The sequence below is a fragment of the Salvelinus fontinalis genome, chromosome 40, assembly GCF_029448725.1.
Source record: "Salvelinus fontinalis isolate EN_2023a chromosome 40, ASM2944872v1, whole genome shotgun sequence".
Lineage (NCBI taxonomy): Eukaryota > Metazoa > Chordata > Actinopteri > Salmoniformes > Salmonidae > Salvelinus > Salvelinus fontinalis.
This window is the reverse complement of record NC_074704.1, coordinates 25,967,261-26,039,349: the sequence shown is the minus strand read 5'-3', so window position 1 is coordinate 26,039,349 and position 72,089 is coordinate 25,967,261. Positions and strand designations below refer to the sequence as shown.

Below are 72,089 nucleotides of genomic sequence, written 5' to 3'. Positions count from 1 at the left end.
TGCACAAAGGCGGAGGTAGCGGTCCTGCTGCTGGGTTGTTGCCCTCCTACGGCCTCCTCCACGTCTCCTGATGTACTGGCCTGTCTCCTGGTAGCGCCTCCATGCTCTGGACACTACGCTGACAGACACAGCAAACCTTTTTGCCACAGCTCGCATTGATGTGCCATTCTGGATGAACTGCACTACCTGAGCCACTTGTGTGGGTTGTACACTCCGTCTCATGCTACCACTAGAGTGAGAGCACCGCCAGCATTCAAAAGTGACCAAAACATCAGCCAGGAAGCATAGGAACTGAGAAGTGGTCTGTGGTCACCACCTGCAGAATCACTCCTTTTTTGGGGGTGTCTTGCTAATTGCCTATAATTTCCACCTTTTGTCTATTCCATTTGCACAACAGCATGTGAAATTTATTGTCAATCAGTGTTGCTTCCTAAGTGGACAGTTTGATTTCACAGAAGTGTGATTGACTTGGAGTTACATTGTGTTGTTTAAGTGTTCCCTTTATTTTTTTGAGCAGTGTATAATGTTAAAGCTACATTTTAAAATGGGTGGTTAAAGCCCTGAATCCTGATTGGCTGACAGCCGTGGTATATCAGGTCGTATACCATGGGTATGACAACATGCATTTTTACTGTTCTAATTACATTGGTAACCAGTTTATAATAGCAATAATCCGCCTCAACGCACTCTGCGTTGCGCGTAAGGACAGTCTTTAACCATGCTATATTGGCCATATACAGCACTTCCTCTGGTCTTATTGCTTAACTGTAACATGTGTATACCATCAGAGTCCCCCCCACCACAAAATCACAACTTAATTGTCTCACAGAATGGCAAACAAGTTATAAATTAAACGTTTGACGTGTGTCTATTGTAGACTTTGCGTGGAGTGTGTATACACGCAAAAAGCAGATTTCTAAATAATGTTGGAGAAATACAGAAAATAAGAAAAATTGACATGAAATGGACATGTGTTATGGGGAGACTAAACATATTAGCAAAAGGACAAGCGTTTTGGGGAGACTGAACATATTAGCAAAAGGACAAGCGTTTTGGGGAGACTGAACATATTAGCAAAAGGACAAGCGTTTTGGGGAGACTGAACATATTAGCAAAAGGACAAGCGTTTTGGGGAGACTGAACATATTAGCAAAAGGACAAGCGTTTTGGGGAGACTGAACATATTAGCAAAAGGACAAGCGTTTTGGGGAGACTGAACATATTAGCAAAAGGACAAGCGTTTTGGGGAGACTGAGCATATTAGCAAAAGGACATGTGTTTTGGGGAGACTGAACATATTAGCAAAAGGACAAGTGTTTATGGGAGACTGAACATGTTAGTCGACAAAAAACATGGGCAAAATAGCCATTTGAAGGAAAGGCTGTACTACAGAATGATCATTTAGAAAAGATAGTAATGATTCCTTTAGAGATGAAGTGGGCCACCAACAAAACATTATTAACATTGGATCAAATGCAGCCAATAACATTGACTGAAACAGTAATATACACTGCTCAAAAAAATAAAGGGAACACTTAAACAACACAATGTAACTCCAAGTCAATCACACTTCTGTGAAATCAAACTGTCCACTTAGGAAGCAACACTGATTGACAATAAATTTCACATGCTGTTGTGCAAATGGAATAGACAAAAGGTGGAAATTATAGGCAATTAGCAAGACACCCCCCAAAACAGGAGTGATTCTGCAGGTGGTGACCACAGACCACTTCTCAGTTCCTATGCTTCATGGCTGATGTTTTGGTCACTTTTGAATGCTGGCGGTGCTCTCACTCTAGTGGTAGCATGAGACAGAGTCTACAACCCACACAAGTGGCTCAGGTAGTGCAGTTCATCCAGGATGGCACATCAATGCGAACTGTGGCAAAAAGGTTTGCTGTGTCTGTCAGCGTAGTGTCCAGAGCATGCAGGCGCTACCAGGAGACAGGCCAGTACATCAGGAGACGTGGAGGAGGCCGTAGGAGAGCAACAACCCAGCAGCAGGACCGGTACCTCCGCCTTAGTGCAAGGAGGTGCACTGCCAGAGACCTGCAAAATGACCTCCAGCGGGCCACAAATGTGCATGTGTCAGCATATGGTCTCACAAGGGGTCTGAGGATCTCATCTCGGTACCTAATGGCAGTCAGGCTACCTCTGGCGAGCACATGGAGGGCTGTGCGGCCCCACAAAGAAATGCCACCCCACACCATGACTGACCCATCGCCAAACCGGTCATGCTGGAGGATGTTGCAGGCAGCAGAACGTTCTCCACGGCGTCTCCAGACTGTGTCACGTCTGTCACATGTGCTCATGTGCTCAGTGTGAACCTGCTTTCATCTGTGAAGAGCACAGGGCGCCAGTGGCGAATTTGCCAATCTTGGTGTTCTTTGGCAAATGCCAAACGTCCTGCACGGTGTTGGGCTGTAAGCACAACCCCCACCTGTGGACGTCAGGCCCTCATACCACCCTCATGGAGTCTGTTTCTGACCATTTGAGGAGACACATGCACATTTGTGGCCTGCTGGAGGTCATTTTGCAGGGAGCTGGCAGTGCACCTCCTTGCACAAAGGCGGAGGTAGCGGTCCTGCTGCTGGGTTGTTGCCCTCCTACGGCCTCCTCCACGTCTCCTGATGTACTGGCCTGTATCCTGGTAGTGCCTGCATGCTCTGGACACTACGCTGACAGACACAGCAAACCTTTTTGCCACAGTTCGCATTGATGTGCCATCCTGGATGAACTGCACTACCTGAGCCACTTGTGTGGGTTGTAGACTCCGTCTCATGCTACCACTAGAATGAGAGCACCGCCAGCATTCAAAAGTGACCAAAACATCAGCCAGGAAGCATAGGAACTGAGAAGTGGTCTGTGGTCACCACCTGCAGAATCACTCCTGTTTTGGGGGGTGTCTTGCTAATTGCCTATAATTTCCACCTTTTGTCTATTCCATTTGTACAACAGCATGTGAAATTTATTGTCAATCAGTGTTGCTTCCTAAGTGGACAGTTTGATTTCACAGAAGTGTGATTGACTTGGAGTTACATTGTGTTGTTTAAGTGTTCCCTTTATTTTTTTGAGCAGTGTATATTACTTTAGACCTCTGCTCAGCCTATAAACATGACATTATCTATTATTATAGAGCTCTGCTCAGCCTGTAAACATGACATTATCTATTATTATAGAGCTCTGCTCAGCCTGTAAACATGACATTATCTATTATTATAAACCTCTGCTCAGTCTATAAACATGACATGATCTATTATTATAGAGCTCTGCTCAGCCTATAAACATGACATTATCTATTATTATAGAGCTCTGATCAGCCTATAAACACGACATTATCTACTATTATAGAGCTCTGCTCAGCCTGTAAACATGACATTATCTATTATTATAAACCTCTGCTCAGTCTATAAACATGACTTGATCTATTATTATAAACCTCTGCTCAGTCTTTAAACATGACATGATCTATTATTATAGACCTCTGCTCAGCCTATAAACATGACATTATCTATTATTATAGAGCTCTGATCAGCCTATAAACACGACATTATCTATTATTATAGAGCTCTGCTCAGCCTAAAACATGACATTATCTATTATTATAGAGCTCTGCTCAGCCTCTAAACACGACATAATCTATTATTATAGAGCTCTGCTCAGCCTATAAACACAACATTATCTATTATTATAGACCTCTGCTCAGCCTATAAATACGACATTATCTATTATTATAGACTTCTGCTCAGCCTATAAACATGAAATTATCTATTATTATGACATTCATGACATTATTATGACAGCATGAAATTAGATTTGGAGCTCTGCATCATTTGTTTTTAAATCTCACCATCACCAAGTTTATGTTTAATGATGTAATGTTGTGAAGACTGACCTCGGGTTATTGAGGGATCTAGTCTGGATTAAACCTCATAGGAAAGCAGTTTTTATTATGTGGAGATTTCATTCAGGTCTCTCTTTATTATTAAACAAATTACTCTGTCTTTGGCAGGAGAGAGACCTGACTCTCACTCTGACAGCAGAAAGAGTCCTTCTGAGGAACCAGACACAGAGACGCCCAAACCAGCGAGACAACACCACTGCTCCTACTGTGGAAATAGTTTTACCCGATTACTACACCTGAAAGTGTCGTGGATAATCATCTCAGAAATATAACACTCTTACAAGAACTTGTGAATTCAATATAGGCTTTTAATTACAAAATATCAGAAGCCGTGTCAGTCCGCGGAAAAGACCAACTTCCATAAGCACTGGCTCTGTTCTTGTACACATACATCAAATGAGTCCATCCCACATGCAAATGAAGTTCCTTCCCTTAGTCCGTCTGTCACCATTATCTTTCATTTCAAACTTCCTGCTTGTTCATGCCCAATAACGCCTGTATCCGTTCTTGATTAGATTAAAATGGTGCCAGGACCCTCTCGTGTCCTAAAATAAATATGTATTATGCCTATAGTCCATCTGTTGGTCATTTGGCTGACCCCCTCCTTTGTGTGTCCCTCTGACCTCGGCATGTCCAACCATTCTATGCACTTATGGCCTTGCTTTAGTTTCCTGTCCTCTACAATAGACAATGTACTTTAAGTGTCGCCTCTTCCTTTTTAGCCTAAGCCTTTATGCTTTTTATGGCTTTGGCCATTATGTCTGTTATGTCTTTCCTGTTTTTACCAGAATGGCAAATGCACTCACTAGTTGCCTTCTCCTTTTGTAGTCTAATGTACACCTATATTTTGCTCAATAGTGTGATATCTGTCTCTTATGTGTCTAAGCACTTACTCCTACAAAAGCACATGAGAGAACACATACAGGAGAAAAGCCCTTCCACTGTTCCCAGTGTGAAAAGAGTTTTAGGTGGTTAACGAGTCTGAAAAAGCATGAGAGGGGACACACACAAGAAAAGCTCTACCAATGCTCCCTGTGTGGAAAGAGTTTTACGAAGTTAGGGGGCCTGACTAGGCATAACAGGACACACACAGGAGGGGATGAGACCTACCACTTCTCCCTGTGTGGAAAGAGATTTAACTGGTTAAGGCATCTGAATAAGCATGAAAGAATACATACACAGGAGGAGAAGACATACCACTGCTCTCATTGTGGAAAGACATTTTCCCAGTCAGAGGACCTGAAAGGACATGAGAGAATAGAGAGACTGTGTTCTGACTTGTGTTTTTGACTGAGAATTAGTGTTTTTGTTTGTCACATTTAAATCATATTGTTTAAATGAAATCAGACATGAGAATCTGACCAAAACAACAGGCCTGTTTCTGTTGTTTATTCATCTTGATCTAAAATCACATTAAATATTTTAACATGTGTATTTCGTTTTCATTATGAACTTTGATTGGTTGTAAACAAGTACAAACCTTCTGATGTAGTTCATAATATGATTTGGATATTGCTAAATGGAAATTATTATATAAGTAAATAAGTAGTTTTGGCTTGTAGCTGTTTCTGTAGTGAGGTAGCTTGATGTACAAGTACTTCCCCTGGACAGGACTCTAGTCTATACAGTACCACAGTATAGACTGTGGTAGGCACATACCTGTCTGGCTACCACAGCATTCTGAAGCGGTTCCCCCATCCCATCTGGTTTGCGCTTAGTTGGACGATCATTTGTTTTTCAGCAGGTCAATGACCCAACAAACCTCCAGGCTGTGTAAAGGCTATTTGACCAAGAAGGAGAGTGATGGAGTGCTGCATCAGATGACCTGGCCTCCACAAAAACTCAACCTCAACCTAATTGAGATGGTGTGGGATGAGTTGGACGGAGTGAAGGAAAAGCAGCCAACAAGTGCTCAGCATATGTGGGAACTCCTTCAAGACTGTTGGAAAAGCATTCCAGGTGAAGCTGGTTGAGAGAATGCCAAGAGTGTGCAAAGCTGTCAAATGCAAAAGGTGGCTACTTTGAAAATCTCAAATATATTTTGAATTGTTTACCACTTTTTTGGTTACTACATGATTCCATATGTGTTATTTCATAGTTTTCATGTCTTCACTATTATTCTACAATGTAGAAAATGGTAAAACAAATAATTATAACCCTTGAATGAGTAGGTGTGTCCAAACTGTTGACTGGTACTATATATCTCATGAATGTTTTTACATTCAGTTACATGAAGTCACTTTCTTACCACTTCTTCCATAGGCAAACATTTAAGGAAATAATTTTTTTAATCAAAAGGGATGCTGTCAAAAATGTATTGAATTCAAATGGATTTACCCAGACTACAAAGCACTACAGCCACTCTGTGATGACCAGTTCTGCTCTTTTATTGAGGGATCTAGTCTAGATTAAACCTCATAGGAAGACAGTTTTATCATGTGGAGGTTTCATTCAGGTCTCTGTTTAACGAGATATTCTGTCTTTGGCAGGAGAGAAACCAGACTCTCACTCTGACAGCGGGAAGAGTCCTTCAGGGGAACCAGACCCAGAGACGCCCATACCAGTGAGACAACACCACTGCTCCCACTGTTTTTACTTGTTAAGGAACCTAAAACTGCATGAAAGGACACACACAGGAGAAAAACCATTCCAATGTTCCCATTGTTCCCAACCATTCCAATGTTCCCATTTACTCAGATAGGGCATCTAAAAAAGCATGAGAGACTACACACAGGGGAAAAGCCTTATCACTGCTCCCAGTGTAAAAATAGTTTTACCTGGTTAAGGAGCCCGAAGGAGCATGAGAAGACACACACTAAAAAAGCCCTACCACTGCTCTCTCTCTGTGTGGAAGGACATTTTTCCAGTCAGATAACCTGAAATCACATGAGACAATAAAGGCGCTGTGTTCTGACTTATTTTTGACTGGGAATTTGTGTTTTTGTTTATGCCACATGAAATCATATTGTTTATGATTATACCTGTCTATTTAAGGTCCCACAGTTGACAATGCATGTCAGAGCAAATACCAAGCAATGAGGTTGAAGAAATTGTCCATAGAGCTCCGAGACAGGATTGTGTCGAGGCACAGATCTGGGAAAGGGTACCAAAAAATGTCTGTAGCATTCGAGGTCCCCAAGAACACAGTGGCCACCATCATTCTTTAATGTAAGAAGTTTGGAACCACAAAGACTCTTCCCAGAGCTGGCCACCTGGCCAAACTGAGCAATTGGGGGAGAAGGGTCTTCGTCATGGAGGTGACCAAGAACCCAATGGTCACTCTGACAGGGCTCCAGAGTTCCTCTGTGGAGATGGGAGAACCTTCCAGAAGGACAACCATCTCTGCAGCACTCCACCAATCAGGCCTTTATGTAGCAATGATTAAAACCTCTTAAGGATATGCCCCTTTTTTTCCAAAAAGCTGTTTTTGGTTTGTGATGTCATAATGGGGTATTGTGATGTCATAATGGGGTATTGTGATGTCATTATGGGGTATTGTGATGTCATTATGGGGTATTGTGATGTCATTACGGGGTATTGTGTGTAGATTGATGAGGGGGGAAAAATTCAATTTTAGAATAAGGCTGTAACATAACATGTTGAAAAGGTGAAGGGGTCTGAATACTTTCCGAATGCACTGTGTACCGCTGGCAGAGTATTCTACCGCTGGCTGAGGTTTCTACCGCTAGCAGGCAGAGTTTTCTACCATTGGCAGATTTGTACACAGTTGTACACGTGATACGTGGTATAGAAAAATCTACATTTAGGCTATGATAAAAGATATGCCTCTGGGGTCAAAATGATCCATCAGAAGTATGGTTCAATGCAAATATGTAGTGGGTGTAAAGTTTGTTATACATTCTCACTCATTAAAAACGAATCAATCAACACATGTTTATCTTTGAACGACTTAATATAATATTAATCTTTCATGAAATAGATGAAAAATAAACGTTTGGTTCCTCAACTGCGTTGCCCACTCCAGTCAGCAGATGGCGATGTGCGTATTTTCGTTTCAGGCGATGCTGCCAGTGTGACGTATAATCTAGTGGATGGGACGCTCCAACAACAACAGCTAGTCTGACACCTCGGTAGCTTTCGAGCAAACATAGCTACAACATTCACGCTCTTTATACTGTTTTGGTGTATATTAGGCGCTGTGTATTAAACACATTTCTGTCGTATGTACGTGTTGGCCCATTTAGTTATATATTTACGTTGTTTGTCAGCTAGCTGGTTAGCTAAGTTAGCTTAGAACTAGGCTAGTCGCTAATGCTAGCTAACATCTCCGACCATGAGTTCACTAAGTTACTCTCCTCCTGCTAAAGAAGGGGAAGTCTGGTGGACGGAGAAAGAAGCTTTCGTGAAAGAGGAGGACGAAGAGGAGGCTGTTACAATACAAAAACAAGTAGAGGGTGAGGCTGTTACCGTGAAAAAGAAAGAGAAAGAGGTTACAGTGAAAGAAGAGGAAGATGTTACAGTAAAAGAAGAGAAAGAGGAGGAAGATGTTACAGTAAAAGAAGAGGAGGAAGAGAAAGAGGAGGATGCCGTTTTTGGAGTGAAGGAGGAGGAGGGGGAGATTACTGTCACATTGGAGGAAGAAGAGGAGGTTGGAGATCTGTTTAACACCAGTAAGTACCGTCTCTGCAGTCGTTGAACCAATATGCAGTAAAGGGGTTCTACACTTTAATATTGTTCTGTAGGAATGGCTGAAGCTACACTGTAACGTGTAGAACATCAAGAGTGGACCATCAACAAAACGGTAACAATTGATCAAATGCATCCAATGACAATTCCTGAAATACTGTAGTCCTCAATATCTCCTATTAGATTAGCCCAGTATGTAGTCTTAAAGGGGCAATCAGCAGTTGTTTCTTGAAGAAATCACTTAAAGTGACTCATAGATAATAAACAGGGAGTAGCAGCAGCATAAAAGAGGGGTCTTCTACACTACCCACAATGCACTTTTTCTCAACATGATATGGAGGATCTACTCTGTGCAACCGAGTTTGTATGCTAGCTTGGTAGCTAGCGAAAGTGTGCAAACGTTAGCCACACCTCATGCTTTCATGCACTTTGTGGTTGTGTTATCTAGTGGAAACGCGTTAGCACGGTAGGTTCTGGTGCCTTCTTCCCGTGGGCTCAAAATGAAAGAGAAAATCATACCTGCTTGCTCCTTTTATTCGGGTGTTTATACGGAGTAAAAAAAAGATTATATTTTGGGTTCTGATGGGGTTCGACAGTTTAACATTTATAGGCATTTATAACTCTATCTACATGTACATATTACCTCAATTACCTCGACTAACCGGTGCCCCCGTACATTGACTCTATACCGGAACTCCCTGTATATAGCCTTGCTATTGTTATTTTACTGCTGCTGTTTAATTATTTGTTACTTTTATTTTGTATTTTTTTACTAAACACTTATTTTTCTTGACTTCTTTTTGGTTAAGGGCTTGTAAGTAAGTCTGACGCCTTGAATGTTATCCAATGTGTTACTATGGTTACTGTTGTTCCATGTTGTGAATGTTATCCAATGTGTTACTATGGTTACTGTTGTTCCATGTTGTGAATGATATCCAATGTGTTACTATGGTTACTGTTGTTCCATGTTGTGAATATTATCCAACGTGTTACTATGGTTACTGTGGTTCCATGTGAAGCTTTGAGCACTGAGATGTCTTAGATATATATTCAGACAATTATTTTTACTCCATTACATTAAACATACCTCGATTCCATGCCATTAAACATACCTAGATTCCATTCCATTAAACATACCTAGATTCCATGCCATTAAACATACCTAGATTATATTACATTAAACATACCTAGATTCCATTACATTAAAGGCAAAACATACCTAGATTCCATTACATTAAAGGCAAAACATACCTAGATTCCATTACATTAAAGGCAAAACTTACCTAGATTCAATTACATTAAAAGCAAAACGTACCTAGATTAAATTACATTAAAGGTGAAACATACATAGATTCAATTACATTCATGAATTGGTTTGGAACCTTTGCTTTAAACCCTTCTCAAAGTTGGTGCCTTGACGGATTTGTAAAAAAAAAAACGGTTTGTCATAAAACAATTTTTTAAAATTTTATTTAAATATAACCTTTATTTAACTAGGCAAGTCAGTTAAAAAAAAATCTTATAGACAGACTGCCTAACCCGGACGACACTGGGCTAATTGTGCGCCGCCCTATGGGACTCCCAATCACGGCCCGGTTGTTATAGCCTGGTTCGAATCCAGGCTGTGTCTAGTGACGCCTCGAGCACTGAGATGCATTGTCTTAGACCGCTGCGCCACTCGGGAACCCCAAATTCATGTTCTTGTGCTGTCCCCAACTAAAATAAATCTTGGTCAACCAAGAGTCATCTGTTCTTTCTACCAATCGCCCCATGTGTTTTTATAAAATCAACTATATGTACATAACTTGTCTGATGCTTTAAGCACGCTGTTTGATTAAATAATTACAGATACACAAATTACTAGAGGGAGCCAGTCATAACCATAACCTAACCAGAAGAAGAAAATTATACAAATCTAAAAGTAACTTTTATTGCCATTGCCAACTATGTAAAAATAGCCCACATAAAGCCTACAAATAAAAACATTGCAGCCTGCAGGTAGAAAATATCAGGATTAAATATAAATATCCTATAAATCACATTGGCTGCACGAACTTGAAACATTCTATCAACTGGGTCAGCCAAAACTCGCCATAGCAAGCTTGCGAAATTGTATAAAATATTCTGGGCCCTCAGTGTCCCCTTCCAGTGAGTTTGGGACAGACGCAGCTTTAGGCGATTTTTGCAAAGTATAAGAGATCATCTTAGATACGGGATCTTGTTGTCAGACAGTTTTTTGTATTCAGATCTCTGAAATGCTCTCTAACTACCTAACATTTAGTGTCTCCTTATGTTACGCTGGGAAAACAGTTTTCATGGGCACAGAAATCCTACATCATTTCAGAGTTTGCTAAATCCAATGGTTTTAACTGAGAGTCATCTGAAGTTGATTGACAACAGCCAAATGGATACTGTCATTAACGTGGTTCTTCAATAATTACACATCATTCTTAATACTGTAGCTGTTTAGTTAGTCACATGTTCAACTATCATCAGCTGATTCAAGAAATCACTTTCTGAATCGGTTTCAAATGACAAAAATCACAGGTATATTTGTTGTTTGGTGACCTTATCGGTACTACAGTAGGTCTATGTTATTGTTAGGTGACGGTATGGGTCCTACAGTAGGTCTATGTTATTGTTAGGTGACGGTATGGGTCCTACAGTAGGTCTATGTTATTGTTAGGTGACGGTATGGGTCCTACAGTAGATCTATGTTATTGTTAGGTGACGTTATGGGTCCTATAGTAGATCTATGTTATTGTTAGGTGACGGTATGGGTCCTACAGTAGGTCTATGTTATTGTTAGGTGACGTTATGGGTCCTACAGTAGATCTGTGTTATTGTTAGGTGACGTTATGGGTCTTACAGTAGGTCTATGTTATTGTTAGGTGACGTTATGGGTCTTACAGTAGGTCTATATTATTGTTATGGTGAAGTTATGGGCCAATTTGGCAAACACTTACAAACCCTCATTGTCAGGGTGATGGCAAAGCTAGCCAAAGTACATTTTACTTGTTGAAGTGTTTTTTAAGTTTAAAGCAGTTGATTTGCGACAATAACACAAACACATTAAGCAGGAGATTCAAGCGAGCTTTACAATTATAATCCAAAGTAATGTGAAATGCACTCATAAGCAACCTGGAAATGGAGGTTACTCCCCTGAGTTTTTCCCCACGTTGGTGAACTAGTGAATAGACAGAGCTTAATTCTTAGGGCCCTTTTTTCTCGACTTCCTGTCTGAATGACGTGCCCAAAGTAAACTGCCTGTTGCTCAGTCCCTGAAGCCAGGATATGTATTTAATTGGTACCATTGGAAAGAATACACTTGGAAGTTTGTAGAAATGTAAAAATAATGTAGGAGAAGAACACAATAGATATGGTAGGATAAAATCTAAAGAAAAACCAACCAGATTTCTTTTTGAGAGAGACCATCCTCTTAGAATTGCAAGAGAAAGGGCATACTGAATATTAGCTCCCAGTATGCAGTTCCTATGGCTTCACAGAGTGTCAGCAGTCTTTGTTCATATCAGTTTTAGTACAGGGACACAGTCTTGGAAATTTGTGTTTGCACGCGCGACATGAAGACAGGACGCACCTGCTAAAATCGGTTTCCTATTGGACATACTTCTTTCCGTAAGAAATATTATAGTTTGATTACATTTAGAGTATCTGAGGCGTAAATAGAAACATATTTTGACTTGTTTAAAAAAAGTTTAGGGGTAGCTTTTTGGATTCCTTTGTCTGCATGTTGAACAAGTGGATTACTCAACAATTGTTTACAGACAGATTATTTCACTTATAATTCACTGTATCACAATTCCAGCTTGTCAAAAGTTTACATACACTAAGTTGTCTGTGCCTTTAAACAGCTTGGAAAATTCCAGAAAATGATGTCATGGCTTTAGAATCTTCTGATAGGCTAATTGACATAATTTGAGTCAATTGGAGGTGTACCTGGGGATGTGTTTCATGGCCTACCTTCAAACTCAGTGCCTCTTTGCCTGACATCATGGGAAAATCTAATGAAATCAGCCAAGACCTCAGAAAACAATTGTAGACCTCCACAAGTCTGGTTCATCCTTGGGAGCAATATCCAAATGCCTGAGGGTACCACGTTCATCTGTACAAACTATAGTTCGCAAGTATAAACACCATGGGACCACGCAGCCGTCATACCAGTCAGGATGGAGACGCGTTCTGTCTCCTAGAGATGAACGTACTTTGGTTTCAAAAAGTGCAAATCAATCCCAGAACAACAGCAAAGGACCTTGTGAAGATGCTGGAGGAAACAAGTACAAAAGTATCTATATCCACAGTAAAACGAGTCCTATATCGATGTAACCTGAAAGGCCGCTCAGCAAGGAAGAAGCCACTGCTCCAAAAGCGCCATAAAAAAGCCAGACTTTGGTTTGCAACTGCACATGGGGACAAAGATTGTTCTTTGTGGAGAAATGTCCTCTGGTCTGATGAAACTAAAACAGAACTGCTTGGCCATAATGACCATCGTTATGTTTGGAGGGAAAAGGGGGAAGGAAGTAAAAGTATATGGATATATTGAAGCAACACCTCAAGACATCAGTCAGGAAGTTAAAGCTTGTTCGCAAATGAGTTTTCCAAATGGACAATGACCGCAACCATACTTCCGTAAGATGAGGCAAAATGGCTTAAGGACAACAAAGTCGAGGTATTGGAGTGGCCATCACAAAGCCCTGACCTTAATCTTATAGAAAATGTGTGGGCAGAACTGAAAAAGCGTGTGCGAGCAAGGAGGCCTACAAACCTGACTCAGTTACACCAGCTCTGTCAGGAGGAATGGGCCAAAATTCACCCAACTTATTGTGGGAAGCTTGTGGAAGGCTACACGAAATGTTTGACCGAAGTTAAACAGTTTAAAGGCCATGCTACCAAATACTAATTGAGTGTATGTAAACTTCTGACCCTCTGGGAATGTGATGAAATAAATAAAAGCTGAAATAAATCATTCTCTCTGCTATTATTCTGACATTTAATATTCTTAAAATAAAGTGGTGACCCTAACTGACCTAAGACAGGGAATTTTTACTACGGTTAAATATCAGGAATTGTGAAAAAACTGAGCTTAAATATGTATGTAAACTATCGACTTAAACGGTATATGTACCTAAATGTTTTATATCCATAATTTTTATGATTATAAATTTGAATTGCGCGCCCTCCAGTTTCACTGGAAGTTTCACGCTAACGGGACCCCTAGGCTTAAGAATGTGAGTTTAAATAGACTGAAGAAGTTCATGTGAGTTTCCTTGAGTAGCACTCCTGATCTTGCACTGATAGTGCGCTGTAATATTCAGAATACATTGTGAAAAACACATCTTCGCTCACCATTTTTGCTCCAGGCAGATATGCTACATCCATAATTAGCGGTTTCCTCATTAGCATGGAGAGGTTTCTGCAACCAAATTGTATTTTCATCGCCCTCGTGGCGCAATTTTATCAAACACAGAAAGGGGCCAATACTGGAAACCAAAAGTTATCTGGCACACTGCTTAGGATTTCAACAACTTTAATAACTTTCTTCTAGCCTACAATCATCAATGTTACTACTACTGTGAAAACAAGATGAAAATATGACTTTTTTTTCTCATTTTAAGACATTTGTTAAATAATTTTAACTTTCATTACAGACGTCAATTGTTGTACAACGTCATGGCTACGCTGTTGGCATCACCTTTTACAGTGGATTTTTGCAGTTGTGGGCCTTTAACCATCTGTCTGACTTTGTTGTTCACACAGGAGAGAGATTGAACTACCGTGGGTCCTCTGGGGAGCCTCAACAACATCATGATGCAGAGAAAAGTCTCTCCACATCAGAACACCTCAAGAAACACCCAGAAAGATCCACAGGAGAGAAATCTAACCACTGTGTTTACTGTGGGAAGAGTTACTCATGTTCAGATTCACTAAAAGTACACCAGAGAATTCACACAGGAGAGAAACCTTATAGCTGTGATCAATGTGGGAAGAGTTTTACTCAGTCAGGCTGTCTGATAGTGCACCAGAGAACACACACAGGAGAAAAATCTAACCACTGTTTTGACTGTGGGAAAAGTTTCTCAAGATCAGATTCACTAAAAGTACACCAAAGAATTCACACAGGAGAGAAACCTTTCTGCTGCTCTTACTGTGGGAAACATTACTCAAGATTAAATTCACTACAAGGACACCTGAGAATTCACACGGGAGAGAAATCTTATAGCTGTGATCAATGTGAGAAGAGTTTTGCTCAGTCAGGCAATCTGCTAGTGCACCAGAGAACACACACTGGAGAGAAACCTTATGGCTGTGATCAATGTGGGAAGAGTTTTACTCAGTCAGGCAGCCTGATAGTGCACCAGAGAATACACACTGGAGAGAAACCTTATGGCTGTGATCAATGTGGGAAGAGTTTTACTCAGTCAGGCAGCCTGATAGTGCACCAGAGAGCACACACCGGAGATAAACCTTATGGCTGTGATCAATGTGGGAAGAGGTTTGTTGCATCTAACTATCTGACGACACATCAGAGAACACACAGAGAGAAATCCTACGGCTGTAATCAATGTGGGAAGAGTTTTACTCAGCCAAACATTCTGATAGTACATCTGAGAACACACACAGGAGAGAAACCTCATAGCTGTGATCAATGTGGGAAGAGATACTCTGATAAAAGATCTCTGATCAAACATCAGAAAATACATACATGAAGGAGTTGTTTCATGATATCAATGAAATGATGTCACAATGTAGAATGTTTTAACATTGTAGTAGGAGTATTTTAACGATGTCACAATGTAGAATGTTTTAACATTGTAGTAGGAGTATTTTAATGATGTCACAATGTAGAATGTTTAAACATTGTAGAAGGAGTATTTTAATGATGTCATAATGTAGAAACCTAAACGTTTGTCCCCTGTTCTATTGATTTCAACATGACATGGATATTAGCCTCAGAGGGAAAATCCAGGCCCTGAATTGTGAATTGAATGAGTACTATTTATGTGATTTAAGAAAAAGTGACTAACAAAAAGAGTTGGGTTATACTTACCACGTTGGTGACCCACTTGAATCAAAATGCAGCACTTAAATGTAGCGAGCTGTTTTCTAGAAATTGTGCTCTAACCACTGATGTACACATTATTCCCAGATTCTGTGTGGTTTTTGAGCTGTTAATTTTAACAGGATGTCCCCCCTCTATCGCGCAATATGAGTGATGACAAATAAGTGTTGCGTTTCTCTTAGTGTTGGGGACCCATAAACTCAAAATGTAGCTGACTGTCTTCTCCAGGTTGTCCTCTAATCAGTGAGGTAAAAGATATCTCCCATTTCCATGTGTTTTTTTTAGTTGTGTTAGTTTCAACAGCACGAACAACCTGATTTCCCCCCTAATCGATATCAGTGATTTAATTTCAATGTACTTGCAACCTATACACATGGACACAGTATAATAAATTGGTCTATAATTAATTTTATTAACAATCTGACATCACTCCAGTATTTCTTTACAACATTCAAATGCTAATTGTCTTTATTCCACTACTGAAGAAGCATGACTCAAATCACCTCATATTTCAAACATCCAGCCTGACAAAAGATACATGTTTTAATATTCCATGCCTCACCATTAAGTGAATTATTGCCAATATATATTAACAAAGGGGTGTACATTTGGTTTTGATATTTCACGTTTACAATTCCTGTAATATTTAGTAATCATAATTATTTATGCAACCAACTGACAATTTTTGGGTACAATTATATTGACATTGTTGCCCTGCTTTTAGAATATCAGGGTTCATTCTCAGATGTGCCAACCCAAATGTACTAGAGCATGACATTGGGGACTGGGCCCAAATCCAACAACATGCCTATCGAGTGAACCCTGAAAAGAGAGAGAAGCTCCGCAGTGAGATGGAAAGTTACTACGGATATTGCAGGAGTTTCCTCTTGAAATCAGACATGTCTGTGGTAAGGACAACTTGGTTGCTGATTGCCTCAAGGGTGGGCAGTCAAAAAGTTTAGTGTTTTGCGTTTAGCCAGTGAGTTGCCATGGATCACAATTTATTTTGACTGCATGTTTTTCCGTATTGGAGATTAATTTTGTTTGGGCTCGTTTCAAGGGGACGAGGGTTCTAGAAGCTAGTGAGTTTTAGGATTCTATAGAAAGAAAAATTAGAAAATATATTTATATATATTTATATTTAATTTTTTTGAAATTAGTTTTTCTTGTTTTTAATTGTTGACAGCCGGTAGGCACCATGTTTATATTGTAGAAGGTGAAACATTGTAGCTGATTATAATGGAAAATGGAAATTGTTTTCTGTTGGTGGTGAGAACTTGTCCAACAGAAATATAGGATATATTTGTTGTCTCAAGGGGGAAGGTGTTACAGGCTTTGGTTTTTCCATTTATGTTTTGAGGTTGTACTTTAGCACGTAGGAAAGGGGGATACCTAGATACGTTAGCACGGCTAGCTCGTTAGCCCGTCTAGCTCGTTAGCACGTAGGGCGCACTGATTGGTGTCACCTCGTTAGTCAGTATGTGTTACACCTGTGCTGGCTTGTCCATCTCGTTAGTGGGAAGGTGTTTCACCTGAGCTGGTCCAGGTTCTATTTAAGAGTGTCTGGCCCAGTGCTCCAGTTGTCTTGATAGATGTGGAGAGTCAACACCTTTAGTTGCGCCACCTTTTTGGTTTGCGTCCTGTCTTTAAGTTTGGTGTGGGTTTTTCTTTTGTTTTCCTCTTCTTGGTCAGATTTAGTTGGCCTCATGGTGGGTGTCTTTTAGGTCCCAGTTGTTGTTACTAGTCAACTTTCATTGGACACCCCCATAGTGTCCATAGCCACCGTGCTTTTACACCTGCATTGTTTGCTGTTTGTGGTTTTAGGCTGGGTTTCTGTACAGCACTTCGAGATATTAGCTGATGTACGAAGGTCTATATAAATAAATTTGATTTGAAAAAAATAATACATTTGATTTGATTTGTCTTTCAGAGCCCATCCTAAAAAAACAAGCTTATATTTTGGGTTGGATATTTTAACATATTAATCAATGGCATTTCCTTAGGATTCTCATTAGTCTTTAAGTTGTTTTTATTGTTTATTTATCCTCTTGTGTTTGTGTACTAAATATCTGTTTAATTTTCATTGTTTTTTCCTGTGAAGCCATTGTGTTGCATCCATGTCTGAAATGTGCTGTATAAATAAAGCTTAATTTGATTTGAAAATATTGCAAAACAAATTAACCCAATGACTGACCAATCAACAGACTGATGGTCCATCTTAGTATGAAAAACAGTATCAATCCCACTTTTCCAGCCTGCTGAAGGCGTGGTGGAGTGGTAAACACCACCCCCGGCTCTACCAGGGGCTTGAGGTGGTCTCCCACAGCTCTGCTTATGTCATGTTCTGTGGCCTTGCAGTTCCATTTCTTGACTGTCCCTGCAACACAGAAAGAAACACGTAATATTATATAAAACACTCAAAGTAAGTTGTCTTGATAGATGTGGAGAGTCAACACCTTTAGTTGATCCACCTTTTTGGTTTGCTTCCTGTCTTTAAGTTTGGTGTGGGTTTGTCTTTTGTTTCCCTCTTCTTGGGCAGATTTAGTGGGTCTCAAGATGGGTGTCTTTTAGGTCCCAGTTGTTACTAGTCAACTTTCAGTGGACACCCCCATAGTGTCTTTCAGAACCCCTCCTAAAACCCCACCTGTTTAGTTGTGGTTGTTGTCAGTGACTATTTGTTAGTTCCCTCTTATATTTAAGGGACTTTTCTTGCTGGGGAACGTAATAACAAACAATGTAGTAAAACAAGCTGATATTTTGGGTTGGATGTTGCATCCAATTCTTAGTATTTTAAAAAATGGCCTTTTCTTAATACTCGTCAATCTTTTTTTCCCTCATGTTTGTGGTAAATATAATTTTTCCCCCCGTGAAGCCATTGTGTTGCATCCATGTCGGAAATTTGCTATATAAATAAAGCTTGATTTGATTTGAAAATATTGCAAACAAATGAACCCAGTGATTGACCAATGAACAGACTCTTCCTAAACCAATTAACAAATATGTGCAAAAGCAACATATCTTGGTCCAACAATATAAATTCAGTATTTCTAACACTATCAAAATGTATGGTATGTACATTTCATCTCACTTTTTTTATTAAATCAAAGTCAAAGGATTAAACTATTAAAAACAAACAAAATTATCAAACAGCTCTGCTTATGTCATGTTCTGTGGCCTTGCCGTTCCATTTCATGACTGCCCCTGTGTAACCGATGTGAAATGGCTAGCTAGTTAGCGGTGGTGCGCGCTAATAGCCTTTCAATCAGTGACGTCACTCGCTTTGAGACCTTGAAGTAGTGGTTCCCCTTGCTCTGTAAGGGCCGCGGCCTTTGTGGAGCGATGGGTAACGATGCTTCGTGGGTGACTATTGTTGATGTGTGCAGAGGGTCCCTGGTTCGCGCGAGGGGACGGACGTAAAGTTAAACTGTTACACCTGCAACACAGAAACAACCACATTTAGTCATATTATATAAAACACTCAAAGTAATGGATATGGAGCATCTATGGCCTCAGTTACACCTGGCACGTCTGTCATCTGATCACTCCCAAGCTGCATTAGGTTCAGATCTACCAGGATGGGCCTTTGACATAGTCTGGACGCAGTCAGGCCACCAAATATGCATCAGCAATGTAAAGAGATGGGGTGAATGAGTGGGGAAAAAGTACATTTTGACATAAATGACCTTCATAATAACAAAGAACAAATGTGTGTCTGAGGGGAAATTAACTTAAATACAGCCAAAGGGGGTGAGAAATTGCACCAATATCAGTTGACAATTTGCAGTAATGTAAATAAACATGGATTATGGAACATATTCCCTTTTGCTGACGTGATGAACCGCTAAAGGGACATAAATATTTACCATCTTAACCACGTGACCTGTCTGGCTGTAGAAGTGTTCTTCCTAACCAGTTCCTCAATAGCTCTCTGACTGAGCTCCACCCTTACTGGGTCTTCAGAGGAGAGGAAGGCTGAGAAGGGATGGTAGGATGAATGGATCAGTCAGTCAATAAAGTGTAGCGCTCCTGTCTATGCTGTCTGACAAAATCACTATTTTAGTAGTTCATTAAAGTAAATTAGGCTTTATGACTGCTGAATACCAACTATCAATCACTTAGATCATGTATTTTCAGGTAGAGATACATCCTTGGGACGTCCCTAGCCCGTTGAAGTTGACATTTAAAATGGTTAAGGTAGGGTTTAGGGTAGGAATGTCCCAAGGATTCCAGATAGCATTGACCATTGTGCATTCTTCTGTCTCTTTTACATAGCAGGTGTAAAGTAAACAGACAAGACAAGTAGACACGCAGTGGATGATGGAACATATTCCCTTTTTTTCTTCCTTTATTTAATTTGACAAGTCAGTGAAATTGTCAGTTCAGAACAAATTCTTATTTTCAATGACGGCCTAGGAACAATGTGATTGTCAGCCCTAACAATCGATTCCAGCACCACTAGGAACAATGTGATTGTCAGCCCTAATAATTCATTCTAGCACCACTAGGAACAATGTGATTGTCAGCCCTAACCATCCATTCTAGCACCACTAGGAACAATGTGATTGTCAGCCCTAACAATCCATTCTAGCAACACTAGGAACAATGTGATTGTCAGCCCTAACCATCCATTCTAGCACCACTAGGAACAGTACCTTCCTAGACAATGAGCTGGATGGTAATTATTTATGTGGCTCATGTATCCAGTGTAACTTTACGAGAAAAAAAAGACCATCTTTTCTCCGCGGATTGCAAGCGACAGGCTCAGGACACAGTTGATTGGCTATCAGACAAGGTTCATTACACTTCTAGCTGGTAGGACTGCTTTGCTGGATTATACTATAGCTGAAATCCCAATATCAATCAATCAAGTTAATTTTATATAGCCCTTCGTACATCAGCTAATATCTCGAAGTGCTGTACAGAAACCCTGCCTATAACCCCAAACAGCAAGCAATGCAGGTGTAGAATACCCATGTAGACATAGCTTACTGACAGATCAATGAGGTCAGATCCCAATACCCATGCAAACATAGCTTACTGACAGATCAATGAGGTCAGATCCCAATACCCATGCAAACATAGCTTACTGACAGATCAATGAGGTTAGATCCCATGTAAACATAGCTTACTGGCAGATCGATGAGGTCAGATCCCAATACCCATATATTGCGAACAGATCGACTGTAGCGGTAGTCGTTTCGATGGTGACGTACTTTACAGTTATTTAGACAGCGGTGGTTATTGGAGTCGTGGTTTCCTGGAAGAAACCGTTGTTGTGCATCATCTTTCAACGCTCCAGTACCTGATAATGACCAAACCTGTATATCTTTCAGTCGACGCTATCAGAGTGACGTATAATCTAGTGGACGGAACACTTCTTCACCAACATCTAGTCAGCCACCTCCGTAGCTTCCTAGCCGAAACATCCAAGCTGTTCAGACCGCTTCGGTGTATATTTGTCTCTCTATTTGAAACATAATTCTGTCATGTAACTAGTTTCCCCATTTAATGTCATATTTCCGTTTAGTCAGGTAACGGTAGCTGGCTTGATAAATTAGCCTATCACTAGGCTAGTCGCTAACTAGCTAGGTTAGCTGGCTAACATTCCCGACCATGAATTCACTAAGCTACTCTCCTTCTGCTAATAAAGAGGTCTGCTGGACGGAGAAAGAGGGCCTGTGGCTGAACATTGTCGTGAAAGAGGAGAAGGAAGAGGAGGATGTTACAGTAAAACAAGTAGAGGGTGAGGCTGTTACAGTGAAAGAAGAAGAGAAAGACGCGTTCAAGAGGAGGAAGAGGAGGATGTCACAGTAAACGATGAAGTAGAGGGTGAGGCTGTTACAGTGAAAGAAGAGGAAGATGAGTTCAGAGTGAAAGAAGAGGAGGAAGAGAAAGAGGAGGATGCAGTTTTTGGAGTAAAGGAGGAGAAGAAAGAACAAGAACAGGAGGAGGAGACAGGCGATCTGATTAAGACCAGTAAGTACTGTCTTAAAAACAGAAGCACAAACTATTGATGAACTGATGCGTGGTTTTAAAGCAGCGTTCTACTGAATGTTTATGCTTGAATATGTTATTATTTAATGTAGGAATTGATAACTACACTGTAAGATGTGTATACCACCAAAGAGCGGGTCACCAACAAAACCTTAACAATGGATTATCAAATTCACAACTTTAATGTCAATCAGAATTGACAAACAAGATATAAATGACAGAGGATGTGTGTTGCTATAGTAACCCGTGGGGGGTGATGTGTGCTGCTATAGTAACCCGTTGGGGAAGTGAACACCCAGACAGTGGACATCTTTGAAAACAAAACCAGGAAGCTACTTCATCGTTACCCAGAAAGGATTTGATGTTGAGATTAAAAACGGCTGCATTGGCCCTTTAATGTAAGATACATACAGCTTCTTATGTGTTTTATTTATCCAACATAACTACCTTACCGTGAATGATTTCAATTAAAATAGTCAACAAAAAATAAAATAAACCTAGACTACATACATCCTTCTGACCACCGATTTTCATTGCAATTCATGTAAGTTAAATTAGGTTATGAGAGTTTTATTATAAAATTTGACTGTGAAAGACCACATTTAATTTAATATCCAACTTTTAACCTCTGAAATATAGCTAACGGGTTTGCTAATGTTGCTAGTTTAACGTAGTTGCTAAATGTTGATAGAACTGCTTAGTAACCAAAAAGGAAAGAAATTGTGAGTGTTAGATAATACATATCACGAAAACAGATGAATGTTGTCAAGCTATAGACAGATAATAGAGCTCAGTCTGTAAACATGACATTATCTATTATTATAGAGCTCTGCTCAGCCTATAAACATGACATTATCTTATTATAGAGCTCTGTTCAGCCTAGAAACATGACATTATCTATTATAGAACTCTGCTCAGTCTAAAATACGACATGTAGCCTGGCAGGTAGGAGTGTTGGGCCAGTAACCAAAGGGATGCTGGATCAAATCCCTGAGCTGACAAGGTAAAAAGCTGTCATTCTGCCCCTGAGCAAGGCAGTTAACCCACTGTTCCCTGGGCGCCGATGACATGGATGTCGATTAAGGCAGCTCCCCTCACCTCTCTGATTCAGAGGGGTTGGGTAAAATACGGGACACACATATCAGTTGAATCCATTCAGTTGTACAACTGACCTTTCCCATTCCCTATTATAGAGCTCTGCTATAAACATGAGAGAAAGATTCGATTTTATGTTCTACATTATTATTATTTTTAATGATGGAATGTTCTGAAAACTGACTTCAGGTTTTTGAGGAATCTAGCCTCACAGGAAGACAGTTTTATTTTATGGAGGATTAATTCAGTTCTCTGTTTAGTATTTAACTAAATACTCTGTCTTTGGTAGGAGAGGGACCAGACTCTCACTCAGACAGCGGGGAGACTCCTTCAGGGGAACCAGACCCTGAGACGCCCAAACCAGCAAGACAACACCTCTGTTCCCAGTGTGGAAAGAGTTAAGGAACCTGAAAGTACATGAGAACGCACACAGGAGAAAACCCTTACAATTGCTCCCGCTGTGGAAAGAGTTTTACCAAGTTAGGGAACCTAAAAGAGCATGAGAGGACACACACAAGAAAAAAGCATTTCCAATGTTCCCAGTGTGGAAAGATGTTTACCCAGTTACGGTACCTGAAACAACATGAAGAAATACACACAGAAGATAGGAAGACCTACCACTGCTCTCAGTGTGGAAAGATATTTACTGGGTCAGGGAACCTGAAAATACATATGAGAATACACTCCGGAGAGAAGCCTTACCACTGTCCCCACTGTGGAAGGAATTTTAGGTGGTATGCGAGCCTGAAGGAGCATGAGGGAATACACACAGGAGAAAAGCCTTCCCACTGTTCCAATTGTGAAAAGAGGTTTACCCATCAAGGGAGCCTGAAAGCACATGAGAGAATACACTCAGGAGAAAAAACCTTACCAATGTTCCCGTTGTGAAAAGAGTTTCTCGGTTAGGGAGCTTGAAAAGGCATGAAAGAACACACACAGGAGAAAAGCCTTTCCAACATACTAAAACACAGGAGGAGAAGACATACCACTGCTCTCATTGTGAAAAGACATTTTCCCAGTCAGAGGACCTGAAATCACACGAGAGAATAGAGAGGCTGTGTTCTGACTTATGTTTTTGATTGAGAAATTGTGTTTTTGTTCATGCTACATTAAATCATATTGTATGAATGAAATCATACTGAAAAAATAGGTCTACATTTTTTTGGGTTCAGCTCAAGACATGATGTCGAAAATAAGATTAAAATAGTTTTAAAAATATTATGTTTTGATTATGAATTTCAGATTGATTGAATGCAAGAGTAAACCCATACATGTTGTTCACTATATAATTGGGATATTTCAAAAAATGTAATTATTAAATAGATTAATATTAGTATTTCTTCATTCAGATTGTCATTGTAAATGTGAATTGGTTCTCAGTTGACATCTTTGATTAAATAAAGGTTAAATAAAGTAAATGCCATATTATCTTTGGGAAGTCTATTTGATTCTAAGTTGGGCTATAACAATATTTAGAAGATAAATACACAAGGCAGAGTACGAGAGAGACAGAGGACGAGAGGTCAATACAGTAATCAATGGAAATAGTGTTTTTTCTGTAATAGGGAATTATTGATCAATGGAAATAGTGTTTTTTCTGTAATAGGGAATTATTGATCAATGGAAATAGTGTTTTCCTGTAATAGGGAATTATTGATCAATGAAAATAGTGTTTTTTCTGTCATAGGGAATTATTGATTAATGGAAATAGTGTTTTTTCTGTAATAGGGAATTATTGACCAATGGTTTAGCGACATGGGAGAATGTAGATGTACACTACCGTTCAACAGGTTGCGCTCACTTAGAAATTACCTTGTTTTTAAAAGAAAGCAATTTTCTGTCCATTAAAATAACATAAAATTGATCAGAAATACAGATAGACGTTGTTAATGTTGTAAATGACTATTGTAGCGGGAAACGGCAGCTTTTTTATGGAATATCTGCATAGGCGTACAGAGGCCCATTATCAGCAACCATCACTCCTGTGTTCCAATGACACGTTGTGTTAGCTAATCCAAGTTTATCATTTTAAAAAGGCTAATTGATCATTAGAAAACCCTTTTGCAATTATGTTAGCACAGCTGTTAACTGTTTTTCTGATTAAAGAAGCAATAAAACTGGTCTTCTTTAGACTAGTTGAGTATCTGGAGAAATGCAACCTCTCAAATTCATACACAGATGTGTTTTTTTTACCCACAAGGAGTTTTTTACCCGGAGACTGTAGTGCCACTTTCTCAAAATGAACATAAATGCTGTAAGAGGAGGGGTCTGTGTTTTTTTTTTTACCAGGTAAGTTGACTGAGAACACGTTCTCATTTGCAGCAACGACCTGGGGAATAGTTACAGGGGAGAGGAGGGGGATGAATGAGCCAATTGTAAACTGGGGATTATTAGGTGACCATGATGGTTTGAGGGCCAGATTGGGAATTTAGCCGGGACACCGGGGTTAACACCCCTACTCTTACGATAAGTGCCATGGGATCTTTAATGACCTCAGAGAGTCAGGACACCCGTTTAACGTCCCATCCGAAAGACGGCACCCTACACAAGGCAGTGTCCCCAATCACTGCCCTGGGGCATTGGGATATTTTATTAGACCAGAGGAAAGAGTGCCTCCTACTGGACCTCCAACACCACTTCCAGCAGCATCTGGTCTCCCATCCAAGGACTGACCAGGACCAACCCTGCTTAGCTTCAGAAGCAAGCCAGCAGTGGTATGCAGGGTGGTATGCTGCTGGCAGGAGACCGGGGCCGATCTCGATTTAGGAATGTATGCCTTGCTTACGCACACTCTACATGTGTTAATACCTTGTTGAAAACCCTCACAATTGTTGGCCAACAGATTTTGTCATGGAGTTTTCATTCAGTAGGGTTTAGAGTACATTTCATCTTAAGCCTTTTAAATACGGTTAAATACCTTTTAATTAAGAATGTTGTATACAGAGTCTATGGAATACATGGAGAGAACAGAATCTACTTCTAGAATCTAATCTATCAACTAAATGGAGAGAACAGAATCTAGTTCTAGAATCTAGAATCTAATCTATCAACTAAATGGAGAGAACAGAATCTAGTTCTAGAATCTAGAATCTAATCTATCAACTAAATGGAGAACAGAATCTAGTTCTAGAATCTAATCTATCAACTAAATGGAGAACAAAATCTAGTTCTAGAATCTAATGTATCAATTAAATGGAGAGAACAGAATCTAGTTCTAGAATCTAATCTATCAACTAAATGGAGAGAACATAATCTAGTTCTAGAATCTAGAATCTAATCTATCAACTAAAGGAAGTCATCATTCGTCTCCAACTGATTTAAAAACACTCTGATCTTGTAGAATATTTAGGTTCATTTTAGGGTTAGGAAAGTATGTATGAATCATAAAAAACAATATTCATATAAGTCTACCCTAGTTCTTACTAATCATGGAAGTTTGATGACAACGGCCCAATCGTACATTTACATAAGTGTTCAGACCCTTTACTCAGTACTTTGTTGAAACACCTTTGGCAGCGATTACAGCCTTGAGTCTTCTTGGGTATGATACAAGCTTGGCACACCTGTATTTGGGTAGTTTCTACCATTCTTCTCTGCAGATCCTTTCAAGCTCTGGTAGGTTGGATGGGGAGTGTCGCTGCACAGCTATTTTCATGACTCTCCAGAGATGTTTGATCGGGTTCAAGTCCGGCCTCTGGTTGGGACACTCAAGGACAACAGTGCAGTAATATCGAACAACTTCACAACAATAGACACATCTAAAGAAAAGGAATGGAATTAAAAACATATAAATATTTAGGGGAGCAATGTCAGAGCAGCATAGACTAAGATACAGTAGAATAGTATAGAATACAGTATATGCATATGAGATGAGTAATACATAGACTAATATACAGTAGAATAGGATACAGTATATACATATGAGATGAGTAATACATAGACAGATACAGTAGAATAGGATAGAATACAGTATATACATATTAGTAATACATGGAATGAGATACAGTAGAATAGGATAGAATACAGTATATACATATGAGATGAGTAATGCAAAATATGTAAACATTATTAAAATGACTAGTGTTCCATTCCTTAAAGTGGCCAATGATTTTAAGTCTGTGTATGGAGACAGCAGCCTCTCTGTGTTAGTGATGGCTATTTAACAGTCTGATGGCCTTGATATTGAAAAACAGATTCTGTCTCTCGGTCCCAGCTTTGATGCACCTGTACTGACCTCGCCTTCTGGATGATAGCGGGCTGAACAGGCAGTGGCTCGGGTAATAACAAAGAACAAATGTGTGTGCCTGAGGGGAAATTCACTTTCCTACAGCCAGAAGGGGTGAGAAATTACACCAATATCAGTGGACAATTTGCACTAATGTAAATAAACATAGATGATGGAACATATTCCCTTTTGCTGACGTGATGAACCGCTAAGGGGACATAAATATTTACCATCTAAACCATGTGTGACCTCTCACCTCTCTGGCTGTAGAAGTGTTCTTCCTAACCAGTCCCTCAACAGCTCTCTGATTGAGCTCCACCCTCACTGGGTCTTCAGAGGAGAGAAAGGCTGAGAAGGGATGGAAGGATGAGTCAGTCAATAAAGTGTAGAGCTGCTGTCTGACAAAATCACAATTTTAGTAGTTCATTAAAGTAAATGAGGCTTTCTGACTGCTGAATACAAACGATTAATCACTTAGATCATGTATTTTCAGGTAAAGATACATCCTTGGGACGTCCCTAGCCCATTGAAGTTGACATTTAAAATGGTAACGGTAGGGTTTAGGGTAGGGATGTCCCAAGGATCCCGGATAGCATTGACATTGTGCATTCTTTAGTCTCTTTTACAATAGCAGGTGATGGATTCTGACTTCAGTACTTTTAAATATGAAATATCCTTATTATGTGAAATTTAATGAAACAATAATGTATGTTGATGCTAATATGATGTATAACATTCCATGATGTTTCTATATGATTACAATAGCCTCATATTTAATATGCCATATACGATTTTTTAACAGTTACACTAATTAATTTTTATTAACTTAATTATTATGATTCAAGGTCAGTTCACCGTCTCACCTCATACTGTATTGGAGCAGCAGCAGCTGACTGCCCGGTTCAACGTCAGTTCACCGTCTCACCTCATACTGTATTGGAGCAGCAGCAGCTGACTGCCCGGTTCAACATCAGTTCACCTTCTCACCTCATACTGTATTGGAGCAGCAGCAGCTGACTTCCCTGTTCAACGTCAGTTCAACATCTCACCTCAAACTGTATTGGAGCAGCAGCAGCTGACTGCCCGGTTCAACACCAGTTCACCTCATACTGTATTGGAGCAGCAGCAGCTGAATGCCCGGTTCAACGTCAGTTCACCGTCTCACCTCATACTGTATTGGAGCAGCAGCAGCTGACTGCCCGGTTCAACATCAGTTCACCTTCTCACCTCATCCTGTATTGGAGCAGCAGCAGCTGACTGCCCTGTTCAACGTCAGTTCACCGTCTCACCTCATACTGTATTGGAGCAGCAGCAGCTGACTACCCGGTTCAACACCAGTTCACCTCATACTGTATTGGAGCAACAGCAGCTGACTGCCCGGTTCAACATCAGTTCACCTTCTCACCTCATACTGTATTGGAGCAGCAGCAGCTGACTGCCCGGTTCAACATCAGTTCACCGTCTCACCTCATACTGTATTGGAGCAGCAGCAGCTGACTTGATCGTTGAAGCTAATCATCATATGTTGAATCTGAGAGTAAATAGAGCCGACTACAACTCTAAAAATGAAGAGTTCATCTGGAGTTATTCTCAGATCCCGTAAAAACCGTAGGGTGCTTGGTCAATGAAAAACAGCCCCAAAAGGTTCTTCAAAGAACTTGTTAGAATGTGGTTCATCGAGGAACCTCCGTTGTTGCTGGACTTCTTCCGGGAACTTCGCAATTACAACTGAAAACGATTGTGACAAGTTTGGATGCGACAACAGTTAAAAAGGTTAAATTGGGTTTATGTTTGGCTCTGAATATTTATTGAAATAATTTATATAATAACATAACATACTAATAATGAATAACGAAGACAATGATGGTTTTCTGTGAATATCTTCCATAACGTTACTATAGCTAATTACCGTAAATATTAGAAAGCCGAGTTTGACCGTCGGCGTTGTATGAGCTACAGTACAGTACCGTTATCTAGCTAGCTAACGTTATGTCCAAACTAGGCACAACTAGGTTTGGATTATTTCCCTCAACTATATTCTTTCCCATATATTGTATATCGTTTCCATAAAGCCAACATGGCTTTACACTCAGTAACGTAAGTTTCCAATCTAGAGCAGTTCTCACTTTTGTGATAATTAACTAGCTAAAGTTAACTAACTTACGAACTAAGACGGTGACCTGTCCAGACGAGATGTTACAACGACCTGAATCGTCAATGGAGGTCTTCCTCTTTATATAGCCTGCTACAGCATGCAATACTATTAACTCACAAGGGGGCATAATGTTACATGTACAATACTATCCCATTTTGGAAACGTTACATGTACAATACTATCCCATTTTGGAAACGTTACATGTACAATACAATCCCATTTTGGAAACGTTACATGTACAATACAATCCCATTTTGGAAACGTTACATGTACAATACAATCCCATTTTGGAAACGTTACATGTACAATACTATCCCATTTTGGAAACGTCCCATATCTTAGATGATCAGAAAATCCAATAAGCGTTTCATAGTTTCCTCCTTAGCATATATTTTATATATATATTTATAGTTACATCGTAACTTGCCCTAAAGTGGACACACTCCCATCAGTTTCTGAGACAATTGCCCAGACTTTGTAGACGTTTTAATAATGCTTAAACCTCATCTTTATCAAATGATCCATTAATTCTTGTCAATAGGGGGTGCTGTTAGCACTTTGTAATAATTACATTCCCAAATTAAACTGCCTCTTACTCAATTCTTGCTCGTACAATATGCATATTATTATTACTATTGGATAGTAAACACTCTCTAGTTTCTAAAACCGTTTGAATTATATCTGTGAGTGAAACAGAACTGGACTTAGAGCAATTTTCCTATGTGGATGTGAGAATGCAAAATTTTGCTGGCTGTTCTCAGATCTGTTTATAAATCTGCCTCTTCTATTGGTTGAGATGCATACGCCTTCCCCTGGTTGTTAGCGAATAGTGAGACTTGAAATGGAATCTCTAGGCAGATCTGAAAGGTTATAAATGGCTTGGGAAGAAAAGTACTGGTCTTTTCCCTCTTCGCTCTGACGCAGGAAGGAGCTTGGCATATCGTACTAGAACCTTCGGTTATAACTCTTAGAAATATCCGGCTGTGTTTTTATTCGATATAGGCTTTAAAGACATCATAATGTTGTTATTTTAAACCGAATTATATCAGTTTATGTCAGTATACTGCGATTTTCGGATATTGATTAGTGTTGCGTTCTAGGGAGTTGGTGATGTCTGGACCACATGGCTAATGTTTACTGCTAATTGCAACGTTGAAGAGGACATTCTACAACCGAGCAACGATTCTTTTGGACAAAGGACACCTTTCCCAAGATTCTGATGGGAGTTCATCAAAAAGTAAGAACTATTTATTCTGATAATTCGTTGTTCTGTTGAAAAATGTTAAATGCATAAGCCGCCATTAATTTCAGTGTAGCCTCGCTTTAACGCACGCTGTATGTTGTAGCAACGTTAATTTTAAAAATGTAACATAGCGATTGCATTAACTAATTTGTCTTTCATTTGCTGTCCAACCTGTATTTTTTTGTCAAGTTTATGATTATTTGTTGATTAGAATAGGTGCCTCTCCAAAGATTTCTCCCGACATATTGTTGGCAGCTTGGCAACTTTTCTCATTGTATAACCACGATTTGTGCCGCTAAATATGCACATTTTCGAACAAACTCTATATGCATTGTGTAATATGATGTTATAGGACTGTCATCTGAAGAATTCTGAGAAGGTTAGTGAAAAAATTAATATATTTTGGTGGTTTATACGTTATCGCTATATTTGGCTTGAATCAATGCTGTTGTGATGTTTGCTATTGTGGTAAGCTAATATAACGCTATATTGTGTTTTCGCTGTAAAACACTTAGAAAATCTGAAATATTGGCTGGATTCACAAGATCTGTGTCTTTCATTTGCTGTACGCTGTGTATTTTTCAGAAATGTTTTATGATGAGTAATTAGGTAATACACGATGGTCTCTGTAGTTATTCTAGTTGCTTTGGTGAGAGTTGTGATGGTGGCTGCAATGGTAAACTATGATTTATACCTGAAATATGCACATTTTTCTAACAAAACATATGCTATACAATAAATATGTTATCAGACTGTCATCTGATGAAGTTGTTTCTTGGTTAGTGGCTAATTATATCTTTATTTGGTCGAATTTATGATAGCTACTGATGCAGTAAAAAAATGGTGGAGTTAAAGTGGTGTCTTTTGCTAACGTGGTTAGCTAATAGATTTACATATTGTGTCTTCCCTGTAAAACATTTTAAAAATCAGAAATGATGGCTGGATTCACAAGATGTGTATCTTTCATCTGGTGTCTTGGACTTGTGATTTAATGATATTTAGATGCTAGTATTTACTTGTGACGCTATGCTAGGCTATGCTAGTCAGCTTTTTTACTGATGGGGGTGCTCCCGGATCCGGGTTTGGGAGGAATTAGAGGTTAAAGATACCAACTCAAAACCTACGTTCGTCTACATATGGGTTGTTTAAATTTTATCTAATTATATTCCCAGTATTACTTTTAACAAATCTCTAGTAATCGATTATACACACATACAATCCATCATATTTTCATATATTCACCGAATCCATATGAAAACGTAAGAAATTCTCAGTTACTCACGACAACCATTCCATTGCTTTTTCAAGGACTCTCCATAGCTACGAAGCAGCTCTCCAAACATACTCCCAGCAGAACAAAAAATAAACTAAACTATAGATCTCTGTTACAATCCAAACTTCAGATTAAGACTCAATCACACAACTCCCATATAGCAGTCACACAAGTCTCATATCGCAGTCACACAAGTCTCATATCGCAGTCACACAAGTCTCATATCGCAGTCACACAAGTCTCATATCGCAGTCACACAAGTCTCATAACGCAGTCACACAATGCTATTCCCAAACATACCTAATCAATTAGGTGTTTTTCAACAATATTTTAACCTACAGGAATATTTTCACATTTCTATCTCATGGTTAGTTCCTAGGATAATGTAACTCAAACATTTACATCTTTCAATACTTCTAAAATTGGGTCCAGGTTTAAAACAATTACAGGCACACCTTACTATCTTATACTATATCATACATGGTCTTAACTAGTAAACACAGATTCTAGTTTTCATCCAGTTCACACAGATAGCTGACTCAGCCTCAGAGCCTCCTGACAGGGCCCTGTTTACACCTCCAAGGTGCCTCCTACAAACTCAGAGCCTACGAGACTTTTATAAAAACTCCACTTGTTTCGCTCACCTCATATTTTTTTTTTAAACTACGTTCGAGATGTGGTATCCACTCGGCTCGCTGCCTCTCAGATCAAAGGTGGGTCCATCTGCTCCGTTCCCGAAGTGTGGTCTCCTGAGATTCCAAGTTTGAGGGCTCCCTCATGTACCTTTTACCCAGGTCGCCAGGAGCGTCACCAAGTGAAGATTCACATCCCCAAATGTGGTTAATTTCTTTAATATCAAATGAGACAAACTTATCACACAAGTCAGAGTTATTCTTAAACTAAATCTTTATTCACTTAATAATAAGGGAGCAGGTCAATACAACACACAAATATAAAGTGAATCAATTGAGTGCTCTACGATAATGACGGCTGGTCGGCAAATCACCCCCAGATGACTCTTTGAGAGCCACGAGATTAAAGTACAAAGGTATTTTATAGCCAAGACACACCCCTTTCAACCTACATGACCAACAATAGACGTATAGAACGGGTCACAAGGTTAAAATTAGTATGAAATATACTTATAATTCATAGCAGACAGTATCTGCTGTAAAAACAGTACTCTTTGTGTAGAGACTAGGGTCTGGCCCTGAGGTCATCTCTCCCTGATACCATATAGAACAGAAACATTAACTCATGCTCTGGAATGCGGTCTCTTTAGGTTATATCACCCAAAAGACATTGTAAATCTCCTGTCATTGTTTTCTCTCAGAGGCCCATCCTCAGTAGAACACAGACACAATAGTTCTAAGAACTCTCTATTCTGTTGCATAAAACAACCATTTGATCCAATAAAAGTATTATAACATAATGTTGCAGTTTAGCTCTGTGTCCACTGAAAGTTTACTAGTAACAACTGGGACATAAAAGACACCCACCATAAGACCCACTAAATCTGCCCAAGATGAGGCAAACAAAAGTAAAACCCCCACACCAAACTTACAGACAGGAAGCAAACCAAAAAAGTGGAGCAACTAAAGGTGTTGACTCTCCACATCTATCAAGACAACTGGAGCACTGGGCCAGACACTCTTAAATAGAACCTGGACCAGCTCAGGTGGAACACCTTCCCACAAACGAGATGGACAAGCCAGCACAGGTGTAACACATATTGACTAACGAGGTGACACCAATCAGTGCGCCCTACGTGCTAACGAGCTATATGCACGAAAGTCCAACCTCAACACATAAATGGGAAAACGAAAGACTAACACCTTAATTAAGAGAATGCTCACCACCAACAGAAAACAACTTCCATTTCACATTATAAACAACTACAATGCTTCACCTTCACCAATATAAACATGGTGTCTGCTGGCTGTCAACAATTAAAAACAAGAAAAATAACGTGTATTTTTCTCTTCCTAAAACTCACTAGCTTCTATAACTCTCGTCTCCTTGGAACGAGCCCAAACAAAACTAATCTCTAATACGGAAAGTCAAAATAATTTGTGATCCATGGAACGTAATGGCTAAACACAAAACACAAATCTTTTTGACTGCCCAACCTTGAGACAATCAGAAACCAAGTTATCCTCACCATGGACACAAGCACCAAAAACGCTGTTGTTTTAACAAGTAGCAATAAATCACTGATATCGATTAGGGGTTAAATCAGGTTGTACTTGCTGTTGAAACTAACAACTAAAAAAACACATGGAAATGGGAGATATCATTTACCTCACTGGTTAGAGGACAACCTGCAGAAGACAGTCAGCTACATTTTGGAGTGATGCATTTAAATGTAGGGGTCGCTAAACAAAGGAACGCAACACTTATTTGTCATCACTCATCGATATCATGCTAAAATCAATTGTGCGACAGGAGGGAGATGAGGTTGTACGTCCTGTTTAAAACTAACAGCTCAAAAACCACACAGAACCTGGGAATAATGTGTACATCCCTGGTTAGAGGACAATTTGTAGAAAACAGATCACTACATTCTGAAGTGCTGCATTTTGATTCAAGTGGGTCACTAACGTGGTAAGTGGAACACAACTCTTTTCTTGTTAGTCACTTTTTGTTAAATATCATAAATAGTACTCTTTCAATTCAGAGCCTGGATTTATCTCCTCTGAGGCTAATATCCATATCAGGCTAAAATCAACAGAACAGGGGACAAACGTTTAGGGTTCTACATTGTGACATCATTAAAATACTCCTACTACAATGTTAAAACATTCTACATTGTGACATAATTTCATTGATATCATGAAACAATTCCTTCATGTATGCATTTTCTGATGTTTGATCAGAGATCTTTTATCAGAGTATCTATTGTCACACTGATCACAGCTATAAGGTTTCTCTCCTGTGTGTGTTCTCTGGTGCACTGTCAGCTCTCCAGATTGACCAAATCTCTTCCCACATTGATCACAGCTGTAAGATTTCTCTCCTGTGTGTGTTCTCTGGTGTGATACCAGATGGCCAGATCTACCAAAACTCTTCCCACATTGACCACAGCTATAAGGTTTCTCTCCTGTGTGTATTCTCTGGTGCACTTTCAGCTCTCCAGATCCACCAAAACTCTTCCCACATTGACCACAGCTATAAGGTTTCTCTCCTGTGTGTGTTCTCTGGTGTAGAGTCAGATTGCCAGGTGTAGTAAAACTCTTCCCACATTGATCACAGCTATAAGGTTTCTCCCCTGTGTGTGTTCTCTGGTGTAGAGTCAGAGAGCCAGATGTAGTACATCTCTTCCCACATTGATCACAGCTATAAGGTTTCTCTCCTGTGTGTATTCTCTGGTGCACTGTCAGCTCTCCAGATCGACCAAAAGTCTTCCCACATTGATCACAGCTATAGGATTTCTCTCCTGTGTGTGTTCTCTGGTGTTGAGTCAGATGACAAGATTGACCAAAACTCTTCCCACATTGACCACAGCTATAAGGTTTCTCTCCTGTGTGTGTTCTCTGGTGTATAGTCAGAGTGCTAGATGCAGCAAAACTCTTCCCACATTGACCACAGCTATACGATTTCTCTCCTGTGTGTGTTTTCTGGTGCACTGTCAGCTCTCCAGATCTACCAAAACTCTTCCCACATTGATCACAGCTATAAGGTTTCTCTCCTGTGTGTATTCTCTGGTGTTGTGTCAACTGGCCAGATTGACCAAAACTCTTCCCACATTGAACACAGCTATAAGGTTTCTCTCCTGTGTCTATTCTCTGGTGTTTAGTCAGCTGGCCAGATTGACCAAAACTCCTCCCACATTGAACACAGCTATAAGGCTTCTCTTCTGTGTGTGTTCTCTGATGAATTTTAATGCCTGATGAGGTGAATCTCTTCCCACAGTCAGAGCAGCAGTGAGTTCTCTTCCCTGTGGATCTCTGCAGGTGTTTCTTGAGGTGTTCTGGTCTGGAGGGACTCTTCTCTGCCTCGTCAGCATCATGAGGTTGTTGAGGCTCCCCAGAGGATCCACGATAGTCCCGTATCTCTCCTGTGTGAACAACAAATTCAGACGATTAAAGGCCCACAACAGCGGTAATCCACTGTAAAAGGTGACGCCAACAGCATAGCCATGATGTTGTACAACAATTGACGTCTGTAATGAATGTTAAAATTATTTGACAATTGTCTTATGAGCAACAAGTCATATTTTGTGTTGTTTTCACATTAGTAGTAACATCTAAGATTGTCGGCTAGAAATAAGTTATTCATGTTGTTGAAACTCTAAGCAGTGTGCCAGACGACTTTTGGTCTCCAATATAGGCCCCTTTCTGTGTTTGCTAAAATTGCGGCACAAGGGCAATTTGATTGCAGAAACTCCTCACTGCTAATGAAGAAACCGATAGTTATGGATGTACTATATTTGCCTTGAGCAAAAATGGTTAGCAAAGATTTTAGTTTTTCACAAAGTTTTCTGAATGTGAATGGGGGAAAACTCAGGGGAGTAACCCCTATTTCCAGGTTGCTTATGAGTGCATTTCACACTACTTTGGATTATAATTGTAAGGCTCGTTTGAATGTCCTGTGTAATATAATGTTTGCTACAGTATTAAGAATTGTGTAATTATTGAAGAACCGCGTTATTGACAGTATCTATTTGGGTGTTGTCAATAAAGTTAAGATTTTATTTTTTAAAAAAAAATTATTTTTTATTTCACCTTTATTTAACCAGGTAGGCCAGTGAAGAACAAGTTCTCATTTACAACAGCGACCTGGCCAAGATAAAGCAAAGCAGTGCGACAAAAAAACAGAGTTACACGTGGGATAAATAAACGTACAGTCAATAACACAATAGAAAAATCTATATACAGTGCGTGCAAATGGAGTACGGAGGTAAGGCAATAAATAGGCCATAGTAGCGAAGTAATTACAATTTAGCAAATTAACACTGGAGTGATAGATGTGCAGATGATGATGTGCAAGTAGAAATACTGGTGTGCAAAAGAGCAAAAAAAGTAAATAAAAACATGGGGATGAGGTAGGCAGTTGGATGAGCTATTTACAGATGGGCTGTGTACAGCTGCAGCGATCGGTAAGCTGCTCAGATAGCTGATGCTTAAATTTAGTGAAGGAGATAAGTCTCCAACTTCAGCGATTTATGCAGTTCGTTCCAGTCATTGGCAGCAGAGAACTGGAAGGAAAGGCGGCCAAAGAGGTGTTGGCTTTGGGGATGACCAGTGAGATATATCTCCTGGAGCGCGTGCTATGGGTGGGTGTTGCTATGGTGACCAGTGAGCTGAGTTAAGGGGGACCTTTCCCTAGCAAAGACTTATAGATGACCTGGAGCCAGTGGGTTTGGCGACGAATATGTAGTGAGGGCCAGCCATTCTAAGTCAGAACCGTCCAGAGTAGTGATGCTAGTCGGGCGTGCGGGTGCGGGCAGCGATCGGTTAAAGAGCATGCATTTAGTTGTACTTGCGTTTAAGAGCAGTTGGAGGCCACAGAAGGAGTGTTATATGACATTGAAGCTTGTTTGGAGGTTTGTTAACACAGTGTCCAAAGAAGGGTCAGATGTATACAGAATGGTGTCGTCTGCATAGGAGGTGGATCAAAGAATCACCCCAGCAAGAGCGACATCATTGATATACACAGAGAAAAAAGTCGGCCCGAGAATTGAACTCTGTGGCACCCCCATAGAGACTGCCAGAGGTCCAGACAACAGGCCCTCCAATTTGACACACTGAACTCTATCAGAGAAGTAGTTGGTGAACCAGGCAAGGCAATCATTTGAGAAACCAACCATTAATCTACACACAATAGAATCCTCATTAATCTACACACAACAGAATCCTCAATCACACAATAATGAAAAAGTGAAAACATGTTAAAAAAAAGAAACTTATTTGCATAAGTATTCAGACCCTTTGCTATGAGACTCGAAATTGCTTTCAGGTGCATCTTGTTTCCATTAATAATCCTTGAGATGTATCTACAACTTGTTCAGAGTCCACATGTGGTAAATTCAATTGATTGGATATGATTTGGAAGGCAAACACCTGTCTATATATGGTCCCACAGTTGACAGTGCATGGCAGAGCAAACACCAAGCAATGAGGTCAAAGGAATTGTCCGTAGAGCTCCAAGACAGGAGTGTGTCGAGGCCTAGATCTGGGGAAAGGTTCCCCAAAAAAATCTGCAGCATTGAAGGTCCCCAAGAACACAGTGGCCTCCATCATTCTTAAATGGAATAATCTTCCTAGAGCTGGTCACCCGGCCAAACTGAGCGATTGGGGGAGAAGGGCCTTGGTCACGGAGTTGACCAAAAACCTGATGGTCCCTCTGACAGAGCTCCAAAGTTCCTCTGTGGAGATGGGAGAACCTTCCAGAAGGACAACCATCTCTGCAGTACTCCACCAATCAGACATTTCTGGGAGAGTGGCCAGATGGAAACCACTCCTCAGTAAAAGGCACATGACAGACCACATGGAGTTTGACAAAAGGCACCTTAAGGACTCTAAAACCATGAGAAACAAGATTCTCTGGTCTGATGAAACCAAGATGGAACTCTTTGGCCTGAATGCCAAGAGTCACGTCTGGAGGAAACCTGGCACCATCCCTACGGTGAAGCATGTTGGTGGCAGCATCATGCTGTGGGGATGTTTTTCAGCAGCTGGGAGACTAGTCAGGATCGAGGGAAATATTAATGGAGCAAAGTGCAGAGAGATCCTTGATGAAAGACCTGCTCCAGAGCGCTCAGGACCTCAGACTGGGGCAAAGGTTCACCGTCCAACAGGACAACGACCTTAAGCACACAACCAAGACAACGCAGGAGTGGCTTCGGGACAAGTCTCTGAATGTCCTTTAGTGACATAGCCAGAGCCCAGACTTAAGCCCGATCTAACATCTCTGGAGACCTGAAAATAGCTGTGCAGTGATGTTCCCCATCCAACCTGACAGAGCTAGAGAGGATCTGCAGAGAAGGATGGGAGAAACTCCCCAAATGCAGGTCTGCTAAATTAAAGAGGAAAAATAATAATTTTATAAATTTTAGCTTTAAACAAAATGTGGAAAAATTCAAGGGGTCTGAATACTTTCCGAATGCACTGTATACAGCAACACCTCCCCCATAAGCATTCCTGTCTTTTCTGTAGATGCTATATCCCTGTATTGCTACTGCTGGATCAAAGGAATTATCTCAGTGAGTTTCAGAGATGAACAGTACAGTGCATTCCAAATTAGGCAGGCAAGTAAACAAAAACGTTTTCAAATAAAAACTATTCCAGAAAATGTCAACGCGTATATAACACCCGTCCAAGAGACTGTCGACCATTCACGTTCACATTGTCATGCTGTGACACGCAGTTCCTAAGCTAATTCTCACGAAATCCCTTTTTAAAGTCAGGGTATGAGTCGAGAAACATGCCTATTTTCCTTGAAAGTACGTAATGTCACGATTGCAAAGCTATACGATATTACAGAGAACAAGTTAATTATCTCTAATTATGTCTGAAAATATTTGTATTGTTGTGCTTCTTGTTCACGGAGGGTAATTCATGCCAATGTTATTTTCTTTAAGATGTTAATACGAATCGAAAGGAGTTTCCAATATCCTCATTTCTTAAAGTATTTCTGGTGATAGCAAGTGATAGTGACACACAAGCTAGGTCTATTTGAAACATTGCCATCCCATGGCAGCATTTACCAGCCACCAGGTTCAGAAGCTTTAAAACCCAATTCTATTTTTGCCCAAAGTTAAGATATAAATTATTCAAACTGAACATAATATTATTATTTAATACAAATTATTTAAGGCTATTTTAGTTTGAGTGAAAGATAGTTTTGGAATAGTTTGAATTTTTCAAACAGGTTTGTTATTTTATTTCAGTTTACTAAATAGTTTCCCCCTAATTATTTTTTCTATAATAAGCATGGAGGTTTCCCCTATCAACCAGTCATAGGTTCTGGTGACAAAGCGCCTCGTAACCTAGCTGGGAATGGGACAAACGGAACCCTTCTGTGGGAATAGACAGGGGCGATTTGTAATCAAATCTAATTCCCAGGAATGGGGTTCATATGAACCACAGAGACTGTGTGTCGGGAAATAACATGGCCGTGTCCAACCCTGCTTGTTCCCTCGACTCCGCTACCAACCACCAATCTCCAACAGGGCCCTTAACCTGTATCACTAGACACCTCATAGTGTGCTACAGGTAGGAATCAGCAATGAATCCCAATAATGAGACACCTCTGGGGAGGGGTGTCAGCAACATTAAAAAAAAATATATATATATAGTGTTTTATGACAAACCGTTTTTTACAAATCCGTCAAGACACCAACTTAGACTTTACTGTGAAATGCTTACTTGCAAGCCCTTAACCAACAGTGCAGTTCAAGAAGAAGAGAACGTTTACCAAATAGACTAAAATAAAAAGTAATAATAAAAAGTAACAAAATGAGAATAACAATAACGAGGCTATATACAGGGGGCACCGGTACCGAGTCAGTGTGGAGGCTATATACAGGGGGCACCGGTACCGAGTCAGTGTGCGGGGTTACAGGCTAGTTGAGGTAATCTGTACATGAAGGTGGGGGCGTAGTGACTATGCACAGGTAACAAACAACCAGCAAGTAGCAGCAGTGCACAAAAGGGAGGGGGTGGGGGAGGTCAATGTAAATTGTCCGGTGGTGATTTTACAAATTGTTCAGCAGTCTTATGGCTTGGGGGTAGAAGCTGTTGAGGAGGCTTTTGGTTATAGACTTGGTGCTGCGGTACCACTTGCCGTGCGGTAGCAGAGAAAACAGTCTATAACTTGGGTGACTGGAGTCTCTGACAATTTTGTGGGCTTTCCTCTGACACTGCCTATTATATAGGTCCTGGATGGCAGGAAGCTTGGCCACAGGATGTACTGGGCCGTTCGCACTACCCTCTGTAGCGCCTTAGGGTCAGATGGCGAGCAGTTGCCATTCCAGGCGGTGATGCAACCGGTCAGGATGCTCTCGATGGTGCAGCTGTATTACCTTTTGAGGATCTGGGGACCCATGCCAAATCTTTTCAATCTCCTGAGGGGGAAAAGGTTTCGTTGTGCCCTCTTCATGACTGTCTTGGTATATACCCACGTGGGTGATTGAAAGATGAACTCAGGTCCACACTCCAGTCCAGTTGACAGTGGTAATGCACCTTAAAGTTGGTTTCCAACCACCATATAAAGTCCAAAGAAGAAAAAGAAGCCTGAAGGAAGGAGAAATTACAAGAAACTAATTTGGTTTACCTTTTGGGTGATCGCGACTGGTTACCTATTTTGATGTGATATGCAAGTATTGTGTGAAATTATTCTGAATTGATATGAAAATACAGCGATTTATGTTTCTAGAAATGTATCGCAATTGAGAATGGATAATTTGACTATTTTATCTGCCAGAGCCAGTCTACCTCTGAAAACAACAAAGTCCTTGGACCTTGAGGAGTAACGGGGGCAGCAATCAGCAGTAGAAACAATAACAAAGCGTACTCCCTGCCTGTTTCGGTAAAAAGCTGAGGGATGGGGCTGGAGAAATGCAACCATCCATGATACAAACATTATAGTTTTAACCATGTTTTGAGGATATAGAGTGTTCGTTTATATTTACTGACAAACATTGGAGTAAAAACAAGCTTATATTTTGGGTTCTGATGGGGTACGATAGTTGAACTAAGCTCACGAGGCATTTGTAAGTAAATTCTTCAAGAAAAAGATGGGTACATATCATTAATGTATAAGTCCCAAAATGGATTTAACAACTGCTGATTACCCCTTTAAGACTACATATTGGGCTAATCTAATAGGAGATATTGAGGACTACAGTATTTCAGGCATCGTCATTGGATGCATTTGATCAATTGTTAACGTTTTGTTGATGGTCCACTCTTGATGTTCTACACGTTACAGTGAAGCTTCAGCCATTCCTACAGATCAACATTAAAGCGTAGAACCCCTTTACTGCATATTGGTTCAACGACTGCAGAGACGGTACTTACTGGTGTTAAACAGATCTCCAACCTCCTCTTCTTCTTCCAATGTGATAGTCATCTCCCCCTCCTCTTTCACTCCAAAAACGGAATCCTCCTCTTCTTTTACTGTAATATCCTCCTCCTCTTTCACTCTGAACGGGTCTGCCTCTTCTTTCACTGTAACGTCTTTCTCTTCGTCTTTCACAGTAACAGCCTCACCCTCTACTTGTTTTTGTATTGTAACATCCATCTCTTCCTCCTCCTCTTTGACGAAAGCTTCTTTCTCCGTCCAGCAGACCACCTCTTCTTTATCAGGAGGTGAGTAACTTCGTGAACTCATGGTCGGGGATGTTAGCTAGCTAGCATTAGCGACTAGCCTAGTTCAAAGCTAACTTAGCAAACAAGCTAGCTGACAAACAACGTAAATATATAATTAAATGGGCCAACAAGTACAAACAAAAGAAGTGTGTTTAAAACACATCGACTAATATACACCAAAACAGTGTACGAAAGCTTCTTTCTCCGTCCAGCAGACCTCTTCATTAGCAGGAGGAGAGTAGCGTAATGAACTCATGGTCGGGGATGTTAGCTAGCTAGCATTAGCGACTAGCCTAGTTCAAAGATAACTTAGCAAACAAGCTAGCTGACAAACAACGTAAATATATAATTAAATGGGCCAACAAGTACAAACAAAAGAAGTGTGTTTCAAACACATCGACTAATATACACCAAAACAGTGTAAAGAGCGTGAATCTTGTAGCTATGTTTGCTCGAATGCTACCGAGGTGTCTGACTAGGTGTTGTTGTTGAAGGAGCGTCCCGTCCACTAGATTATACGTCACACTGGCAGCATCGCCTGAAACGAAAATACGCACATCGCCATCTGCTGACTGGAGTGGGTAACGCAGTTGAGGAACCAAAAGTTTATATTCATTTATTTCATAAAGGTTTAATAATATATTAAGTCGTTCAAAGAGAAGCATGTGTTGATTGATTCGTGTTTAATGAGTGAGAGTTTAAAACAAACGTTACACCCACTACACATTTGCATTGAACCATACTTCTGACATGGATCATTTTGACCCCAGAGGCATATCTTTTATCATAGCCAAAATGTGGTTTAATCAATTCTTCATGACTTTGTCAATCAACTTGTTCTTAATAAATCTAAATCATGGAGTAGAGTTTCTGTATCAAAATGGACTTTTAACAAATTCAAATCCTTTGGAGTAATTTTGACCCCAGTCAACAGCATCTTTGATAAATAGGACGTTTATTTACAATCAAAGTCACATTTTATTGGTCACATACACGTGTTTAGCAGATGTTATTGCAGGTGTAGTGAAATGCTTCTATTTCTAGCTCCGGACAGTTAAGTAATATCTAACAAGAACACCAGAAATGTCACTTAAATAGAAGAGGGAACTAACAAAGAGTCACTGACAAAAACCACAACTAAACATGTGGGGTTTTAGAAGGGGTTCTGAAAGACACTATGGGGGTGTCCACTGAAAGTTGACTCGTAACAACAACTGGGAACCTAAAAGACACCCACCATGAGACCCACTAAAACTGCCCAAGAAGAGGAAAACAAAAGAAAAACCCACACCAAACTTAAAGACAGAAAGCAAACCAAAAAGGTAGCGCAACTAGTGTTGACTCTCCACATCTATCAAGACAACTAGAGCACTGGGCCAGACACTCTTAAATAGAACCTGGACCAGCTCAGGTGAAATCTGTAAACTACCCACCCAATTTACCTACCTCACCCCCCATACTGCTTTTATTTATTTACTTTTCTGCTCTTTTGCACACCAGTATCTCTTCTTGCACATGATCATCTGATGATTTATCACTCCAGTGTTAATCTGCTAAATTGTAATTACTCGATTTATTGCCTACCTCATGCCTTTTGCACACATTGTATATAGATTCTCTTTTTTTTCTACCATGTTATTGACTTGTTTATTGTTTACTCCATGTGTAACTCTGTGTTGTTGTCTATTCACACTGCTATGCTTTATCTTGGCCAGGTCGCAGTTGCAAATGAGAACTTGTTCTCAACTAGCCTACCTGGTTAAATAAAGGTGAAATAAAAAATGAAATAAAAAAAACACCTTCCCACCAATGAGATGGACAAGCCAGCACAGGTGTAACACATACTGACTAACGAGGTGACACCAATCAGTGCGTCCTACGTGCTAACGAGCTATACTTGCTAACGAGCTATATGGACGAGTCCAACCTCAAAACATAAATGGAAAAACCAAAGCCTGTAACACCTTCCCCTTAAGACAACAAATATATGCTATATTTTTTTGCACAAGTTTGCTCACCACCAACAGAAAACAATTTCTATTTCACATTATAATCAACTACAATGCTTCACCAATATAAACATGGTGTCTACTGGCTGTCAACAACTAAAAATAGGGCAAAAAAAACTCTTATCGTCTAGAACTCTCATCTAACTAAAATGTATGTACAGTATTTTTTGCCCTTCTTCCTAAAACACACTAGCTTCTAGAACTCTCGTCCCCTTGGAACGAGCCCAAACAAAACTCATCTCCAATACAGGAAAAACGTGCAGTCAAAATAAATTGTGATCCATGGCAACTCACTGGCTAAACGCAAAACACTAAACTTTTTGACTGCCCACCCTTGAGGCAATCAGCAACCAAGTTGTCCTTACCACGGACATGACTGATATCAAGAGGAAACTCCTGCAATATCCGTAGTAACTTTCCATCTCACTGCAGAGCTTCTCTCTTTTCAGGGTTCACTAGATAGGCATGTTGTTGGATGTCATGCGCTAGTACATTTGGGTTGGCACATCTGAGAATTAACCCTGCTATTATAAAAGCAGGGCAACAACGTCAATATAATTGTCCCAAAAAATGGTCAGCTGGTTGTATAAATAATTATGAATACTAAATGTTTCATGAAATGTAAATATGAAATATTTGATTGCATAGTCTTATTTTCAACGTCTTTTCAATTACATTTTGCTAGGTGGGATAGCCCAACGTCAAAACACAGTTTTAACGTGTCTAAATCAATAACCAATATGCAGAAACAGTTTCTGATATATTGAAAACCTAAACAAAAAATGTGCTATAGACACAAATATCTGCCACAATAATTGTTACGGTTCTCCTCCTCCTCTACAACCGAAGAGGAGGAGTAGTGATTGAACCAAGGCGCAGCGGGTTGTGAATACATAATTTATTTAAAGAAAAGACGAAAACACGAACTTCACTATAAACTAACAAAACAACAAACGGAGTAGACAGACCTGGACGACGAACTTACATTAAACACGAAGAACGCACAAACAGGGAAAATAGACTACACAAAATGACGATGTACAAAAACAAACCGAACAGTCCCGTATGGTGCGACAAACACTGACACAGGAGACAACCACCCACAATGAACACTGTGAAACAACCTACCTAAATATGGCTCTCAATTAGAGGAACGCCAAACACCTGCCTCTAATTGAGAGCCATACCAGGCAACCCTAAACCAACATAGAAACAGACAACATAGAATGCCCACCCAAACTCACGTCCTGACCAACTAACACATACAACAAACTAACAGAAATAGGTCAGGAACGTGACATAACCCCCCCCTAAGGTGCGAACTCCGGGCGCACCAGCACAAAGTATAGGGGAGGGTCTGGGTGGGCATCTGACCACGGTGGTGGTTCAGGCTCTGGGCGAGTTCCCCACCCCACCATAGTCAATCCCAACTTACGTCTTCCCCTTATAATGACCACCCTCCTATTACACCCACTTAATATACATGGTACCATCAAGATAAGGGGCAGCACCAGGATAAGGTAGCGCAGGACAGAGAGATAGCTCAAGACAGAGAGGTAGGTCAAAATAGAGAGGTAGCTCAGGATAGAGGAGCAACTCCGGACTGAAGGGCAGCTCCGGACAGAGAGACAGCTCTGGACTGAGGGGCAGTTCTGGATAAATAGCCGCTCTGGGCTGAGAAGCAGCTCATGGCTGGCTGACGGCTCTGGACGCTTATGGCTGTAGGGCAGCTCATGACTGGAAGGCAGCTCATGACTGGAGGGCAGCTCATGACTGGAGGGCAGCTCATGACTGGAGGGCAGCTCATGACTGTCTGACGGCTCTGGCAGATCCTGTCTGGTTGGCGGCTCTGGCAGATCCTGTCTGGTTGGCGGCTCTGGCAGATCCTGTCTGGTTGGCGGCTCTGGCAGATCCTGTCTAGTTGGCGGCTCTGGCAGATCCTGTCTGGTTGGCGGCTCTGGCAGATCCTGTCTGGTTGGCGGCTCTGGCAGATCCTGACTGACGACTGGCTCTAGCGGCTCCTGACTGACTATCGGCTCTGACGGCTCGGGACAGACGGGCAGCTCTAATGGCTCGGGACAGACGGATGGCTCAGACGGCGCTGGGGAGACGGATGGCTCAGACGGCGCTGGGGAGACGGATGGCTCAGACGGCGCTGGGGAGACGGATGGCTCAGACGGCGCTGGGGAGACGGATGGCTCAGACGGCGCTGGGGAGACGGATGGCTCAGATGGCGCTGGGGAGACGGATGGCTCAGGCGGCGCTGGGGAGACGGATGGCTCAGATGGCGATGCGGAGACGGATGGCTCAGATGGCGCTGCGGAGACGGATGGCTCAGACTGATCCTGTCTAGCGGAAGGCTTTGGCTGCTCCTGTCTGGTGGAAGGCTCTAGCGGCTCCTGTCTGGCGGAAGGCTCTGTAGGCTCATGGCAGACGGGCGGCTTTGAAGGCTCAATACAGACGAGCAGTTCATGCGGCGCTTGGCAGACGGACAGTTCAGGCGCCGTTGGGCAGACGGCAGACTCTGGCCGGCTGAGACGCACTGTAGGCCTGGTGCGTGGTGCCAGAACAGGAGGCACTGGGCTGGAGACACGCACCATAGGGAGAGTGCGTGGAGGAGGAGCAGGGCACTGGAAACGCACTGGAAGCCTGGTGCGTGGTGTAGGCACTGGTGGTACTGGGCTGGGGCGGGGAGGTAGCGCCGGAAATACCGGACCGTGCAGGCGTACTGGCTCCCTTGAGCACCGAGCCTGCCCAACCTTACCTGGTTGAATGCTCCCCGTCGCCCGCCCAGTGAGGAGAGGTGGAATAACCCGCACCGGGCTATGTAGGCGAACCGGGGACACCATGCATAAAGCTGGTGCCATGTAAGCCGGCCCAAAGAGACGTACTGGTGGCCAGATATGTAGAGCCGGCTTCATGGCACTTGGCTCAATGCTCAATCTAGCCCTACCAGTTCGGGGAGGTGGAATAACCCGCACTGGGCTATGCACACGTACAGGAGACACCGTGCGCTCTACTGCGTAACACGGTGTCTGCCCGTACTCCCGCTCTCCACGGTTAGCCTGGGAAGTGGGCGCAGGTCTCCTACCCGCCCTTGGCCCACCACCTCTTAGCCCCCCCCAAAGAAATGTTTGGGTAGTACTCACGGGCTTTTCGGGCTTCCGTGCTAGATGCGTCCCCTCATAAAGCCGGTTCCCTTCTCCGGTTGCCTCTGCTCTCCTCATTGTTCTCCCAGCTGTTCCCATGGGAGGCGATCCCTTCCAGCCAGGATCTCCTCCCATGTGTAGCAACCTTTACCGTCTAAAACATCCTCCCAAGTCCATTCCTCCTTCTTGCGCTGTCCCTTCCTCCGATTACACCGCTACTTGGTTCTGGTTATAAGGTGGGTGGTTCTGTTACGGTTCTCCTCCTCCTCTACAACCGAAGAGGAGGAGTAGTGATTGAACCAAGGCGCAGCGGGTTGTGAATACATAATTTATTTAAAGAAAAGACGAAAACACGAACTTCACTATAAACTAACAAAACAACAAACGGAGTAGACAGACCTGGACAACGAACTTACATTAAACACGAAGAACGCACGAACAGGGAAAATAGACTACACAAAATGACAATGTACAAAAACAAACCGAACAGTCCCGTATGGTGCGACAAACACTGACACAGGAGACAACCACCCACAATAAACACTGTGAAACAACCTACCTAAATATGACTCTCAATTAGAGGAACGCCAAACACCTGCCTCTAATTGAGAGCCATACCAGGCAACCCTAAACCAACATAGAAACAGACAACATAGAATGCCCACCCAAACTCACGTCCTGACCAACTAACACATACAACAAACTAACAGAAATAGGTCAGGAACGTGACAATAATCACATTACTTGTATTTTTTTAACAAGAACCTTATAAACTGCACAAGCACCAGAAACGCTGTTGTTTTTACAAGTAGCAATAAATCACTGATATCGATTAGGGGGGAAATCAGGTTGTACCCCCTACCCTAAACACAAGACAGGTGATACCAATTAGACAAACTCAAAAGAAAACAGAAAAGGGGATCGGTGGCAGCTAGTAGACCGGAGACGACGACCGCCGAGCGCCGCCCGAACGGGAAGAGGCACCATCCTCGGCGGGATTCGTAACAACGTCAAATACCTAAATACTCATCATAAAACATTTCTGAAAAATACATAGTGTACAGAAAATGAAAGACAAGCATCTTGTGAATCCAGCAAATATTTCCGATTTCTTAAGTGTTTTACAGCGAAAACACAATATAGCGTTATATTAGCTTACCACAATAGCCAGAAACACAAGCCATTCCCCAGTAGCAAAAGTTAGCGATCGTAACAAACCAGCAAAAGATATATAATTTTTTACTAACCTTGATAAGCTTCATCAGATGACAGTCCTATAACATCAGGTTATACATACACTTATGTTTTGTTTGAAAATGTGCGTATTTAGAGCTGAAATCAGTGGTCATACATTGTGCTAACGTAGCATCTTTTTCCCACAACGTCCGGATATTTTTCTGACACTTTTTCTGACACACATATTCTGACCAAATAACTATTCATAAACATAACTAAAAAATACATGTTGTATAGGAAATGATAGATACACTAGTTCTTAACCTGTCTAGGATGAGGGTGCCGCTAGCGGCACTCCCCCCCCACCCCCACTGAAAAGGCAGAGCCGCGAAATTCAAAAAAAAAATTTTTTTTTAAATATTTAACTTTCACACATTAAAGTCCAATACAGCTAATGAAAGACACAGATCTTGTGAATCCAGCCAACATGTCCGATTTTTTAAATGTTTTACAGGGAAGACACAATATGTAAAGATGTACATCTATTACCTAAAAACACATTAGCATAATCCACCATCTTTTATTTGTCCACCAACACCAGTAGCTATCACCAATTCGGCTAAACTAAGATATTTATAGCCCCTAACCAAGAAAAAAACTCATCAGATGACAGTCTGATAACATATTTATGGTATGGGATAGGTTTTGTTAGAACAATGTGCATATTTCAGGTAGATGGCATAGGTTACAATTGCACCCACCGTCACAAATGGAATAGAAAAACTACTTAGAGCAACGTGTTTACCTACTTACTAATCATCAAACATTTCGTAAAAATACACAGCATACACTAATCGAAAGACACAGATCCTGTGAATACAGGCAATATTTCAGATTTTCTAAGTGTCTTACAGCGAAAACACAATAAATCGTTATATTAGCATAGCACATAGCACATAGCAGCCCAGCATTGATTCTAGCCAAAGTGAGCGATAACGTCAACATCGCCAAAATATATTATTTTTTTCACTAACCTTCTCAGAATTCTTCAGATGACACCCCTGTAACATCACATTACAACATGCATATACAGTTTGTTCGAAAAGGTGCATATTTAGCCACCAAAATCATGGTTAGACAATATGAAATGCTGGTGAGAAAATGTCCGTGCGCCATATTAGACAGTGATCTACTCTTATACATAAATACTCATAAACGTGACTAAAAATATATAGGGTGGACAGGGATTGATAGACAATTTAATTCTTAATACAATCGCGGAATTACATTTTTTAAATTATCCTTACTTTTCAATACAGTTTGCGCCAAGCGAAGCTACGTCAAAAAACATGGCGTCCTAAGCCACTAACATTTTTCGACAGAAACACGATTTATCATAATAAATTGTTCCTACTTTGAGCTGTTCTTCCATCAGTATCTTGGGCAAAGGATCCTTTCTTGGGTCTAATCATCTTTTGGTGGAAAGCTGTCCTCTTGCCATGTGGAAATGCCAACTGCGTTCGGGATGAACTGGAAGCGTGCCCAGCTATTCACAGCGTTTCAGAAATAAATGTCCCAAAATCGCACTAAACGGATATAAATTGCTATAAAACGCTTTAAATTAACTACCTTATGATGTTTTTAACTCCTATAACGAGTCTTAACATGACCGGAGAAAGATTACTCCCAACACAAATGCTTGGAACAGGTGTGGGTCGGTGTCCTCCACGCGCATGACGCACCAAGAAAAGACTTGCTAGCTACAGGGTTTTTTAATTTATAGTGCCTGTGAACGCGCAATCGACCCCATTCAAATCGTCATCACGTAAAGGCATCCAGGGGAAGACGTAAGCAGTGTCCGTATACTCATAGCAATAACAGTGCCCTTTTAACTGACTCCAGATCAGGGGCCAACATTTCTGAAATCTGACTCCATGTCAGGGAAATTGCTGTAGAATGGGTTCTGTTCCACTTAGAGACAAAATTTCAACTCCTATAGAAACTATAGACTGTTTTCTATCCAATAATAATAATAATATGCATATTGTACGATCAAGAATTTTGTGGGAAGCCGTTTCAAAAATTACACGATTAGCATAAATAGTGACAACAGCGCCCCCAGCCTCAACAGGTTAATGCAATCGCCGTGTTAGAATTCTAAAAATAACTTCATTACGACATCCAGCTTAGGTATAGCGAGAGACTACCCAAAAGCTGGGCGCAAACGACTAGCACAACATGTTTGACAGATATATGAAATAGCATCATAAAATGGGTCCTACTTTTGCTGATCTTTCATCAGAATGTTGTACAAGGGGTCCTTTGTCGGGAACAATCGTTGTTTGGATTTAGAACGGCCTTTTTCCCTCTCGATTTAGCAAGCACACTTGTCAAGTGGCGCGAATCTCTCCATCGTCAACAAACTCAGAGAACGGAACACGGCAAAACTCCCGAAAAAATGTCAATAATCTGATTAAACTATATTGAAAAAACATACTGTACGATGATATTGTCACATGTATCAAATAAAATCAAAGCCGGAGATATTAGTCGTCCATAACGACAGCTTATCAGAAGGCAAATCCAGGTCCCTTGACGCGCTCTCCAGAAAACAGGAAACTGGTGACACGTCATACAAAGAGCATTTATTCGAGCCCAGATCAAGTTACACACTCAATTTCTTCTCTCAATGCTTGTTGACATCTAGTGGAAGACGTATGAAGTGCATCTAAACTAATAAATATCAAGGATTTTAATGGGCAGGCCCTAGAAGAGAGCATCAATTTCAGATTTTCCACTTCCTGTCAGGAAGTTTGCTGCAAAAGGAGTTCTGTTTTACTCACAGATATAATTCAAATGGTTTTAGAAACTAGAGAGTGTTTTCTATCCAATAGTAATAATAATATGCATATTGTACGAGCAAGAATGGAGTACAAGGCCGTTTGAAATGGGCACCTTTTATCCGGCTACTCAATACTGCCCCTGCAGCCCAAACAGGAAAAGTATTTGGTCACCAACAAACAAGCAGGATTTCTGGCTCTCACAGACCTGTAACTTCTTCTTTAAGAGGCTCCTCTGTCCTCCACTCGTTACCTGTATTAATGGCACCTGTTTGAACTTGTTATGAGTATAAAAGACACCTGTCCACAACCTCAAACAGTCACACTCCAAACTCCACTATGGCCAAGACCAAAGAGCTGTCAAAGGACACCAGAAACAAAATTGTAGACCTGCACCAGGCTGGGAAGACTGAATCTGCAATAGGTAAGCAGCTTGGTTTGAAGAAATCAACTGTGGGAGCAATTATTAGGAAATGGTAGACATACAAGACCACTGATAATCTCCCTCGATCTGGGGCTTCACGCAAGATCTCACCCCGTGGGGTCAAAATGATCACAAGAACGGTGAGCAAAAATCCCAGAACCACACGGGGGAACCTAGTGAATGACTTGCAGAGAGCTGGGACCAAAGTAACAAAGCAGGAAGTTGGATGGGCTATTTACAGATGGGCTGTGTACAGCTGCAGCGATCGGTAAGCTGCTCAGATAGCTGATGCTTAAAGTTAGTGAGGGAGATATAAGTCTCCAACTTCAGCGATTTTTGCAATTCGTTCCAGTCATTGGCAGCAGAGAACTGGAAGGAAAGGTGGCCAAAGGAGGTGTTGGCTTTGGGGATGACCAGTGAGATATAACTCCTGAAGTGCGTGCTATGGGTGGGCGTTGCTATGGTTACCAGTGAGCTGAGTTAAGGCGGAGCTTTACCTAGCAAAGACTTGTAGATGACCTGGAGCCAGTGGGTTTGGCGACGAATATGTAGCGAGGGCCAGCCGACAAGAGCATACAGGTCGCAGTGGTGCGTGGTATATGGGGCTTTAGTGACAAAATGGATGGCACTGTGATAGACTGCATCCAGTTTGCTGAGTAGAGTGGTAGAGGCTATTTTGTAAATGACATCGCCGAAGTTAAGGATCGGTAGGATAGTCAGTTTTACGAGGGTATGTTTGGCAGCGTGAGTGAAGGAGGCTTTGTTGCGAAATAGGATGCCGGTTCTAGATTTAATTTTGGATTGGACATGCTAAATATTAGTCTGGAAGGAGAGTTTACAGTCTAACCAGACACCTAGGTATTGTAGTTGTCCACATATTCTAAAACAGAACCGTCCAGAGTAGTGGTGCTAGTCGGGCGGGTGTGGGGATTGACCGGTTGTTATTATCGGCTGTTGAGTCTGCCGATAAGAATACGGTGATTGACAAAGTCGAAAGCCTTGGCCAGGTCGATGAAGACGGCTGCACAGTACTGTCTTTAATCGATGGCGGTTATGATATCGTTTAGTACCTTGAGCGTGGCTGAGGTGCACCCGTGACCAGCTCGGAAACCGGATTGCACAGAGGAGAAGGTACGGTGGGATTAGAAATGGTCAGTGATCTGTTTGTTAACTTGGCTTTCGAAGACTTTAGAAAGGCAGGGCAGGATGGATATAGGTCTGTAATAGTTTGGGTCTAGAGTGTCACCCCTTTAGAAGAGGGGGATGACCGCGTCAGCTTTCCAATCTTTAGGAATCTCAGACGATACGAGAGGTTGAACAGACTAGTAATAGGGGTAGCCACAATGGCAGCAGATAATTTAGAAAGAGAGGTTCCAGATTGTCTAACCCAGCTGATTTGTACGGGTCCAGGTCTTGCAGCTCTTTCAGAACATCAGCTATCTGGATTTGGGTGAAGGAGAAACTGGCGAGGCTTGGGCAAGTAGCTGCGGGGGGTGCGGAGCTGTTGGCCGGGGTTGGGGTAGCCAGCTGGTCCAGGTTCTATTTAAGAGTGTCTGGCCAGCCGTAGAGAAATGCTTATTGAAATTCTCGATTATCGTGGAGTTATCGGTGGTGACAGTGTTTCCTAGCCTCAGTGCAGTGGGCAGCTGGGATGAGGTGCTCTTATTCTCCATGGACTTTACAGTGTCCCAGAACTTTTTAGAGTTAGAGCTACAGGATGCAAATTTTTGTTTGAAAAAGCTAGCCTTTGCTTTCCTAACTGACTGTGTATTGGTTCCTGACTTCTCTGAAAAGATGCATATCGCGGGGACTATTCGATGCTAGTGCCGTACGCCACAGGATGTTTTTGTGCTGGTCGAGGGCAGTCAGGTCTGGAGTGAACCAAGGGCTATATCTGTTCTTAGTTCTACATTTTTTGAAAGGGGCATGCTTATTTAAGGTGGTGAGGAAATTACTTTTAAAGAACAACCAGGCATCCTCTACTGACGGGATGAGGTCAAAATCCTTCCAGGATACCCGGGCCAGGTCGATTAGAAAGGCCTGCTTGCAGAAGTGCTTTAGGGAGCGTTTGACAGTGATTAGGGGTGGTCGTTTGACCGCGGACCCATAACGGATGCAGGCAACGATCGCTGAGATCCTGATTGAAAACAGCAGAGGTGTATTTGGAGGGCAAGTTGGTCAGGATAATATCTATGAGGGTGCCCATGGTTACGGATTTAAGGTTGTACCTGGTGGGTTCCTTGATAATTTGTGTGAGATTGAGGGCATCTAGCTTGGATTGTAGGACGGCCAGGGTGTTAAGCATATCTCAGGTTAGGTCACCTAATAGAACGAACTCTGAAGATAGATAGGGGGCAATCAATTCACATATGGTGTCCAGGGCACAGCTGGGAGCTGAGGGGTGTCTATAACAGGCGGCAACAGTGAGAGACTTATTTCTGGAGAGATTCATTTTTAAAATTAGAAGGTGTTTGGGCATGGACCTGGAAAGTATGACAGAACTTTGCAGGCCATCTCTGCAGTAGATTGCAACTCCTCTCTTTTTGACAGTTCTATCTTGACGGAATATGTTGTGGTTGAGGATAGAAATTTCAGGATTTTTGGTTGCCTTCCTAAGCCAGGATTCAGACACGGCAAGGACATTAAGGTTGGCGGAGTGTGCTAAAGCAGTGAGTAAAACAAACTTAGGGAGTAGGCTTCTGATGTTATCATGCATGAAACTACGCTAGCCCGGAGAAGCGCCTGGCTCGAGGCTAACTGGTGCTAGCTTCGGGACAAGGGCGTCATCGACGTCCTGCAAAGGCCGGTTGAGGGCACATCGGACGGAATTACGTCGGCAGACCAGTCGTGATGGATCGGCGGGGCTCCGTGTTGACAAAGGGTCTAGGCCAATTGGCAAAAGAGGTATTGTAGCTGGAGTAATTTTGTTTGCTAGCTGGGAAATGCACCGGGCTCGAGGCTAACTGGTGCTAGCTTCGGGACAAGGGCGTTAGCCACTATAGCCACTCTGGTGCAAAGGTCCAGAGCTTACGGCAGGAATCCGGTGATGTAGTGGCTTTTAGTCGTCTTAGTGAAGAGTCTGGGAGGCATCAGCTGTGTAGCCGAGTGATCATAGGGTCCACTGAGCAGGCCGGGAGATGGGCCTGGCTCAAGGCTAGCTTCGAGGCTGGGCCACTCGGTAGCAGCTAGCCAGCTGCAATTATCCGGTGTAATGGTCCAGAGCTTACGGCAGGAATACGGTGATGTAGTGGAGAAAAACAGTCTGGTATCCTCATTGTTGATATTGCACTGTGCAGACTGGCAGGTATTATCCAGGCTAAAAGCGGCTGGTGTCTGAGCTAAAAAGGTAAAGGCCACTAGCAGTGGCTAACAATGACTAAATAGCTATTAGCTAATTAGCTGGTTAGCTTCTGATGGCTAGCTGCTGATTGAGGTTGTAGCTATAAGGTCTAAAAAAAATAGCAGATCTGTATCATAATGGGTGAGGCGGGTTGCCGGAAGGTATATTTAATTTAAACATGGAAAAAGAGATTGAAATATTTTGCAATATATACAAAAAATGACGGAAAAAAACAACAAACACGTCATGCTGCTACGCCATCTTGGAATGCAAGGTGACTCGGTTAAAAAACATTGGATATAGCAAACTCTGATGATTTAGTAGTTCTGTGCCTATGAAAACTGTTTTCCCAGCGTAACATAAGGAGCCACTAAATGATACGTAGTTCAAGTGCATTTCAGAATACAAAAAAACTGTCCCACAGCAAGATCCCTTATTTAAGTTGAAGTTCATCATATAACAAGGGTAACATTATGACTATAACTACTGTTCCCTGAAGGAGGGAAACTAGGTACAACATACTATTAAATTCACGCCTCGCTGGAAGCCCCGCCTTCCACAGGTGATGAGCGTGAGGCTCGGGTTATTCCTTAAATTTAATACCGCTCTTCACCGACCCAGGAAGGAGTGGGGCCAAACAGGTGTTGCACCTCATTTCCCTCCTTCAGGGAACAGTAATTATAGTGTTAGGTTCTAATTTTTCAGAGTAAATAACTAACAGACACTAGAGAAGCTTAACCAAGTTTAATTCTTCCCAAAGGGTCGTTACAGCCGTAGTTCAGACAAAAACATGTGCTCACCATCACAAGTATATATATACCCCACTTTGGACACTCCTCCTTCTCTCCAATCCTTACATCTTCTGGGTCGACAGGAAGAGGGTAACAGGATACTAAACCCTTATTACTCCCTTCAGGGGATCTGACCTGACCTCAACCCCTCCTTCGCCTAATCCATAGATGTCCATCCGCTTCCCCTATAGCAATCCTGTGATCTCCTCCCGTCCACCCAGCACATTCCACAGCCACTCTGTCTTTCTACAGATCTCACTCATTTATATACTGCATCTGATCTATCATGTCTTTATTATCTCAATGTTCAAAGTTTAGCCCGAATCCAACAGTCATAAAGTTGCACTCCCTTTCAGTCGGTCAACTTCGGTAAAACATACTATGGGAAAATACAATCATTCCCCATGCCGACCCAAACGGATACTAAATGAAACGGCCCCTGGCAGACCACCCAGACCTTACTTCGCAAGATTTGTCAATTTATTAATTGTATTTTGTTTGAAACACTCCTGTCAATGTTGAGTAAGGACGCACGCCTTATTCTGCCCTTGAGTTGCGTTCCCATGCAAAACTAGACAGATAGCTAACAACTAAGTCTTCAATAAAACTCCCAAGGCGTGACTTTTCTTGAATGAATATATTGAAAACGTTTATGTTGTAAAACTGCAAAACACAGAAAATAATATACTTTAGTATTCAATTCACACCGACATACTGTAGCTATACATTATACATTTGTAGTTGCATGAATACAAAGCACGTGCTACGGTACCATGCATCTGGCATGATGCCAAACCATATAGCTAATTGCTTTCTCATAATGGTAATTGACTAACTCCTTTTATTACTCTAATAATGTACAACCGTCTATGTAGAATAACAAAGCATATTACACTAGAAACAGTAACAAAAATACAGTATTGTATATTTTACAATTCGTTTGCATGACGCACGAGCAAAGTAATACAGCTAACATCATACATGAAAGGCATTGCAATTTGTGTGAGTAAATGCAACCAACCAACATTGATATGTAAGAAACTCTATCAATAACAAGATTATCATCATTAGCTAAATGCTTGAATCAAACTTACAAACAAATATTTTCCAAGGCTGAAGCGTGACAAGAAATAACTACACTGAAAGACCTGCACCGTAGCGTTGTTTTTAGCTGCTTCTATGCGTGCAGAACGAATTCTCTACTTCCTGTTTGCGTACAGTCTAAGTACCAGAAAGCTCCACTAGGGGGCAAATAACACCATGGAACACAATGTAAATCCATCTTAACCATTGTTATAAAATAATCTGTTACCTTCTAACAGGATGGCAGCACACTCCCCGCCTGGTATAATGAAATTGTGCCACTATGAAATAAAACATATCAAGAAACAAATAATGTCCTTTCTATTTGTATCTTTTGTCTCTAGGATGCTTCAGAAAGAAGAACAACAATCTCTGAGATTGGTCTCAGAAACACTTTAGCAGCTCCTTGCTTGACAATTTTTAGTTCTACCTTCCTAACCTTTTTGTCGGTACTGGGAAAGGTTTTGACCACAAGCCCGACTGGCCAGTCATTTCTGTGTGCCTGACTGTCTTTCAATAAGACAACGTCTCCCACTTTTACATTTGGCTTTTCTACTGTCCATTTTCTGCGTCTCTGCAGCGTTGTCAGGTACTCCTGTCTCCACCTTTTCCAAAAGGTGTCAGCGAGACACTGGACTTGCTTCCACTTTTTTCCATGAAGGTCGTTCATGCTGAAGTATCCAGAAGGGGCTGAGGTAGCGCTGGTCTTCTGTGTCAGTAACATTGAGTGTACTTTGTTTAGGGAACTCTTTTCCTTTTTCAAGGCATTTGAATTCCTCCCTGAAGGCTTCATGTTGCACACAGTGAAGGATTGCTGTTTTGGCTTGTGACAACTCACTTGTACCGCATGGTTTATTACAGTCATGCCAGCCTCTGCAGCTGGTGTTGTCCGCACCTCCGTGGAAGGATCTGGCAACATGAATGAGTCGTGCTGTGGCTCGATTGAGAGCTTTCCAGCTTGAGAACCTCTCAAAGCGATGAGAGCCGAGTTGAGCTCCAGAAACCTTAGGGGCGAAGACAGTGACGTCTGGTCGAATCTCTGCATCTGCGTGAGGCTCTACAAGGTCAAATTTTATGTTCTCAGGCTCACTTGAGTTTGTTTGGGTCAGGAAAGGTGGTCCTGAGAAATAACTGGTGTACTTTAAGAGCGCAGCAAGTATAGGCCTGGTTGCATGGTCTGCTGGATTGCTGTCAGTGTTTACATAACACCACTGATCTGGATGGGTAGACTTCCTGATGCGAGTTACCCTATTGGCAACATACACATAGAATCTTTTGGTGACATTGTGGATGTAACCGAGAACTATCTTACTGTCTGTGTAGAACTTGGCCGCATTTACATCAATGTCAATTTCGTCTCTGATCAGTTCATACATCTCAACAGCTAGCAAAGCCGCACACAGTTCTAGGCGTGGGATAGTGTGGGCCGGACGAGGGGCCAATTTTGATTTCCCCATGACAAATCCAACATGGCATTGACCTTCCGAGTCAATAACTCTCAGGTAGGCTACTCTACTCCTATGGCTACTGTAGAGGCATCCGAGAAGATGTGTAGCTCTCTTCTTTGAGTGGTAGACAAGGAGACTGGGATGTAGGTCCGCTGAATATACATATGTTCCAACTCCATCAAAGATTCCTTCCACATGTTCCATTTCTCTTCTTTTTCTGGGGGAAGAGGGGCATCCCACTCACTCTGATCAGAAGAGAGTTCTCTGATTAAGGCTTTACCTTGCATTGTTATTGGAGCCACGAACCCAAGGGGGTCATAAAGACTATTCACTGTGGACAGGATGCCTCTCCGCGTAAAAGGCTTCTCATTGTGGGACACATGGAATGAGAAGCTGTCTGTTTCCAGGTTCCAGGAAAGTCCTAGACTCCATTGAAAGGGGAGAGGATCCACTCCTAGGTCCAGATCTTTTAAGTCTTTTGCACGGTCCTCCATAGGGAAGGCTTCCATAACTGTTTTGCTATTGGATGCAATCTTGTGTAGTTTCATGTTGGACTCCGCCAACATTGCTTGTGTTTTTCTTAGAATGTTGATAGCTTCTTCTGTAGTAGCTACTGATGTCAGCCCATCATCGACGTAGAAGTTCCTCACTACATATTGCTTGGGTTCTGATCCGTGTTCCTTCTCACCCTGTAGCGCTGCGCGTCTCATGCAGTAGATGGCTACGGCTGGTGAAGGGCTGTTCCCAAATACATGGACTTTCATCCTGTACTTAATTATGTTTCTATCTGGATTGTTGTCTTCATACCAGAGAAACCTTAAGTAATCTCTGTGATCCTCACGTACACCAAAACAGTAAAACATTTGTTGCACATCTGCTGTTAGTGCAATGCAATCCTTGCGGAAGCGCATTAGGACACCCAAGAGTGTGTGGTTTAAGTCTGGACCACTGAGCAGAACATCGTTAAGTGACACGCCTTGACACTTAGCACTGGAGTCAAATACTACTCTTATTTGTTCAGGCTTTTGTGGATGGTAAACACCAAATATGGGCAGATACCAACGTTCTTTGTCTCCCTCTAGTGGCGGTGAAGGTTCGGCTTGGTCGTTATCCAGCATCTTTTGCATGAAGTCAATAAAATGACGCTTCATGTCAGGCTTTTTGTCTAAAGTCCTGCGAAGTGTTGTGAGACGGTTTATGGCCTGCTCCCTGTTATTAGGAAGGCGACGTCGAGTGGTGCGAAAGGGTAGTGGAGCCACCCAGTTGTTTCCATCATCCTGGAAAACCTGTTTGTCCATAATGTCCAAAAAGGCTTTGTCCTCCACTGATGGTGCTGGTTTATCATCGTCTTGTGTTTTGTCGAACACGGAACATCCCATGCTGTCTGTGTTCACAGTTGTGCTCGGATCTCTCGAGTGCACTGTAGAGGGAGAGATGTGTTTCTGAGCTACGCTGTTGTAGTTCTCTTTTACCTGGATGATGTCAGGGCAAGGGCTCAGATAGGATGTGCGACCATTTTGAAGTATGTTTGTACTGAACACGTTAACATTGGCTGGTCGGTGAGCTGTTCCCAAACAGACCTCACCCACGATGACCCACCCGAGGTCGAGTCGCTGTGCATAAGGAGTGTCGTGGGGCCCATTGATTTGCTCTCGTACCTTGTGTACCCTTAAGATGTCTCGTCCTAAGAGCAGGAGGATGGGAGCGTCTGGGTCCACAGCTGGAATTTTGTCCATAACTGGTTGCAGATGTGGATGATGATACGCAATGTCAGGGGAGGGAATCTCCGTCCTATCGTCTGGCATCATATCACACTCTATCAGAGTAGGGAGAGATAGCCGCATGTGTCCGTCTATAGACTCCACCATGAAGTTGACGGCTCTCCTGCCAGAAGTCTCTGTTACCCCAGAACAGGTCTTCATGGTGTATGGAGCAGAGTTGTCATTGATGTTGAAGAGATTGAAAAACTCTGTCTTGGCCAGAGATTTGTTACTCTGTTCATCAAGCACTACATACATTTTGACAGCTTTCTCTCTTTTCCCAGCCGGATAAGCTTTAACTAGGCATATTTTTGAACATGATCTTGGATTAACTGCCTCACCACAGATCTCCGTACACTTTGAGGTGACAGATAGAAGAGCATCGTCACCTTGCTCCCCGCCATGCTCTTTCTCTGCTGTAGCAGTGTCTGTATTTGAAGGGGCTGGGCCTGGATGCAGAGCAGCAAGATGTCTGTCGCTGTCGCACTCAGAGCACTTGATTGACACCTTACAGTCTTTAGCTCTGTGCTGAGTTGACCCACAACATCGGAAACAAATTCCATTCTCTTTGAGATATGATTTGCGCTCATCTAGAGTTTTGTATCTAAACCCACGACACTTTTTAAGAGGATGAGGTTTGTTATGTATCGGGCAGTGATGGTCAGGGTTTTCAATCTTTGTCTTACTGGGTTTGGTTTGGTGGTCTGAGGGCTCAGATGACACATCGGTTTTGTATACAGTCACAGGTGTCTTGCTGCTGTACCTGGCAGGTTTCTCACTTTTCATAGACACCTGGTTAGTTGAGGTGTAGAGGGTGAAACTGGGGTCGTTTCTAGTTTTTGCCTGGTTCCTGATGAATCTCGAGAAGAACGAGAATGGTGGGAATGCTACCCGATAGTCCTCCCTGTATTTGGATCCCTGTGCAATCCATTTTTCTTGTAAACTGAATGGAAGTTTCTCTACTATAGGGTTTACCCCCCGAGATGTGTCCAGATAAGCGAGGCCTGGAAGGTACCCTTCTACTTTAGCACACTCCAGTTCGAGAAGAATGTCACCTAGTTCTCTTAGTTTGTGATTGTCTTTGTTAGCCAGTTTTGGAAAATCATCAGTTTTCTTCAACAGTGCATTCTCGATCACTTCGGGTGTACCATAGCACTCTTCTAGTCGTTGCCAGACCATGTTAAGCCCTGCTGTTGCGTTGAAAATATGGACAGATCTAATTCTGTTTGCTTGCTCAGACGACTCTGCCCCTAGCCACTTGGTAATTAGATCTAACTCTTCCCTGGCTGATAAATTCAAGTCTCTGGTCACATTGAGAAAGGATGCTTTCCATGCCCAATAATTTTCAGGGCGATCATCAAACTTCAGGAGTCCGGAACTCACCATCTCACGGCGCAGGAGGTACTTGATGAGGTCTGGTACCACTTGTGACTCAGGGACGCTTTGTGTATGTGACTGGAAGTGGGCTTGTTTTCCATTTACACCATGCTGCTGTTCATTTCTTTTGAACGGAGAGTCTCTGCTCATGCTCTGTTGTTTGCTACTTTCTGGATTATGGCATGTAGCTGGGTCAACACTAAGCTCTTGTTTCTCCACTTCAAATGGAAGTTCAGCAAAGTAGGGCCTAGCATGTTGTTGCACATACTCACAGGTACGCTGGCCTGGACTTAAGGGCTGTGTCCCTGTGTCTAGTTCTTTGCGAAGCTCTCTGAGTTCTGATTCTACAGCTTCTTCAAAGGCTGCAGCTTCAGCCAATGCAGCAGCAGCTGTTCTCTCAAATTGGAGAACATATAAACTTGCCTCGAGGTCAGCTTTTTGCTTCAACAAGCTGGCCTCTATTTCTGCCTTTTGTTTCATCACAGAAGCTTCCTTCTCAGCATAGGAGACTTGTGCACACGCTGCGTCTGCCTTGGCGCGTGCTTTGATGGCTGCAGAACTCGCCGTTGAGGATCTGCTTGACTGTTTTGATGACCTTGATCTTGTAGATTGAGACTTGGTCCCAATGTGCTGAAGAGGCTCCTCCATCTCTCTCTGTCGAACTCCTGGCTCTGGTTGTTGTACCGTAGACTGCTGGTCTTCCACAGGAACAGAGGCTTTGTTGGCTGATGAATGTAGAAACAAAACCACCGTGTGTGGTTATTCTTGAGCTTGAGCCCGCCGTGATGATGTTTTTTTTACTATTCTGCCCTTGAGTTGCGTTCCCATGCAAAACTAGACAGATAGCTAACAACTAAGTCTTCAATAAAACTCCCAAGGCATGACTTTTCTTGAATGAATATATTGAAAACGTTTATGTTGTAAAACTGCAAAACACAGAAAAGAATATACTTTAGTATTCAATTCACACCAACATACTGTAGCTGTACATTATACATTTGAAGTTGCATGAATACAAAGCACGTGCTACGGTACCATGCATCTGGCATGATGCCAAACCATATAGCTAATTGCTTTCTCATAATGGTAATTGACTAACTCCTTTCATTACTCTAATAATGTACAACCATCTATGTAGAATAACAAAGCATATTACACTAGAAACAGTAACAAAAATACAGTATTGTATATTTTACAATTCGTTTGCATGACGCACGAGCAAAGTAATACAGCTAACATCATACATGAAAGGCATTGCAATTTGTGTGAGTAAATGCAACCAACCAACATTGATATGTAAGAAACTCTATCAATAACAAAATTATCATCATTAGCTAAATGCTTGAATCGAACTTACAAACAAATATTTTCCAAGGCTGAAGCGTGACAAGAAATAACTACACTGAAAGACCTGCACCGTAGCGTTGTTTTTAGCTGCTTCTATGCTACGAATTCTCTACTTCCTGTTTGCATACAGTCTAAGTACCAGAAAGCTCCACTAGGGGGCAAATAACACCATGGAACACAATGAAAATCCATCTTAACCATTGTTATAAAATAATCTGTTACCTTCTAACAGGATGGCAGCACACGCCTGATTACCCATATAGAAGTAGAATTAGTCTACCTGGCCTGAGCGCAAATGTAGGCCTATAAATGTGCCCATTTGGGATGTCTGATAGTATTTCTGATCGTCTTAACGCACCACCACTAATGAGCTGTGGAGCTTCTCAAAGTAATGTTTTATTCACCTCAAACAGCAAGTAAACAAAGTCTAATAAAAATCAATAGCGAATGAAAATAGTTCCTCAAAGTATTTGAAAGATATTTCCAGCTCTCAACCTTTCGATAACCACTAGGCACAAAAGGGAAAAACATAATGCGCTGATCCAGTGGAAATATCAAAATACCTGATTACTTCTTATCCCTTTCACAAATAGCCTACAGCTGTGTCGGTCGAGAACTCACTGGCAGGGGAAACTGAGGGCCCAGAATATTTTATACAATGTTGCAAGCTTGCTATCTAGAGTTTTGGGCCAGTCCAGTTGATAGTTGATCCAATGTTTCCAGTTCGTTGCAGACAGGCCATGTGTAGCCAATGAGATTTATATGATATTTATTTATCAGGATCGAAATCTGGTTAAACTATCATTTTGACCTTAAAGATGGCCAGTCCTTGTATTCATGGTGTAGTGAATTCAGGGGGTAGCCCTGAGCTGAACTCAAACCTGGTTTCAGTGACTCTCAAGCCAACACCTTATAACTGTTACACCAAGATGTCGGAACTTCTTGACGAGGTCGCTAGGTTTTGGGTTAAGGTTGACACAATAGCTTTCTCTATGAATTTGAGTGGTTACATTTCTCCAGCCCCCATCCCTCAGCTGTTTACCAAACCAAGTCTCTTGGCAGCCATTTTGTTTCTGTTTAAATCCTAGGTTGTCCCTTTAAAAAAGCCACACAACAATCAATCAACCAATCTGCAGTTGAAACAATAACAAAGCTGTCATTCCACCACTGTTTTGCTAATAAGATGATGGATGGGGCTGGAGAAATGCAACTACTCTCAAATTCACAGACAGACCTATGGATGCAAGGACTGACCATCCATGATAACAACATTATAGTTTTAAACATGTTGAGGATATAGTGTTGATTTACATTGTTTCTAAACAGAGTAAAAAAAAGCTTATTTGGGGTTCTGATGGGGTACAACAGTTGAACTAAGCTCATGAAGCATGGGTTATATTCTCCAAGAATCAATAGCTATAAATAAATAATTAAAAAGTCACAATATGGATGTAGCAATTGCAGATTTCCGCTTTAACACCAAACATCAGTTCAACAACTGCAGAGTTTGTGTCTCTGTTTTTAAGACAGTACTTACTAGTGTTAATCAGGGAACGGTTTCTCAAAACCATCTTATGGCTAAGTTCAGCGTTAGAACCATCGGACGCCTGTTAGGATTAGGATGTTGATTGATGTTGTAAATTCTATTCAAGATCCAACATTAGTGATACAATGGTGATCAATTGGTTTTGGTTAATCGAAGCAATGATGTTGTGACTGAGGAAGGGACAGAGAAAATGGTTTGTGTCATTTAGAGGGAAAATGCGTGCATTATAGCTTTGAGCCACTTTTCAGAAGTTGTTATAAGTTCCAAATATAATTTTAAAAGTAGCTGAATATTGTCAGGGTAGTCTAAAAAGATGCTAAAAACTAGCAACAAAAATGCTAGGTGGCCATCACGGATATTTGGCTATAAGATAGGAAGGTCAGAATAGTTTAATCGTAAAAGTTTATGATAGCTAATGTTAAAGGGACAGTTATAACTACTAGGTTTTGTTTGTAGTAAACGTTTGGGTTAGAGGGGATTTCTAAATTTCCCAGCGAAAAAATATCTTAAAGGGATACACACACATAAAAGTGGGGGTATGAATTCCAAAAGTGACTTTTTCAGTGTGGTTTGATCAGCCTCATTGAAAAACCATTTGAATGGAGAATATAAGGGCCTTGGCGTCTGAGTTTAAGGTAATTTGATAGAACAAATTGATGATATTAATATTAGGGATTGTAGTGAAGGTGAAAAGTCACTAGAGGGCGCTATTGGACATTTTAAGCAGATTTTAAGCATATGGGCCTAAAAACACAATGAAGACTTGGTTGGTTTCAGGAACTAAGGGGCAGCACTGATAACTCTTAAAGTAGATAAGACACTTGACAGAGAATTGTTAGATTTGTGCCAGTATTGATACAAGGGCGGAGCCATGTATCAAAAGGGGGATGGAATAGGACACGTTGTGGTGTGGCCTATTAGTTAAACATATCTAGAGATGGTTGACTAGGATAATAATGGATGATATTCTAGCTAATCAGATAGAACAGATAGAATGACAGAGGTTCTAGCAGAACACATTAAAATACTGTTAATTAACCAAACCCGTATGTCCAAGATTTTATGCTCTCAGGAGAACTACAGGAGGAGATTACCCACATGAAGGGGCCAGGGGACTGGGTCTGGGTCCAATCACTAAAGAAAAAGGACTGGAAGCAGCCACGGTGGGAGGGGTCATACCAAGCACTCCTGGTGACTGCATTCGCAGTGAGAATAACTGAGAGAACTACCTGGGTTCATATCACACAATACAAGAGGGTAGGACACACTGACACTGCCGAATGATCACAGAGTTAAGGAGAAGAACCGTAGCTAATAAAGTTCGGGGGTCAACTCCTTAATGAAGATTTCCCTGACCCCCCCTCTCATCACTGTGTACGTTCATAGAAGTGAAAGTGTGGCTTGGCCTCTGGCTGATGATGTGTTATCTGGGAGAGGGTGGGGCTTTACAGGACTGCTGGTCGTCCTGAGCTGTCTGATTGGGATACGATGGGGATGGTTACCGTCACAGTGCTGCCAAAACCACCACCAGTTCCAACAGGCCAGGGCCAGGTTCAGCCGAACTCCTCCACCACTTCAAGACCGTGTTCCACATCATCACCTAAGCTCTCCAATCCGGTACAGGAAATAAATGTAAAGGATATCTCAGATAGCGACTAATTGGGGAATGAAACTGGCTATGAGGGTAGTGTGGGGTTTTATAAAGGTTTTTTGACATGCTTAACTAACTATAAGCTAGTAGGGCTTCTTATGCATTAAAGTTTGAATTGCTGACTCCTGTGAACCTGCATTTTCCATTGTTCTCACTCTTACCAGTGCTCAGGGCCTAACCATGAATATCAGCCTGAAATGTGTGTGTGTTAAAGATAGCGCTGTACTGTATGAAATATGTGTGTGTATGAAACAAATGTATCAGTAGTGTGAAGCTGTACTGTGTGGCCGAGACTGTGCTAATCTTAGAGAGACACAGGAGGGGGGTGAATCAGGAGACTGCTGACCAGACAATAACAGATCAACTATACACACGAAAAACATATGTGAGGTTCTGAGTCATGCACTATAACCCAATACTATAACAAACATGATTGAATGTTAGCAACTGTATTATATGTGATTGAATACTATAACAAACATGATTGAATATTAGCAACTGTATTATATGTGATTGAATACTACAACAAACGTGATTGAATATTAGCTGACTGTTGGTCTGGGCGCCTGGGTGTCTGTGTGTGTGTGCTGGAAGTAACAGTTAGCTCAGATAAGAAGCTGGGAAGCTGTAGTTAGCCTTGAGCGAGAACAGTGGACATTGTATAACAGGTGTGAATAGCTCAGACAATATTACAGAGCTGTCTGACCTCAGTCTTTGGGGTGAAGAAGCGTAATCTACACAGCAACAGCGACGGGACAACAGAGAGCGCAAAGGGGCTAGGACTAGCTTAAGCGCCAACACCAACGATAGGCTGGGTGAGTCTAAACCACGCCCAGTCTCTACTCTGACAGGCCGGCTCGGAAGTGGGAACTATCTCTGTCATGAGTATTTATTATAATGTCTTTGTCAGTAACAAGTGTCTTCTCTGTTTCCACCCTGCGGGGTGGTGCAGAGAACCCGTATATACGAAAAATGCATTTGCCATTTATTAACTTTTGAATTAAACAATTATTTTAATCAAGTTCAAGTGTCCTATTGTTCCTATCTCAGTTGAACTTACGCAACCCTAACAATTGGTGACCCCGACGTGATCTGAGGGAACTTCGCTGGACATTGAGCCATCCAGCCTTTGGCCTAGACTGTCGCCAGACGGGGTCCTCTCACAAAAGACCGCGGTCTACTTAAACAGGTAAGCAGATACCTATTGTATTAATATACTAAAGTTCTGCACATTGGCGTTAACCAAATTTATTTTGTGAGAAAACCTAACTGGTGTAAGTTACTAAATTTTCGAACCATATGTTCATTTTAGTAAAGTAAGGATAAAACTAATTACGTATTATTTCATTACGTACTACTTAATGGCGAATGCATTTTCAATTGGCCAACAGAATAACAATGGTATGACTGTATGTGTATGGAGTGAAATTAAAAGCCTGTTTGTGTGTGTGTATGTATGTAGGCTAGGGTTGTTTTATTAAAAGTCTTATATATAAGACTTTAGGGAAGTGATTGAGGACAATGGCCACATAACCACCGTGACTGGCGGGATATTGAACATAAGACAAGTTCTAATATTGAACGACAATATACCGACTTCACGGATTTTTATGTATTTACATGGTATGTGGGATATAAGACAAATTGTCGATTAACAAGTCTAGGTGTAGTGGACCCTCGACTAAAAGTGGACGGCAACATAGTCCAGGGAAAGGCAGAAGTATTGGAATATAAGATAAGTCTAGGTGTAGTGGACCCTCGACGGCAATACACTGAGTAAGACAAGTTCCCTGTAACAAGTAAACGGCAAAATATTTTAAGTTGGGTTTATATGCGCATATTACCGAACAACAATGTTTTGGAGATAAGATAAGTTTACTGATTGAATAAAGACGTGTTGGATATAAGATAAGTCACACTGTATGTCTGTTGCTATATGATTGTGTGTACGAAGTAAGTCAGGCTTATATGTAGGAGGAAGTAAGGATATAACGTAGTTAGGTATACTCTAATAATACCATAGACCAGGGGTGTCAAACATACGGCCCGCGGGCCGGAACCGGCCCCCAAGGAGGTTCGATCAGGCCCGCAGGATAATTTGAAAGTGGAAAAAATGCATAAAAGACATGGAATTAATATTTTTAATTCGCTGCAATTCATGGATTATCCGCTAAGGGGCGCACTCTTTCCATCAGAGTAGAAGACAAGCCGCATCACTGAGACAGACTGAAAACAGCAGACGGTATCAATGCGCCATCTGCTGCTTGTTACGACGTTGTTAATACCTTGGTCTCTACCTCTCCGCTACACCCTCATTAGCCAAAATGAAATTGTGTGCATGTTTGGGACAACCTACCTTTGTGAACAAATTTTCTCAGTGATGAATATCAATAAAACAAAAATGCGTTCAAGGCTCACAAACAAGCACTTAAATGACATTCTGAAAGTGACAGCTAGTCAGGACATGACACCTGGTGTTGATGCACTTGTACAGGCCAAAAGATGCCAAGTTTCAGGAACAAATACAAGTCCAGACTAGACTAACACCTTTAAAATGCTGCCTTAGATACTGTTTGCATTGAAAGAATACAGCTCTGTGAAGATGAATCCTTACTGTGGTGATTTAAAAAATGTGCACTTTAATGTTAGTCAGCAGCTTCAAAACAAAAGTTGTGTGATGGAATTCTACTGTTCATACAACTCCATAAATTTTCAGTATGTATTGTATGTGTATGTATGTTTCATGTATGAAGTTTACATATTTACAGGACAGGCGAACACTTTCTTCATTACACATTTAAAATCACTCTCCTTAGTTTGTAAGGTGTACGCAGGGATTACATTTAGATTGTATATGCGTATGTGTAAGTGGTTTAAAAATTCCTTTCTTTAAAAGTCTCATTTAATCTTAAAGTGCATTACTATATTTTTCAGTACCAATTAAAGTTTTGTGCCTTTGTACAATCAGTGGGATCAGTTGCAATGCATATTTGTGAATGATAAAAGTAAATTGCACATTTGTCTAAGGAAATATGAGGTGTTTCATGAAATGTTTTGTAAAAGGATAGTTCATTAAATTTCAATATTTTCCTAATGTTCTTGTGCTTCTTTACACCAAAACAAAGGAAAGACATGATATTTTGGTTATTTATAGCAGAGTATGGTATAATTTTAATGGTCCGGCCCACTTGACATCTCCCTAGGCCGTATGTGGCCCACGATGCGAAATGAGTTTGACACCCCTGCCATAGACAGTAACACACTTACCCACTATTTAATCATAGTCACATTAAGAGATAATACACAAATATAACCATTTGGGATAAATAGTTAACTATAATGGCCCACATTGAAAAAGTGATGATAACACTGAAATCTACTCTAGAAATAAATGGAGAAAAATTATACAGAGAATGGACAGGAGAGGGCAGTATTGCAGCGCCTAACGGGCTCCCAGTCTACGGGGAGCCTGGTTGAATACTGGTGACACAACTGAAAACTTAAAACAATTCGGAGTAGAGAGAGAATAAGGATAATCCTCGCTGGGGGAAAGCTTGGACCTTTGAATTGTAATATTTTCTGGGAATTGTTTTGGTGCTGGTGTTTGCGACTACAGAAAAATTATAATAATGGGGTTATTGGCTCCTTTATTCCAAAAGTGATGGTGGTTCAGGTGTTAAATAGCTGCCTCCCAAGCTTGAGACCGGACTTCGATTCACGGTAAATACTCTGACTAAAATCTGAGTTTTTAATTGTAATTAAACCATTTGTATGTTTTGCCTAAGACAATATGGTCCTTAGTGTCGGTATAGGATATAAACTGAAACGTTTTAATAACTTGTTTAGGTTAAAATGAAAGACTAATCTAATTCTAAATGATGGCGATGCCCTTTCGATGTGATACGTTGTGTTGCCTCAATGATCTGCATGAATAATGTATGGAGACGTGAGTCGTATTTATATTACTGAATCGTAGAAGTGACAGTTACCTTAACCTGATGAATTCTATAGAATAACGGAGAAATACGATGAAGTTGTGCCCATCGGAATGTTATAATTGTTATGGATTGGCTGACATGCGATATAAATTTAGCAAAGAACATGGTACGTTTACATTTTGGAGTAGAGAAAGTTGAGAAGTTGATTTTACTTATACGATAGTTTTGGTGCAAAACTCAGTTGGACGTAAAACAACGTCATTAGGTGGGATACACAATTACGTTACTCGACTGGATTTAGCCATTGTTCAGGTACACTCTATTCTGTACCTCTGGCAGTATAATTTCGATTGAGAGATGTTGATTGACGTTGTAAAATTATACTCCAGATCCAACCTTTGTGATAAATTGGTTTTGGGTTATCGAACCCGTACTATTGCCTGTTGCAGTTAGTCAACGATGATTTACAGTTCGTTGAAAGTTGCTGCGTTCTGAACACAGGTTGAGCGCTAGTTGTTGACATAACTCACGATGCACTTTTGCAACCAGGCAATGATGTTGTGACTGATTGGCCAATATTTGATAAGAATTCTTATATTGGGGATTGTTAATTCCATTCAGTAATAAATACTATAGTTGAGGAGTTTTTTAATTAAAGAGAGCAACAGTTATTGGTTTTTGGTTAAGTAACGCCAGGGATTTCGAACAAAAAGTAAACATATTCTAAACATGATCTGTTTTCATTATGGGGAACAATGAACGGCAGCAAACTGGTATGGCTGGCCGGGAGTTAAAGGGACAGTACACGTTTATCACAGTTGTGTGAGTGTAATGGCAGGGTATAAAGTATTTTGGGGAGACACTTTGGAGAAGGACTGAATGAGTTACATGAAAAATCACTAGAGTGCGCCATTGGTCAACTTATGGAGGTTCATGTTATTGGGATAAGGCACACAGTTACATGAAACATAGAGGATATTAGGTTTTGTTTTAGTAGTACACGTTTGGTTTAAGGGGATCAAGCTTAAGGGGTAAATTGCCACCATAGACATGTTTTTCTAAAAATCCATGAGTGATGAAGCCAAACAGTGAGACATTTAGTTAAAATTTGGAAACAACACAGTTGTTACAGACAGATAAGGGAAAGGGCAGACAGAGGAGCCCTCCCTGCACTGCTGAGACCTTGAAGGTTTGAGAGCAGAGTGGGAGGGGGGACCAGGAAATGAGCAAGGTAGGCTGTGAAATAAGATAGGAGAGAAAGGGTTTAACATATATAAGCAGCACAGATACATTTTAAAGTAGATAAGTCACTTGACAGATAATAGATATGAATGGACGCCCAAGGGAGAATTGGACATGTGGAAAATGAAAGGTACGTTCCTATATTATAATGTAGAACATAAGAATATTTGACTAATCTTACCTAAGTCATTATTTAGAATAGGTAAGGTTGTTACCTGGCCAGGGCCAGGTATCAAACGGGGGAGGGGTACATTGTGGTCTAGGATAGGATGGGGCCTATTGGATAATAAACGAAAAAAAAAAAAAAAATCTAGCTAACAAATAGGCATAGAAGTTAAATATATAATCAGATAGAACAAATGAGAAACTGTTTGTTAACCAAACCTGTATGTCCAAGATTTTATGCATTACAGGTGAATTAAAGGAGAAGGTGATTCACTCGACCTGGGGGCATATCGCACTTGGAGGGTGAGACACACTGACACTGCCGAATGATCACAGAGTTAAGGAGAAGAACTGTTGCTAATAAAGCTCGGGGGTCAACTCCTTAATGAAAAATCCCTGACCCCGACCTTTCATCACTGTGAACGTTCATAGAAGTGGGGGTGTGGCTTGGTCTCTGGCTGATGATGTGTTCTCTGGGAGAGGGTGGGGCTTTACAGGACTGTTGGTCGTACTGGGCTGTGGCCACCACCACTTCCAACGGGCCAGGTTCAGCCGGCCTCCTCCACCACTTCAAGACCAAGTCCCACGCCATCGCCTAAGCTCTCAAATCCGGTACAGGTAATAAATGTGGATGACATCTCAGATAGTGACCAATTGGGGACTGAAACTGGTTATGAGGGAAGGGAGAATATGTGGTTGGCCTATATGAGATACACAACCAAAACACTTAACAGAAAAGATTGTGTGATCTGTGGACATGCCAGACCTACTCTGGCTACACACTTATTTTCCCTAAGCAATGGGAAAGGTTGGATGTGCATATTGGAAAGTTTCTATTATAATAAGCCAAATTCAACCCTGTATAAAACTCTGAGT

At 41.3% G+C, this 72,089-nt stretch overlaps 3 protein-coding genes and 1 long non-coding RNA gene across 5 annotated transcripts; 1 reads left to right on the top strand and 3 right to left on the bottom strand.

Annotated features, from left to right (window-relative positions):
* The first annotated feature begins 7,958 nt into the window (after positions 1-7,958).
* Positions 7,959-17,641, top strand: LOC129839003 (zinc finger protein OZF-like). The gene is made up of 2 exons (XM_055906269.1): positions 7,959-8,535; positions 14,327-17,641. Exons 1-2 carry the CDS (start codon positions 8,199-8,201, stop codon positions 15,274-15,276), a joined length of 1,287 nt encoding a protein of 428 aa, XP_055762244.1. The 5' UTR covers positions 7,959-8,198; the 3' UTR covers positions 15,277-17,641.
* Positions 17,642-32,527: 14,886 nt separating this feature from the next.
* On the bottom strand, positions 32,528-42,423 carry LOC129838993 (zinc finger protein 501-like). The gene is made up of 2 exons (XM_055906260.1): positions 41,637-42,423; positions 32,528-35,671 (listed from the first exon to the last, which is right to left on the bottom strand). Exons 1-2 carry the CDS (start codon positions 41,947-41,949, stop codon positions 34,461-34,463), a joined length of 1,524 nt encoding a protein of 507 aa, XP_055762235.1. The 5' UTR covers positions 41,950-42,423; the 3' UTR covers positions 32,528-34,460.
* A 172-nt stretch (positions 42,424-42,595) lies between these two features.
* LOC129839025 (uncharacterized) lies at positions 42,596-44,746 on the bottom strand. The gene is made up of 2 exons (XR_008756969.1): positions 43,725-44,746; positions 42,596-43,345 (listed from the first exon to the last, which is right to left on the bottom strand). It is a non-coding gene; the product is annotated as an uncharacterized LOC129839025 (long non-coding RNA).
* Positions 44,747-55,564: 10,818 nt separating this feature from the next.
* Positions 55,565-62,765, bottom strand: LOC129838976 (uncharacterized). 2 transcript variants are annotated; one of them, XM_055906241.1, is made up of 3 exons: positions 62,682-62,763; positions 56,751-62,250; positions 55,565-56,319 (listed from the first exon to the last, which is right to left on the bottom strand). In XM_055906241.1, exon 2 carries the CDS (start codon positions 61,970-61,972, stop codon positions 58,247-58,249), a length of 3,726 nt encoding a protein of 1,241 aa, XP_055762216.1. In that variant the 5' UTR covers positions 61,973-62,250; positions 62,682-62,763; the 3' UTR covers positions 55,565-56,319; positions 56,751-58,246. The 2 variants fall into 2 exon arrangements, with proteins under 2 accessions (XP_055762216.1, XP_055762215.1); XM_055906240.1 differs by having other exon boundaries at positions 56,751-62,765.
* Positions 62,766-72,089: the final 9,324 nt, after the last annotated feature.

Excerpts from the sequence above, each read along its gene's own strand:
- LOC129839003 (XM_055906269.1), top strand. The coding sequence starts at position 8,199 with ATGAGTTCACTAAGTTACTCTCCTCCTGCTAAAGAAGGGGAAGTCTGG. Across the intron at positions 8,536-14,326 it reads TGGAGATCTGTTTAACACCA|GAGAGAGATTGAACTACCGT; the intron begins GTAAGTACCGTC and ends TTGTTCACACAG.
- LOC129838976 (XM_055906240.1), bottom strand. The coding sequence starts at position 61,972 with ATGGAGGAGCCTCTTCAGCACATTGGGACCAAGTCTCAATCTACAAGA.
- LOC129838993 (XM_055906260.1), bottom strand. The coding sequence starts at position 41,949 with ATGAGTTCACGAAGTTACTCACCTCCTGATAAAGAAGAGGTGGTCTGC. Across the intron at positions 35,672-41,636 it reads TGGAGATCTGTTTAACACCA|GAGAGATACGGGACTATCGT; the intron begins GTAAGTACCGTC and ends TTGTTCACACAG.